Source organism: Parasteatoda tepidariorum, chromosome 7, assembly GCF_982258835.1.
Source record: "Parasteatoda tepidariorum strain Cologne lab strain chromosome 7, Ptep-v5.0, whole genome shotgun sequence".
Taxonomy (NCBI): Eukaryota; Metazoa; Arthropoda; class Arachnida; order Araneae; family Theridiidae; genus Parasteatoda; species Parasteatoda tepidariorum.
The window spans coordinates 41,037,297-41,109,385 of record NC_141761.1 but is presented as its reverse complement, the minus strand read 5'-3'; the positions used below and the strand labels follow the sequence as shown (position 1 = coordinate 41,109,385).

Sequence of the window (72,089 nt, the reverse complement as noted above, 5' to 3'; positions counted from 1 at the left end):
AATGAGGTATTGTTTCTAAGACTTAATCGCTGATGGGAATTGAAAATGGGAAAGCAAAAGCATAAAGCTAGATACAAATAAACAAATAATGAAACAGTTAAAAGTTTTCCATATAGAACTGGTCCATGTGTTAGAGCAGCAGACAATATAGGTTCGTAATACACTATCAACGATTTTATTCAAAACGACGCGTGAGTAATTGCAACCTAAACTTTGATTTGACATGGCATTGAAATTTTTTTTAAAAATTTAATTTCATTTGATTTATAACGTCGAAAAGGGTACACTAACCAATGAATAATCAGGGAGAGTCTTAAGACTCAACCTTAAGAGAATATTTGAAAACAATACTGGCTCATGCACGTTCTGAACTGTCCAGCTTTAGACTGAAAAAGCAGATAGTAATAATTTGGTCTCCGTTTTCCACAATCCCCATGCGTGCTCATACTACTTCTTTTCCGATTCTGCAATGCAACCGCATGAGACATTACATTAGAGTGAATTTCGAACCAACCGATACGATCAGAAGCAGTCTGTGGGGGTGGTAGCTATCGACAATGTCAACCTTCATCTATGAAAAGGTACCCCAACATAGAAGCGAGTTAACATGTCTTATATACTATTGAATTGGAATTATATTTTCGTAGTGGTAGATACCCGGTGGCTGAGTGGTAGAGCTTCGCGCTCCCGTACCACAGGTCCTGGGTTCGATCCTCGGGCCGGGCACGGTTGACTCAGCTTTTCATCCCTTCAGTGGGTCGATAAATGAGTACCAAGCATGCTTGTGAACTAAACACTGGGGGTTCCGAGTTCGGCTGACCACCTAAACCGTAACATCTGCTCCTGCACCCCAGAGCCCTAGGTCAAGAAAACTGAGATGGACACAGTAGGCCATGGCCCTCTATGGGCTGGCGTGCCACTGAGTTTAGTTAAGTAGTGGTAAATACACTACAATACTCCCCCACCAGAATTATAGCTGTGATAGAATTCGATGAACGGATAACACTAGTTGATTCTTTGCTGTTTTGTGAGAAGCCGGGAGAACAGTATTAAGATCACTTTGCTCTGGTCGCGACTTACCAATGCATTTTGGCCCCTAGTTAAGTTACGGTTCTAATTATTTCTTTTTAAGAACCAGCAACCAACTATCACAGGTATTCGAACCCAGGACACCTCATTGGGAAGTGAGTCTCTATCCCCTTGGCCACCACCGCTCGTGTAACTATATTTGTAGTTCAGCCGTAACTGATTTGCATTAAATCTGAATCAAAGGCGATTTCTTAAAATTGATTATATAAAATTCATTGATGAAACATTTTGGAAATTACTATATTGCAATTTTTTTTCTCATAATTTTTAATTTAATTTGTGTTCTATTTCACTCTACTCACCTATTTCCCAAGAAAAAGTCGCCAATCTCCCCATGACTTCAATTTCCATAATGGAAGGAGGCACTAAGTCACCCTAGTGTCCTGAAAAATGACATGATGGTGTCGAAAATTGTACTTGTTGCTAAATCCGCCTTACTAGTATTTGAGTTTCTTTTTTTTAAATGTTATTTTCAGTAAATAGAATTGAAAAAAAAAATTCAATATGAACTTTTTTCGTGATATCGAAGTATTGTGCCATCTAGTGGCACACATGGCATACGATCACCCTCTCTCTGCCCAAGAGCAAACGAGATTTTTGGATTAGTGGACATGATATAAATCTTCCTCCTGTGAAAAGAAACATTTCGTCTTTTTTAAATTTATTGTTATTATGAAAAAAACAATTTCTGATTAGGTATTTCTCTGTTTATATAGGAAATAAGTTTGAAACAGAATTAAATTTAAAATTTTTTTTTTCCATTATAACGGGATATTTTATTCCATAACATTTGTTTTTAGGAGAATTATATTAAAAAATGATGCTATCTATAGCTAAGTCAACGTTATTCCCCCCGCCATCATTGTTTTTCGACTTTATTTGCCGATTGATTTGAATTGGGTACAATGATAATACCAATAGATAGTCCTGATACAAGTTAAAAATTATTTTATGACTAATTTTATGCAAATAATAGACAAAGTTATATTAAAAAATTGAAGATTCGAAATTAATTAAAAAGCACCTAAACAATAGTTTGGTTTAAGTAATAAATCATAATAGATGTAAGCACTTCCCTCAGTTATTGACAAATTAAATACTACACAAAAGCAGGCTTTATATTTACGCTAAATCATTAAAGTTCTTAATACGAGTGTATGCGATGGATGCATTTTTATAGCAAGAACTACTGATGTTATAACTATTCAAAGTAGTAAAACCAATTTTCTGATCGGTTGAGATAGTCAGTTGGTTGGTTGGTGTCGTTTAGGCAGATGGGTGCGATTGTTCTTGTTTTCCAGTGGCGCCATCTATGGCCAAGAATTCGACATCTGCCACACCCATTCGTCGCACCCGTTTATAGGGCGAACCCATTCATACATCCATTCATTCATCCACAGATCGTAATTTTGACCTGAATCAGAGAACGATCGATCTCCAATCCAGTACCAACAGAGGTATTGATTTGTTATGGGAGCATGGAGGACTTCGCGACTCCACAGATTTAACGTGCATCAGTCACCATTTTACTTCAAGGGAAGTCTTCTGCCGGCGGGGTTCGAACTCACGAACTCTCGGACATGGGCCCAGCGCCCTACCGATCAGGCTATCCCAACCTTGAGAAAGTTAGTGCCAAGTTTGAATGGCTTGTTTGTTGTACAAAAAAAACAATATCACACAAAAAATTTTCAAAATGATTTATTGAATTGGTTTAATGGTTCAGCGGCTATTTGGGAGCTTACCAAAAACCTGATGACTTATCCAAAAGTATTAAAATTGTACGAAGAAACGTGTCAGAAAACTAACCTTCAAAATTAGATCGCACCATACCATATCTTGCTCTTCTGATCTGTGCCCTTATTGACCAAAAAAAAAAAATCCTGTCGATTCGCGTCCCGCAGTGGACTGATCGTTAAGACACGGTTCCCAGCAGATCACCGAAGTCAAGCATCACTGGCTGCGGTCAGTGTGCGGGTGGGTGACCACTTGGATCAGTCTGCGTAGGAACCGAGGGTGTGCGGTATTGGTCCTCGTTCAACTGTTCTACCGTAAAGTGCTCGACCTCGCGTGCAGGTCGTCGGGCTACCGAAGCGGGGGGTGACATCCCCTCTGCAGAGGATCAAAATTGTGATGGCATGTCTTCGGATCATCCTCAGGGATTTTTCCCAGACCGTCGCCAATAGCCCATTGTGCAGCTCTAGTGCGACGTAAATGAACTACAACAACAACAACCTATCGATTCGCATTCGTCTTACTCTCCAGAATTAGCACTGAGTGACCTCTGGGTCTTGAGTGTAAAGTGTTAGAATAAAGAAAAATGCTTAGATACCATTCCCGACACCATGATAAAGAAGCTTCATGGCCTTCCAGAATGCCTCCCAAAAATGCAACAATTTATAAAACCAATATTGAGATAAGTGCATCACTAGCCAAGGAGAATCTTTAAAATGAGATAAGTTTCAAATTTGATGTACCCTTTGTATATAACAAAATTATTCATTTTTTAAATTGTTCTTCTAAGCGCAGCTAAATTGTAAAAGAAAAAGAAGAAAAAACCATTATTATTTTTTGGGGAAGAAAATATGTAAGAGAAATTGTGTTCATAGTTAGATTTAAAATATAATGTTTATGTAAGGGAGTTGAGAAAATATAATAAGCACCATTTTTGAACTAGGAAAGGATTTTTGCTGTGAAATATTCTTTCGAAAATGTGATTCATAAATGTGTAAGATAATTAGATGTGAGTTAGTTGTATCAAAACAACGGCTTTAGACATTTCTCTTAAATTTTAAAACGCAGTTTAAGAGAAATAAATCAGTAATTTTCTAAGAAATGTTTTCATTTAATCGTATGATTGAAACGAAACATATTCTCGGAAAATTCCTGCTACTGAGATCGTCTAACTAGAACTTTCACCCTCATCTCATATATATAAAAGTTTTATTCCGAAAAATATCATTTATCTAGGTGATATTATACGTATTCAATGAAAGTTAATTTACGAATTCTTTAACAGTTGCTCTCCTAGATAACTTTCTTTTCGCTTGATATGTTTTTGCATAAATTCTTCGTACTCTCATTATAATGCCATTGAAAGTTTTGCTAATTGAAGCTCGCTAAACTCGCCACACAATTTTATCTCATTAGGGAAATGACATCTCTAGTCTCGTAATAGCAAAATTTAATTTATTTTTAGTTTAACATAGGTTAACTGGTGTCGTAGAAGTTTTTCTCATCGTTTCAGACATTAAAGTTGAACTAGATCAGTGCAATATTTTGGGGCAATTCTGAGACGAACGAATTAAACTGACGCCATTAAGTTAAACTTAATACGGTTAAACTTGTGGCATGGTACTGGTAATGTTTCCCATCGTTTCAAACAATACAGTTCAACTAGATCATTGTAATGTTTTGGGGTAACTGGAAAATTGAAAGTTTTTCTAATTGAAGCTCGCTAAACTCGCCACACATTTTTATCTTATTAGGGAAATGACATTTCTAGTCTCGTAATAGCAAAATGTAATTTATTTTTAGTTTAACATAGGTTAACTGGCGTCGTAGAAGCTTTTCTCATCGTTTCAGACATTAAAGTTGAACTAGATCAGTGCAATATTTTGGGGCAACTCTGAGACGAACGAATTAAACTACTTAGTTAAACTTAATATGGTTAAACTTGTGTCGTGGTACTGGTGATGTTTCCCACCGTTTCAAACAATACAGTTGAACTAGATCATTGTAATGTTTTGGGGTGACTGGAAAATTAACACTTAATTAAACTGAATTAATTATGGGTAAATTTGTCTCGTCGGAATGTTTCCCATCGTTTCAGCCAATAAAAATGGACCGGATCAGTACTCCTAGATCAGTTTACCAGTTACTCCAAAACGTTTCACGTGAAATGCTTTTTAGTAACTGGTAGACTTTACAAACGGTTAATTGTATAAACAGTTGAAGACAATCTCCATCGGATTCATCTTACAAATAACACCATGTATTCTGACATTTTACCCATAGAATTTAACATCAATTACGATCCGATTAGAATTTAACATCAAGGCACTCTAGATCTGATTACTTATACTACTTTTCTGGTGAATACAAGGAATTATAAGCTAATTCATTGCTAAAATCTCTTCAAAAATTTATTTTGTCCCATCTTCAGAAAAGTTCAAAAAGTGGCGAGCTGGTCTTGTTGCCAGCTTACCTAATCGAAAAATGACTCCATAACAATGTGCTCTTTTTATGGCGATAAGTTATACAGAATAAGCAATAAATTATGTTCTTTTTTTTCTTGTTTGGGGATTCTATATTCTTCTCATATTATATCGATTAATATTTTCCTAATTCGACTTAGTTTAACCATTTAACACTAACAACAAATTCCCACAACTCGTCAATTAGTAGTGTTTTTTGTTTCCCCGTTAAATTTTTAAATATCAAATAAATTCAGCCCCCAAAAAACCTGGAATACTTTCTTTTAGGTGTGAGGTTTTGTAAAAGGATCAGTTGTCATTTTAAATGTGATTACATCTTCATGAGTGATTATGTTTCATAAACATATTCACTACCGATGTTCCATAACAACTCACTTTCGAAGCGACAATAAAATCGAAACGAAAATGGTGCTACTTGTTAGAGTTAAGTATCGAACGGATAATCTACACACAATTTATAGTTTAACACAGATCAATGACACAAACAAAAATTTCAAGAAAAGAGAGAAAGAAAGAACAAAGAAAAATTGTTTTAGTATTGAATTATTATGCCCCGAACGTTGTATTTACTATCAACCTTGGTCTAATAAGACCCTTAACCTTTATCTCTGGGCAAGTTCTTCTTTATTTCTTACGCATCAAGTGTTTGATGAGAAAAAAGCCATCAGTTTCTTCTAAGGCAATGACACAGACAACAATGGCCCTACGTGCGACATTAAAGAACACCTTTGTTTTCTTGTGTTGCAGAGAAAGGAAGAAGAATTGACATTGTTATGCGAAGTCACTGAGCTTCAAAGCAAGACACATCTGGTAAAAAACTTAGTATTTCTTAGAACACTCGTATAAGAAAATTAATGAGTGAGGTATTATTTCTTATAATTTCATGTTAGTTGTGAAGAATCAGGATTAAAAATAATGATTAATAATAATGACTAAAAATAATGATTAAAATTATAAAAAGTCGATTTTTTAAATTAGACTATTAAAAAATAAAATTTAGTCTAACCCAGCGGTCCCCAAAAAGTTTTCCGCAGAACCTTAGGGTTCCATGAGACGATCAAAGGGTTTCCGCCAGTTCGAGCAGTAATTATTTTTGAAGCCAACCAATAACCAATATTTTATATAATATTTAGGTTATTTTTATGAAATTATTGAAGTAAAATGTCATTAAAAAAGAAATAGCAAATTTATAAAATAGCAAATAAAAAATTTAAAAATCCAATGACAATAAATTGAATTAATTACTAAAATGATTTACAATTGTTTGTATCAGTATTTTTCGTCAAACTTTAAAATTCAAAATTTGAAGGAAAAAAAATTATTAAAAAGAAAAAATTATCTTTCTCCGATATTCTCCCAATTTGTAACAATTCTTTTTCGAAGACCTATGTCGCTTGCGAATTCAACTGCCTAATATAAGACCGAATTTTAAAACAATAAAAAATGAAAAGAAAAATTATTTTCCACATTATATGTTTTTAAATTAATCTGTAGTGTTTTTTTTTTTTTTGTGAGCATATACACACCTGCTAATGAACTTTTTTTAAGAGTCAGAGAAGTCATTCCGTCAAAAGAAGTTTTATCGTTTAGGGTTCCGTATCTGAAAAGAAAAAGTTGGGAACCATTGGTCTAACCTCATACGAAAAGCGTCCGGCGCATTTTCGAAAGACGTTGAAGGAATTTTCAGTAGTGACAGAATTTGATTACGTAAATCACGTACGTAAAATTACGTAAATGATACTGGAAGATTAAAATAGCCAATTAAAAAATAACTCTTTCAATAATGATAGCTGAAAAGCTCTAGACCCTGTACTAGGGACAACTCAATATGGCGCCCTCCGTGAGGGTATGACTTCATTCATGAGACATTATGTCTGCCCTTCGATAGTCTATTTTATTTTATTTTATAACCACCGGCCCAATTTTGAGTTTACGACTACCAATATTCAACCCCGTGTAATTATGAACCCAATCCAGAAAACAAGGAAACTCCCGGATCAAGAAATTTGCCTTCGTGAAGGACTTCGTTATAGAACTAACCTGCATTTGCGTTACATGGAGACTGCGTAAACCTCCCACGGTTAGCCTGCCGGCGCGAAAACTCTAACCCATTATCCGTCTACCACTGAGGATACCTCAGCATGAGATCGGTGCGATCTGAGTGCGAAATTCGTATCTACCAGCCATCGCTGGGATTCGAACCCGTGTCATCTCACTGGGAGGCGAGTGCTCTAACCCCTGAGACGTCACTGCTCTCTGTAGGCTGTTATCGTCTTTTATTTCCATGTAAAAGAATAAAAACGTGAATTTAGCTGTATTGCATTTTAAATGTCTCTGTTTAAAACTTAATGTGTATGCATGCATTTTTTAAAATTCTAGATTTTGTCAAATATAGTTTCGTTAATTTCGAATGTCACTTGTTGAGCACCAAGAATTGTAGGTTCTCATAAACATGTACTGACTGTTCTTTATGTTTAAAACAAACGAAAAATACGTTATTCTTTTTCTATTCACCATCTATCCTTTAAAAAAAAAAAAAAAAAACGCTACCGGAAGTCTTGAGGTCCTCTTCTAACGTCATAACATTACAGTGACTATTTCTTTTTTCCACGCTCCGGATTTGTTTGTATATACTTGGAATACTAAGTTTTTTTTAAAATTCAATTTTTGTGCCATGTTTTTGTGAAAAAATGTGTTCTTCATATTTTAAAATGTCATATAAATATATAAAAAAAGTACTTTGGGAAATTATTCTAAATTGATATGCAATTTCATGATAGTTAAGTTGAAACAACCTCTACAAATATTGCCCCCTACTGTGGAAAACATGAAACGCTGTCGAGAATAAGGTGAATTATACTTTATGTTTAACAAATATTTGTTTTCCGTCTTCTATATTTCAGTCTAATAACCGAGTTCAACCTTAAGAAGACGGAACACAAGTATTTATTAAACGTTAAGTATAACAGAAAGAGAATAACTTATTTTTCGGTTGCTTTAAAAGTAAAGGACAGTCAGAACATGCTTAAGCGAGCCTGCTATTCCTAGTACTAAACAGTCACTTAACAGTGACTCAGTGGAACAAAATCTAGTTTAATGACTCGAAAAAAAAGAAAGAAAAAAAAACTATGAGGCTATATCTTTTAGATTAAGAGATATATGAATTGATACGAATAACGTAAAAGATAAAGAGTTTTAATTTTTGTTTCGTAATCAATTTCTAAGTCTTATAGTAATAAAGCTTGTTAATGAAATTAATACTTAGGGATGATGCATAAAATTTTGAAGTTACAATTATAAATTGTTCTCATATCTTTGTCTAAAAATTTTGAGAAAACTAATTCAAGCACAATACTTAAAAATTAAAAACATGTATTTTGTCATAAAACAAAACTAAATTTTTTGATGATGCAACTTTCTGATGACTCAACTTCTTCCATAAAAATATTTGTTTTAAATAGTACCTACATATTATAAGAGCAACGGTATTAAATCAATAAATGGAAACGATAAAAAGAAACGAGCATTTTATTTTTTGAATAACGAGATAAAAGATAGCAGTTAATTAAATTTAATCTTGCTGTGCTTTGTTTTTGAAAGTAAAAGGTTTACGGGCTTTATTTTCTTAATTAACTCTTCGTATAAAAAGCACGTTCTTAAAACAACTTTTTGCAACGTTGTAAAGAAAGTTTTTTTTTCTCTTTTTTTCTTACGGATAAATTTATTATTATTTTTTTAAATTTATTTTTACTAACCAGTATTTTCCTGAAATAAAGTACGTTGAAGCGCTAAAGTGTAAAAAAATAAGTGCAGAGGTAAGAAAAAAACTTTTCAGCCCAGAACCTCCGTTTTTAAATTTCATTTTTAAATATATTTAATAGAGTATGTTAATTAACAAAAAGGTGTGAGTAATATTGAAACACGCTTTGTTTTTTGTCTGTTTTTTTTTCCACATGTTTCGTCACTTTTTCAACTGTTATTTTACACATTTTAAAAAAAGTGTGATCATTAATTTTTTTTGTACTAGTTTATAGAAACTAGTATATATTTTACCTGCCTTTCGTTCTAAATCTTTGTTTATTTTGGCGAGAACTTTTTAAACTATACAAATTTTTACCGACAATCTGAGTAAATTTAAAACACATTTTAATTTAATAAAAAATTTTAGTTTAAAAACAATTAAAATTAAAATTAAAATTTTATTTTGAATGAAATTATTGCTAGTTTCTTTTTCTTTTCTTAGCGATTAGAATTTTTTAAAACAGAATTAAACATTATACTTCGTTTGTTAATAAATACGATTTATTTTTTTAAATTTTATTTTGACTTATAGGAACAGAATTATTGTTATAGACATGTTAGAGTCAGTTCTAGTTGTAAGTAGAACAATTTTTAAAACTGATGTTCTAAATTTACTAAAATGTCCCATAGAATCTTCCCTACCATGCATATTATCTTGGATTTCAATTTACTGAGAACAAAGGGTAGGCTTAATAATTGTAGAATTTAGTTAAAATAATCATTAGTTGATTTCACAGTATCTGTATTAGACTTATGGAAAGTCTGCTGTAATATAATGATTACAAGGGTATACAAATCCCGACTGTCCAGCGCCTGAAATATAGTACTTGGCGCCCAACATTTAAAAGAAAACTTAACTTTAAAACTAAAAGCTGCTACATTATTTTTAATTTCACAGCATTCTAGCTCCTAAAAATTGGTCCTGGTTACTGGGAAATTTTTTGTAGACCATTGAGAATAACCCACACCTTTACAAAAGGTGATTTTTTTTTTACAAACTATTATTAATCCACCTATTCCTGGAAATTTAACACATCTGGATATTTAAAAATTTAAACCTGGATATTTTTAAGTTCAGGATTATTTCAGAATTCATCATTACCTTACAAGTTTCTTGAATATTTTTTTAAAGCAGCGCGATACAGAAAAAAAAACATCTTAGCTTGAAACATTTTATGAAAACTTCTTATTGAAACATCTTATCTTGAAACATTTTATGAAAACTTCTTATTGAAACATTTTTCACCAAAAACTCTTTATTTTAAAGATTGGAGAATTACATATTATTATTATTATACTCGTATTATAAATGTTTCCAAATTATTACAAATGCAAATAAAACACCTGGACTTAGATCAGCATGCGTATCATTTCTTTTTTTTTTTTTTTTTCTTTCTACTCTTCTTTTTTATCTGGAAAGAGATTAACATATACAATGTGAGACTCTTTTTTTTTTTTATGAAACATTTTTCTTCTTCTTTTTCAGCGCTAATAAGCTTTTATCATTTTATATCCAGTCCTTATTATCATTTTATATCCAGTCCTTATTATTTTATATCCAGTCCTTATTTTATCATTTTATATCCAGTCCTTTTATTTCCAGTCCTTTTATAAATGTTTCGAGATTATTACAGATGCAATTAAAGCGCCTGGACTTAGATCAGCATGCGTATCATTTCTTCCTATTATTATTTTTTTTTTTTCTCTCAATTCTTCTTTTTTACCTGAAGTGGGATCAACATAAATAATGTGAGACTCTTTTTTTATGAATTTTTTTTTCTTTTTCAGCGCTAACAAGCTTTTATGATTTCATACTGTGTTTCTAGTCCTTTGATAAATAAACTAGGAGGCTTCGCCCCTGCTAGCTAGCGCTCGCCAGCCCCCGGAACTGCTTTCGCAGTTCATTTTGGATTGCTTCGCAATCCGATGCTCGCTTTGCTTGCTCATTGGATACGTTCTTAACGTCTAGCTTTTGTATACTTTTTTGAACACTGAAGTTCCAAAAACTTTTCACTGTAGAAAATTCTAAACCTGTGCGTTTCAATATTAATTTCAAATCTCAAGCAGTTCACATATTTTTCTTAATCACACTATTCTAAATTTCAGTTGTTGAGATAAGTAACTGTTGTAAGTTTTGTTTTAAAGTCTTTCCCACCAGAGGGCTAAAACCATGTGTTGTAAAACAATATGAAATAGTACTGAACGCCGGATGTAAAGCATCAGCTTCGATGAAGATAATTTTGATAATTCGGTGAGAATTCACCCGATTAGCCATATCATGCTCACTACGTGCTCTTGCGTGCCGAAGCATATCAATTAAAACGTATTAGCGTTTTATATAATATAGATTAGCCATATGATGCTCACTACGTGCTCTTGCGCGCCGAAGCCTATCAATTAAAAATGAAAACTATTGCCAACGCGAGAAAAGAAATATCATCGGTTTTATTGATACATACGTATGTATTAGCGTTTTATATAATATAGATGTTTCTAGATTATTACAAATGCATTAAAAACATCTGGACTTAGATCAGCATGCGTATCATTTCTTTCTTTTTTTCTTTCTATTCTTCTTTTTTACCTGAAAAGGGATTAACATAAAAAAATGTGAGACTCCTTTTTTTTATGAAACATTTTTTTTTTCTTTTTCAGCCCTAACAAGCTTTTATCATTATATACTGTGTTTCTAGTTCATTTATAAATGCTTTAAGATTATTACAAATGCAATTAAAACACCTGGATTTAGATCACCATGCGTATCATTTCTTTCTTTTCCCTTTTTTATTTTATTTTTTCCTCACTACTCTTCTTTTTTACCTGAAGAGGGGAAGGGGTGAAAGAGACTAACACGGCTCTCATAGGGGATGGAGTTTGACAAGTCATTCTGTAAAGAGATTTTATTAATAAAAATTTTCATTAAAACCTCAACTAATTACCTAGAAATTGTCATTTCTGTTTGACACTTTTCAAACAAAGCCGTCAAGGTAAGAATTGCTGTAAATTAAACCTTAAAAGGATGTTACAGAAATGTGACATGGAAGAATTTATTTCTAATGAGAATGTAATTAGTTTCGCAGACAGGGGCGTTTCGTAGACACCAATTTATATTTTCTGTAAAATAAATGAAAAGCGAAATTATGAAATATCTGAAACAGTAAGTAGCTTTACTCAAATTCAGAGTTCTCAAATTTTAATACCATCATTTCACTTCTTAGAATTCGGAATTGCTCTTCTAATAAAGAAAGTATTTTGAAGTTTATGGTGAATAATTGTAAAAGTATGCTTACTGAGAAAAGAGTAATGTTCGAAAGGTATTTTGACATGTTAATAAGTGTGTTTCTTAATATTTCATTTGTATTTTAACTATAGCATTTATTTCTGATAATAAATTAAAGTTTTACGGAATAATGTATTTTAGCAATTAATAACACTAGATAAATTAATAACACCAATGTTTTCTATTAAAAAGGTAGCTGTAAATGTAATCTTTTAAAAAAAATCTCGATTTAATATAACTTAAAAAGTTTTGAAATATTCATGTATTTTTGATTCAGATTTCGAAGTTGAAATTTCATTTAGTTTTAGAAAGTTCAAATTTTTCATTCAAATGTTAAACGTTTCTCTAAATATTTCATTTGATATTTTAATTATAGCATTTGTTTTGTAAATAAATAAAAGTTGTAATGCATTTTGAAAATTGCTAACCCTAAATTAATAACTCCAATGTTTTTATGAATAAGATTGCTGTAAATGCGAACTCTTTCAAAACCATTTATATTTTTTAAATAAATATTAGTATTGTTTTTGCTTTGATATTTATTTCTTTTTTAAAATATTTAACTAAAAATGTAATATTTTCTATGCAAAAGATGAACAAGAGAATTTCTGAAAACTGAAAAGTTTGGTTTCTGAAAACTGTAAGTAGATTTAGAAACCAAACGTTTGAAATTAAGATAATAAGATTACTAATTAAATGTTATAAAATTGTCAACTATGAGGGGTTATTTTTTAAACTTTATATTTGTTTAGAATATTTGTGATTACATTATGTTACATTAAATTGTAAGAATGTAAATTTAAAACCCGATAAGATACTGAGCAGCAAAATTAAGTTGTTACTGCTCTTCAAATACCAGAAATCAAATAGATAAATGCACGTACACGTACAGTGGCTTGACGGCAAACCTAGTGATATTTACCTTTCGAAAAATAATGTGGGCTTCCGTAGGCAATGTATCCATACTGTTAGCATTATAAAACTGTAATATCGAGCAAAAATCTTAGTAATTCAATTTTATATAAATAATTAATAATTTTAAGTCATTTTCAATTCAACATATGGACTGCATTTTGCTTAAATATTTCAAGAAAAATGAGAATTCTTATTTATTTATTATTTTCTCTCAGGTTGAATTTAATAATTTAAATGTATTTACTGGTGGGTGAAAATTATAAGGTTAAATTTAACTTATAAATTTTTAAATGTGAATTTTCATTTTGGCATTTCGATTTGAATTTTTATTTCTTATTCTGAACTTATGCATTTTTTAATTTCAACTAACGTTTTCTTCCAGGTTGCGTTTAATAGTTTAATCATATTTAATGAAGGAAGAAAATTCTCTACCATCTCTCTTCCTCCCTAACATCTGAGTTCCAACAGTCACGTGCTCCCCTCCCTGAAAGATTTTGGGGTAGGAAGAAGGTCATCGTGATACAAATGAAATGCTTTTCTGGTATATCTATGTTTTGTACTTATGCAGGCAATAGAGAAAAATTTAAAGCTTCAGGAGTGTTAAAATTAGTGGAACAGTAAAATACTGCAACAAGACTTAGCTAGATTAAAAATTATTTTAGAATTTCAATTTCATTATTTGTATAAATTGTAAAAAATTATTTGCATTTTTACAAAACTCGTATCCCAGTGAGGTAACCCAGGTTCCAATCTCAGCGGTGGCTAGTTGAGACGAATTCTGCTCCCGGCTCGCACCGACCACAGTACTGAGGTCAAATATCTTCAGACGCTGACCGATTATGGTTTAGAATCTCCTTGCCGTCGGTCTAGCCACGGCAGGTTTTCGTGGTTTTCCCCATCATGTAACCCAAATGTGGGTTAGTTAAATCAAGAAAGTCCTCCACCCAGGCTAGTTTGTCCCGATGCTTGATTCATGCGTTTCCTGTCTGGGTTGAGTTCGAAATTGCAGTGCATGTTCATTTTTAGCTCAAAATGTAATTGCTTGTTCAACGCCAGTTATAAAATAAAATAAAGCGTCTACCTCTAATGTAATTAAAATAAACTATAAACGATATCAAAGTTTAAAAACTGCGTTATTTATGAAGCCTAGAAAGAAAGGGGCGAGTTAAGCGATTTGATAGGAATTGTGTCAACAGTTACGAGGGTCCTCATTAAAATTAAAGTATAATTTTTAATTTTAGCATTTTTGCCGCGATGGACAAACTTACGAGATAAAAAAATTTGATCAAAAACACTTTTCTTTTTTCAAACACTATGGCTTTTTTCCATATCAGCATTTTGCGCCATTTTCATTATTGGAATTAAACGTGCTTGTTAGAGATGGACAAAAGTTAACTTAACAGTCAAGATGGACAAAAGGTTACTTAACAGTCAAGATTAACTGTTATGAATTCAAAATAACAATAAAAATAGTAAAAATAGCATACCATTTGCTAAAGTTTTTGTTTTTTGTTGTTGGTTGATTCTAATGCCACTTGCCACACGGGCAAGCCTGCTTGGTGAAACCGAGCAAATAAAGGCAGAGTGTGCGATTCTTGTTTTTTCAGTCGCGCCATCTATGGCCAAGAATTCGACTTCTACCACATCATACGTCACACCTGTTTTATAAGGCGGACCCATTCATGCATCCATTCATTCATCCTCAGATCGTAATTTTGACCTGAATCAGAGAACGATCGATCTCTAATCCAGTACCCCCAGAGGTATTGATTTGTTATGGGAACATGGAGGACTTCTGCGACGCGACAGATTTAACGTGCATCAAGCACTTTACACGGGGAGTCTTCGGCCAGCGGGGTTCGAACTCACGAACTCTCGGACATGGGTCCAGAACCCTACCGACCAGGCTATAAAATAACTGAAGAGTCAGAAAGAAGAAAATTCAAGCTTTCTAATTCGTAGTTTAAAATGAAAAGACAAAACTTTTAAATAGGCATAACTAAATATAAATAAAATCTATAAATAACTGAAAGCATGAGAGTAGAAGCGCATAAAGAAACTTCTAGATGGGGCGGCAATTGGTCGAAAGTCAAGGACGTTAGCTTAATATAGGTACAATATTCACATCCGGTAGGAAGGGATTAATTTATCATGATAATAAAATCGATGCATCCGTTGCGAATGTTTTTTCTTCTTTAAGTGTTGAATAAAATATCGAAAAAATAAAATTCAAACGCTTTTTATTTTTAGGCACTATGGTTTTCTTCGTGCTGACATTTCGCGCCATTTTCATAATCGGCTTTAAAAACTAGCTATTAGAGATAAACAAACTTAACAGTTAATCTTGGCTGTTAAGGTTAACAAAATTTGGACTAACAGTCAAGATTAACTAACCGTTGTGAACTCAAAACAGTATATTGTTTGCTAAAATTTCATGTGTCAAAAGAACTTCTGAAGTACAGCTAAGGGAAGATTATTTATGTTTTCTAATAAGAAATTTAATAATAAAAGGCAAGTGGGATTTAGAATAGTCAAACTAAAAATAAATAAATAAATAAAATCCATATATAGCATGAGAATAGAAACGCATTTCTTGATGGAGCGGCAGTTGGTCGACAAGTCAAGGACGTTCGCTTTATTATTGGTGCAACATTTACACGTCCGGAAGGAAAAGATTAATCTATGAGATAATAAAACCGATGTATCCCTCGCAATTGTATTTTTCTTCTTAAAGGTTAAATGAAATAGCACATAGGATCCACATTTATGTAATTAAGAAATAACTCAATATTACTCACACTTTTAATATGAGATAATAAAACCAAAGTGTCCCTTGAAATTGTATTTTTCTTCTTAAAGGTTAAATGAAATAACACATAGGATCAAAATTTATGTAATTAAGAAATAACTCAATATCTCTCGCATTGAGATAATAAAACCAATGTATCCCTTGCAATTGTATTTTTCTTCTTAAAGGTTAAATGAAATAGCACATAGGATACACATTTATGTAATTAAGAAATAACTCAATATTACTCACATTTTTAATATGAGATAATAAAACCAAAGTGTCCCTTGAAATTGTATTTTTCTTCTTAAAGGCTAAATGAAATAACACATAGGATCAAAATTTATGTAATTAAGAAATAACTCAATATTTCTCGCATTGAGATAATAAAAACCAATGTATCCCTCGCAATTGTATTTTTCTTCTTAAATGTTAAATGAAATAACGCATAGGATCAAAATTTATATAATTAAGAAATAACTCAATAATACTCGCATTTTTAATATGAGATGATAAAGCCAATGTATCCCTTGCAATTGTATTTTTTTTCTTAAAGGTTAAATGAAATAACACATAGGATCCACATTTATGTAATTAAGAAATAACTCGATATTACTCGCATTGAGATAATAAAACCAATGTATCCCTTGCAATTGTATTTTTCTTCTTAAAGGTTAAATGAAATAACACATAGGATCCAAATTTATGTAATTAAGAAATAACTCAATATTACTCGCATTTTTAATATGAGATAATAAAACCAATGTATCCCTTGCAATTGTATTTTTCTTCGTAAAGGTTAAATGAAATAGCACATAGGATCAAAATTTATATAATTAAGAAATAACTCAATAATACTCGCATTTTTAATATGAGATGATAAAGCCAATGTATCCCTTGCAATTGTATTTTTTTTCTTAAAGGTTAAATGAAATAACACATAGGATCCACATTTATGTAATTAAGAAATAACTCGATATTACTCGCATTGAGATAATAAAACCAATGTATCCCTTGCAATTGTATTTTTCTTCTTAAAGGTTAAATGAAATAACACATAGGATCCAAATTTATGTAATTAAGAAATAACTCAATATTACTCGCATTTTTAATATGAGATAATAAAACCAATGCATCCCTTGCAATTGTATTTTTCTTCGTAAAGGTTAAATGAAATAGCACATAGGATCAAAATTTATGTAATTAAGAAATAATTCAATATTACTCGCATTTTTAATATGAGATAATAAAACCAATGTATCCCATGCAATTGTATTTTTCTTCTTGAAGGTTAAATGAAATAACACATAGGATCCACATTTATGCAATTAAGAAATAACTCAATATTACTCGCATTTTTAATAAAAATGACCGTATTCGAATAGGAATGAGCATTTTATAATGGAGCTTCTGGAAATATATTTACGTGCAAAAAAAATAAATAAATAAAAAGAATAAAATTGTGATGTACCGAGCTCCAACGGTCTCTAAATTTACACCAGAAGTAATTTTGATAGAAAACACAAATTTCTAATTAATTTTTTTTATTAACTTTATAACTAAAGAGTATAAGGTAATATATGGAATAGCATATAGGGTAAATGCCCTTCCCGGATTTGCTTGCAAATTCGCAAGCTTTTGAAAAAATTTCATTGACAATTTTGTATAAATGTGACAAAATTTCATTGATGCATCTCTCAGTTTCTTTTTCAAGTCTTGGGTGGTCGCTCACTTGTTATAAAAAAGAACTCTTCAATTTTTAGTAATAAAGAAAAAAGTGTAAATGAAGAGGTCACACGCCGTTAAGTTATCTGATCTGGGCGGCTAATTTTGATCACTAAATGGAAAATTTCGTACTTGACACTCGTAAAAATATTGCTCACTACAATATACAATAAAAACTTGCTGTTTTCACGTGTGCCAATGCTTTTTCAATAATCCTAATCTGGCAACTTCTCACTTTTTTATATAATATTTTATTGTAAAAATTGAGCAATATTGAAAATTATCGAGAATTTTTAGAAATGCCTCACCTTTGAATGAAATGTTTCTAAATTTGCATCCTAATGAATTGTTTAAAAATAAAAATAAATTAAATAAAAAAATAAAGTTTTACAGTGGCGCTTCTATGCTTAGGAAAGCATCTCCATTACAAATTTTCAGAAAAAATTAATAGCAAATAAAAATATGGTTTTGTACTACTGCATAGCTCTCAGTTGAAAAACCAGTTTTGCCTCCATCTTTATTTTATGTAAGGATGATTATTTTTTTAAAATCAATGTCTTGTCTGGTAATTATTTTCTTAAAAAAATAGTTATTAAGGGTTAAGGACTCTAAGTTATTTAAAAAGTCATTTCCTGTGATATATAAAAGGCATTTTGCCTAAAGCTATAAGTCTTTTTTTTATTTTGAAAGACTTCGGAGATAAAAAGAAGCTGGAAAGACAGGTTTTCTCATCAAATTTAAATCGCTTTCATCTTTAATTCACAAAATTTTATTTTACTTTTCACCGGAAATTTGCTTTACATATGTTTAAAGATAAAATGAGATTGCATAAGCAGGCAATGACCGATACCAAGTGTATTATGTTTTCGGAACTCATGTTCTAACAATTATTGCAAAAATCAATGCAATAACAAGTATTTTCCCCTGAGCGATGTGTAGTCATTTCAAGCTGTGTTTGTGAATAAATATAATATGTTTCTTAAAAAAAATGTTTTTCTTAAAAGACAAACATTCCAACTGCCAAAACTCTGACTGGTAAAAAAGTAAGCAAGCTATTCTCAGTTGTTTAAAATATATGTATATTTCAATAAGTTGAAATCTATCAGGAATTTCCTTCAAAAGTTTGAAGTTCTTACTCGATAAATGACATAAAGTTATACTTGTTATTATAAATATATTAGTTTGCATCGACAATTTACCCATTAAAAATAGTACATAAAAAATAAAATTTGATGACAACGACGAATGCATTTTTATATTACTTTTATCATATCCTTTCTCTGCGACGATGGAAGAATAAGTTGGAACAGCAAATTACGGCAAAGAAAAATCAGTGTCATAAAAAGTTAATGTGCAAGTATTTTATTTGCTGAGCTTTCAGACAATAAATTTTGAATAGAAAGTGGTTTTAAAAACGTCTTATTTGATTTGCTAATCCTTAAAAGTCCTTATATCCTTAAAAGAGCATTTGTATAAAATAAACATGGCAAATAATACATTCCTATTAATTTTTTTTTTTTTTTTCATTTTAAGGCTGTTTTTGGAAAATTAAATTTCAAAAATGAAATAATTACAATTACTTATAATTTATACAGTATATCAATAATGATAGATTATTAATTATAAATTTATAGAGAGATTATAAAGGGAGAATAATAATCATAAATTTATAGAGAGATTATAAAGGGAGAATAATAATCATAAATTTATAGAAAGATTATAAAGGGAGAATAATGATCATAAATTTATAGAGAGATTATAAAGGGAGAATAATAATCATAAATTTATAGAGAGATTATAAAGGGGGAATAATAATCATAAATTTATAGAGAGATTATAAACGGAGAACAATAATCATAAATTTATAGAAAGATTATAAAGGGAGAATAATAATCATAAATTTATTGAGAGATTATAAAGGGAGAATAATAATTATAAATTTATAGAGAGATTATAAAAATAATAATAAGTTTATAGAGAGCTCTAGCAACTGAATCATATGAGGCACGCTGATAAAAGCCATTTAAAAATAATTATTCTAAACATAATGAAGTTTAAAAAAAATCACAAATTGATATTAAAGAATACAGAAACAAAACGTTAAAAAAAAAACCAAGACGAATATTATCAACGTTGATCAGAGTAAAAGTTAAACTCAGTTCCATTGACGATGAAGTTCCTAAAGAAAAAGTGGCACTTTTATTTTAATATCTATTGGCTAGATATGTAAACCTATTTTTTATATTTCAATCCCTCCTTATGTTTGATCAACACCGGAAGCGCCTTTCTAAAACAGGCACCACATTTTGAAACCTAATTTAATACAACGCACGCTTTCTCGACAAAAGTGGCATGCATTGATGCCCCGAATTGAATTAAATTTGCTCAGCCCATCTCATCATTGCAAATAACTTATAATAAAATTGATATCATATTTATTCTTCAAATCAATATTGATTACAAATTTAAATAGTTTTGATTTAACAATTTTAAAAGAACATTTGGCAGGTCTGATGTTAATCATTCTGAAACTACTTCATGACAATTATACTCACGTGAACTTCTCCATTTCAAATACTTTCGAGATTTAATTAAAAAAAGATTAAAATGTTATGTATTGCATGGTTTTCAAATTTTCTAAAAAATCGCATTCTTTCTAATTTCTTTAAGTATACGATACGAAAAAAAAAAGTGATTTGACGATATGTGGCAAATGGAGAAAAATCCCTTTGTTTAATATATGTGAAGGGGATTTAATCTTATGCTATGTCAACCTTCATCTATCAAAAGGTACCTCAAGATAGAATCAAGTTAACATGTCTTATATACTAGTGAATTGGTATTTAATATTTATAGTGGTAGTTACACCACATATGTAGCAAACTTTTCATTAGAATAGTGCTGGAGAGATGAAACATGTAAAAAATGACAAAAGCCTGCAACTAGAGCAAGCAGGTTTCAGAGCTAACAAATTATTCTTCAACCATACATAGCGACATTAAGAATTACTGTAGTATTATCTACTGAATGGCAATCAACAATGTGCTTCTTCATAGATTTCGAAAAAGTTTTTGACAGGAAGCAGTTGGTGTTCGTTCTATGGAATTTCTGAATGTTATGTAATCATTATCAGAAATATATCCATGACGGCCAACAATCAGGATCCTTCAAGGTAGATTCGAGTGTTAAACAGAGTTGTACAGAGTTAAACAGAGTTAGTCCTTTTTCTAACAATACTGTTAATTACTATTAACTGGATTATGAAGATAGTATCAAAGAATAACGGGGTATAAGATGGAACTTTGATGAATATCTCTATGAACTCGATTTTGCAGACGATTTATGTTCCCTTCAAAACATACAAACAAACAAAAAACATTTTAAAATGAAAATGGCAAAGAAAATGGGGAGGTTCTCGTGGTTTTCCTCTCCATGTAACGCAAATGCGTGTTAGCTCCATCAGAAAGTCCTCCACGAAGGCAAATTTCTCCCAATACTCGATCTAGGGAGACTCGATCTCAATACTAAATCTGTCGAGTCGCAAAGTCCTCCATGTTCCCATAACAAAACAACACCTCTGATGGTACTGATCCAGGAGTTTTCTTGCTTTCTGGATTGGTTCAAAATTACAAGGGTACAGAGTTGAACATTAGTAGTCGTAAACCCAAAACCGGGTCGGCTGTTCAACGACGGATAAAATAAATTAAAATAGAAGTCCTATGCTTCAATTCGGAGTGAAGAGGAATCTGTAATGTTTTTAAGTTATAATGCATCAATATCAAGCCCATAGGATGCCTTTTCTCCATTATTTTCAGCAGTCTTAAGTGCTAGTCTAGTCCTTTTTCTGGTCGATGTACCCTCATGTTCATATGTTTATAGAGTTGCAACCGAAATTCATCTTCATTTTTTGTATATTCATCGGCTGCTGGGTCTACATTTATTTCTAATTGTTTTATAGCAGTCAATAATCCTTTGCCACCTTCATTAAAAATTACTACAGATAAATAAGTTGCAATTTCAGCTGTTTACATTCAATCTATCGTTAATTCTTTTTCTTACTCAATTTAAACAAATTATTTCAATAAAATAGTTAAAATAGTAACATTTTACTAAAATGCTTTTTAGGAGTAAGCAAATACATTAATCACATGATCATGCATGTCACAGCGCGTACTGGTTTGCACGCCGTGCTCCATATATTATGCTGCAACTTTTACATTTTTATGAAAATCAGTGCACTATATTGATACAATAATCTTAAAAGAATAAACTAACAAAGAATGCAATAATTTTTTTTCTTCATTTTTTCGAAATTTTTTCTCTATTGTTCCCTCTTTAGGCTGTTTTTCGAAGACTTAGTCGTCATATGAAATGGTTCTTTTTGAAAAAAATATGTTAATTTCATAACTGCTATGAGTTTGCAATAATTTCTCATCACTGTTAGGTCAAGTTTGTCCTATTTAAAGCCAGCGCAGTCTATACTTATTCTGAAAATGGGACAAAATGTCAGTATCTAGGAAAAAAAAAAATAGTGCGTGGAGTCCCACCGTGCGGAAGAAGTTAAACTTCGCAACCTGCGACGTTAATTGTAGAAGAAACAGCAGTCGTAGAAGGATCACTAGTTCTATTCAACGACTCTTTTTCCTGCTCCGCTCGCTTCCGTGCTCTGTAATCACGGTGATAGTGTGCATTTTTCCCTCGTGGACCTCTTGAATCAGTGGAAGTGCTTGTAGTTGTCTCATCGTCTCGCCCTCGAAAATGTATTTGTATTAATAATGTATGTGAATGCGTCATAATGTAATTTCAGACGAGAAAACCTAACAATCAATTGATATTCACAAGAGACGTACCTTGACATAACCTTAAATCCGTCGCATTGTCCGTGGGATTGTTTTCACTCATTTTTTACAATTGTTATCCACTAAATTTGAAAATAAAAAATACTACCCTATTAAATTGGGTATAATATGAAAAAAACACAACTACTTCTACTTACTAGGAATAACATTTACCTTTTAGTTTAATTAATAAGCTGAGTTCTAAATATGTTTTCTAAATTCATATTTCAAAAGGAACTAGACTAATACAATTCCAACCTGCCGAGAAGCGACTTATAACAACACACTTCCTGTAATGTTTACTTGTTGCTAAAAATCAGGTTCGCAGAAAATGCTTTTTTTTTTAGTTAAATTTAGTAGGAATAACACATCCTGTGACGTAGGCTATAGTATACCCAATTACATGTGTATCAAAACAAACTAAAAAAATATTTATAGAAAAACAATACTTATATTATTTTTATGCTAGTGAGAACCAAAACAATATGGAAATGATTGAGGGAAAACTGAATCCTACCACGTGATTTCCCGGCTAATAAAAATGTAGCGTTAAACGTTTAACGGAACCTTGTTGGAAGTCGCATAAGAAGTATAACTTCAAAAAAAAAAAAAAAAAAAAAAGAGTTTTGTGAAAATTAAAGCATGTGTAATCTATTTTTTTTAATATTTAAGAACTTACTTCAATGCTGCATTATCTGGGCTGATAAAAATTTGCAAAAACTGAGAATTGCAGTGATTTTGTTAATTTTCATATGGGTGAAAAATGTGCCAAATTGGCGATTTTTAAAAAAGTTTAATTAGTTTTAAAATACATAAGTTACATGTCCATTCTAAAGCCCAGATAAGTCTTCACGGCAAGATGATAGATATAGATTAAAACCATTACCTTGCTTTTAGTGTAAGGCACTTAAACTGTGATTTTTTTTATTTTCCTTCGTAACAGAGCGTCGAAAAATTATGTTAAATAACATAAATATAAAGTATTTCATAAGGAAAATTACATTGCGTAAACACTTAAACTGAAATTAAATTTGTAGGAAAAAATCTTTAGAAATATTTAAAAAAGGTTATTATGGTTAAAGCATTTTAGTGATTAATTTACGGTAAAACCAATGATTTACATAGTAGCAACAGACATAAAAAATTGCTAGCTAAAAATTAAATTTGCAGTTTTAAATAAAATTAATTTGTTTAAAACTAATCGGAAGTCAAAATATTGTTGTCCTTCTAAACTTTAATCACCTATCTAGTATAACCACCGATAAAGGCGTCTTTACATTAATATACGGTGACTCATTTCCGCTTTTTTCTTTTTTTCTATCTTCTTCTTTGATATCCATGTCAGCGTGGGCAATTTTCATACTGAAAAAGTGGCGCAAATGCTTTTACGCAGGAGGAGCAAACCGCAATTCGACCTCTCTTTTAAATCGACAACTTTTCTCAGAATTCATTACGAATTTCTTCGTGTTCGCTTGTTTTTATCTCAAAAAGTATCTCTAATTTGAAAAAATAAAGAGTACTTTTGATAGATAATAAGAAATATTATCTATAAATCTTCCACGACTCGTGATTTTGTCGAATTAGAATGCCCAAAGTATAATTTATCGGTTAAAGAAATTTTTTTTACCAAATGAAAAAAAAATTGCTTCCTTAATTTTTGTTTTACATTTAATTCTAAATTGATAAATTTTAACAGATGAAAGATACTGCAATATAAGTTTATCTATTTTTATTTACGTAGACACTGTAAAAAATTCCGGATCAAATTCCGGTAAAAAGAACCGGCACCCTGGGTGCATCTCCGTAAAATTAATTTTGCCGTAAATTACATTTTTACTATATATTTTATACTATATATTTCACAGAAATATTGAATTAACTGCAGTGATTTTACAATAAATATTTTAGCAAAAATTAAACGATATTAGATTGTTTTGTTCCGCAAAATTTTACTGTAAAATGAACGGGCAGCCTGGCACATTTTATCGTAATTTGATCCGGAATTTTTTTTGTGTATAACAAAAGCGATAAGACTCATTGCTCTTTCCATTCTATTTTGAGTAAACCAAGCCCGTCAAGTATCGATTCTTTTAAGTGACACATTCTATATTCTTTCACAAATATTTCAACTTTTTCAGTATATATTTCTTACTTAACACAAAGACAGGCACGAAACCATGTAGAACATAAACAAATTATGCATCGAAGTTGCCAGGTGCACAAAACCAAAGTGCATCATGCTTACAATAAAATACATAAGCAAATAATAAATCTAAGTTAAGTAAAGGACGTAGACGAGAAATATTTATATTTCAGCAATTTGGATGTGCGATACGGCGCTGTATTGAATGAACTTCACGTTAATTAACATTCTAACTTATATGAAGAGGCTGAAGTCATAGGTCACATGTGTGGGAATCCGTGATCTTCTTCTCCTTGAAGTGCAAGTACCTAATTAATGGATTTGTTTTTTCCCCGAAAAAATAATTGTATTGCTCAAAACTTTATAACGGGAAATTTCAAAGTTAGAAAGACAAAGTTTTTTCCAGCCTAATTCATTTTTATACCACCATTGGTACAAAAATTTATCATTTGAAATTTTTTGTAAGATTCATAAAATTATGTAGTATATAAAAATTTCTTAAAATTAAATATAAGTCATTCAACAAATGTCATATTAATGGATTTTTATAAATAAAATATACAATTTTTATAAATTTAATAGAATATGAATAACTAAAATTTGCAGGAAGAATTTCAATTCACAATATGACGAGAAAAGCAATATATAAGTTTTGGCTTCTTTATTTTAAAAAAATGCAAAATAATATTAAATATTAAGATCTGGCAATATTTGAAGAACTTAAACATATTACAATTAACAATACTACGATAAATGTTTTAAAAAAATATACTTCATGATTCAAATATTGCCAGTATAATGAAATATAGTACTCTATGAATTAGTGAAAAAATATGAAACTTTAAAATATTTTATCGAAAAAAAATTAAAATAACTTATAAATGACGAAATATTGACATAGCTGCTGAAAATAATAATTTCCGAGAGAGAGTTTTTTCAGAAGGTATAAATGTTATTTTTTTTTCTCCTTTGATATCATTTCCGAATCGAAATATTGAATAACTATAAAAACAAGTTAAATTAGTTTTGTAATGAGATAAACTGATTGGAGAATCCTGTCAATTGATCTTTCTCACCACCTAGTGATCCCTAATGCGCATGCGTGGAAGATGCTGGGACATTTCGGGAGTAAGTTAGGAGTAATGCTAAGGCCGTTGGCCCCATGCGGATATTGATTGTCGTAGATATACTAGTTACCCCCTAAAGTTGGGTGACCCCTAAAAGATATGCCAATTTTTTCTTCTTAACTAAATATAGTACTGTGCTTTCGACCAATCTCTGACCATTGAGAAAATTCAGAACTTTATTTCCGAAAAATAAAAGCATAACGGTCCCCAAGTTCATTGAACGCTGTTTGTACCCTTAATGGTGAAGTTTTCAAGGTTATTAAAGGTGAATGAGAAAGTTAATGATCATTCATCATTTCGAAAACAGTAAAAATACAATAATTCTATTAAAAAGAATTTTGTCAGTTTTTTTAGAGTTAGGAAACATTTTGAAAAATAATTTTTTTTTTAAATTCCCCATGTCAGCATTTACCTCTGATATATTATTACATACACAACAAAATCTTAATCTATTTTCAATTTATACTTTTTTAAAAGAGCAACTCTTTCATCCACTAACACTATGAAAAGGAATTAATAGCAAAATAATTGATAAAGGCGCAATAGCTGATTCGCGCCCTCCGAACAAAACTTATGGAGTCAACCTGCAGCATAATCTTTACAAATTCAAATTTGTCTTCGAACTCAGCACAGTATGACAAGATATCATTATTGTTGAAATTATGGGCAATTTAGCACATATATAATAAAATTATACATCAGAAATTCTTGTAGTTAAAACCTATAAAAATTTTATTTGAATTTTAAACTATAATATTTAAAAAAAAAAGAAATGAAATAGATTCCTATGCAATCTGAACCCTAATAACTAAAAGATTTTGAGAGACAAATGAAAAAAAAGCATGTTTTAATACACACTATAACAAAAACAAAAGATTTAATTAAAATTCAATCACTTTTAACAGATAAAAAGTACATATAGTTTCAGCACGTGTTTTAATGTTATATTATGACTTTCATTCCTTTTCGTGTAACAAAATCTTTAAAAAAAACTTTTTTTACCATTTTTGATCTTGTTGCAAGATAAATTATAAAAAATACTTTTAAAAAATTACAAAAATACAGTACATTGAGAAAAACACTGTTATTTGGCGAATCCCTATTGGATTGATCAATTAAAACATCGAGCACATTTCTTATTAGCTAAAAATTATAGAATAAACTACAAAATACAATATACGGTTAAGAAAAGCGAAACAAACCCAATAATCTCAATATAAACCTTAGAAAATTTATCATCCGATTTCCAATTAGTCCAAGCAAAGAAATCTAACAATGCAACAGTAATAATTTATATTACAATGTCAATTAATAAGTTCGCTTATCCCTGTCCATAGTTTCCTATTTAATAGGAATTGCCCCTAATAGATCTAAATGCAAAGTTAATCTAAAAATTACCTTCAGCAAAATTCAAAGCTGAATCTCAAATATTAAAATTAATTTGTAACTATATATAAAAGTGGTGATTGTCATAGTAAAAAGCAGAGAATGGAAATTTTAGCACCAAATCAATTTTTAAAGGTTATAGCTAAAATCGGTAAATCTAATTCGCTTGAAGAAGCACAAAATAATAATCATAGTCATGCGCAATTACGATCTCATTTACCCACGATAAATCTGTTGCGACATTAAATAAATTGTTAAAACAAAAACACATGCCACCTAATTCGATGGTTTATTTACTTATAGAGAAATAACTTAGTTTTTTTAATATTCATGAGAAAAAAAAATGTACCATTTATTCTTAATGTGTGTGAACGTAACTACGTTTCACACAAGGAAAAAAAAAATTCTGCCGCCATTTTATTTTATCTATTTATTTATTTTTAAAGTAGTTTTTATTAGCACTGAATCACGTATAATTTTTTTTTTCAATTTTAATATCAGGACTGATTATGTTTACATCAGTACCAGGGCTGGATTACCCAATAGGTTATAGCTAAAAATGGATTTTTGAAAATAAATTTTGAAAAATTAAGAAAAACAATGATTTTTCAAAATGTTATGATTATTTTTTAGTTCTAATTTAATGAAACAAAATAAAATTTGATTTATTATTATTTATTTTCATTTTAAATATGCTTCCTAAATGAAAAGACGTATATTTGAATAAATAAAAAATATACGAGAAGAAAATTTAATCTAAGGGCCCCAAAAATTTGAATGGCCTAGGGCCCCGGGTACGCTTAATCCTGCCCCAGTACAATATGAGGGCAAACTTAACTACGTAATTTATACATTATGCATTTTAATTTCAATTTATTGGACTTTTTTTCTTATAGCCTAACTCAGTTTTTTTTTCCAGCACTTAAACAGTTTCTAGATTTTTTTTTAGTTTTGTAGTGTCAAATATATTTTCATATCAATACAATACTTAGAATGCATAGAACTAAGGTAATAACTCCTTTACAGATAACTTAAATTTGTAAATTATATATTTTAACTAAATTTTATTGATTTTTTTATAGTTGAATTAATATTTTTTTCTTGCACTGAAACAGTATGCATAACTTTTTTTCTAGTTTTAATATAAGTTACAAATATATTTACAGCAATGTTTTACTAATAACTTCTAGTCAAACTAAATAACATAAAATTTAACATTTATATACATCAATTAAATTAACACTTAATACAAAAATTATTTGGACTTTTTTTTGTAGTGTAATTGAAGCAAATTTTTTCCTTAAACTTCATGTTCAGGTCCTCATAACCTTAAAGGCCGAATAGGTCAGGAGACCCTCAATTTAAAGGTCCCGAAATTCCCAAGATTTAAGCAATTTTGCTAAAATGAAAGAAGGTAAATTTATGGAGAATACAAAAGCTTTTTTCTTCTTTTACATTTATGTAAATAGTTCGTAAAAATTATTCTATATGATATTTTCAGAAATATGAAATTTCTTAATATGGTTTTAACATTTTGAATGTTAGATTTTGCTTTTAAAGTGTTAGATTTGTTTTTGTTTTTCACAAAATCGGGAATTGCTCAGCATTCTGGCAGTTTATAATTTTTTTTAATAAATTTAATAGTTCTATGCTAGTAAGAAAGCTTTGTATCTTAAAACTTTTCAAGCAAATAGTTCTTATGTTTTCTTAAAACTCTTTTTTTTTCATGATTTAACTTTGTGTTTATATAAAAAAAAATATTCAGCAGATTAATTTCTTTTGTATACAACTAATTTTTTACCTTAAAAAAAGTTATATACAAATTTTTTTTTTCCTGACTCTAATTTAGGTATCAGTTGGTTTAAAAATTCTGGAAATTAAACAGGATGAGCCCATTCTCCAAGCATGTCCAGCAAATTTAAAACGGCTTGCTTTCAATAAACTTCGTGAATAAAATTATTCTGGAGAGTTCTTAGAATCATCGTTCATTTTTTATTTGTACACACTTCATAAAAGAAGAGATTTTCTATAAATGTCCACTCTAAGCAATATAACTTTATTAGTCAATAATTATTTTATTTTATTTGATATCAGTAGTTATCTTGTTAAATTATATGTAAACATAATTTTAAAAATTTCACATGTATTTATTTATTTTTTCTTTTTAAGAAGAAGACAGCCTACAGACTTTTGATTGCGTTTCTCTTTGCTTCACGTTTTTTTTCTTTTGGTCTCACAAACACTTACATCCCTCACGTGACCACAGTGTAATGAACCAAGAACAAACTTTAAATAATTGGGCCCTATATCTTCACAATTCATCAGTCTGCAATAGAATAACACCCGACTGATTGGCATCGTATCATAAAGCGAAGATCATTCTACATACATGATACAAATTGCCCCGAGGAAGAATGAAAAAAAAAAATTCCCGCCATCGATGGAGAATAATAGGCTGTTTTTCTTCCACGAGGAACAAGTTTCCGATTGCCATGCATGGCTGAGAAGAGAAATCGGAGAAAGTGCAACAACTGTTCCAGAACCATGGCCGCCACGCAATTGAAGAATCTTCTTTTTCTTCATCTTCACCTTGAAAGGGAAGGTGAATGTCAAGTAATGCCTGGGATGATAGAGAGCAATGGAAGATGGAGGTCACCAGTCCAAAGTGCGGATTCGAATTCCTGACCCACAGAAGCTTCACGCTTCCTTTCATTCTCTTGGCATGCAACACGTGTGGCATGATTGTCACTTTCCCCCCCTTTTTGTTTGATCAGTATTATAACATTCAGATGGCCTTCCAAGGCTTTGTTTGAATGAAGTTGTTGAAGTCAAGAGAAAAATACTCCTGAGTCCGGATAATCGTCGCAATCCAGAGATGTCGAATTCCGGGTAATCGCCTTCCAGGTTTAAAATGGTATCGTTCATTTAACCTAGAAACATCTTTAATAGTTCCGGAAGAATAATTGAAACTTTAAAAAATTTCATATATTCGAGTAAAAGCTAAAATAAAAATAATTCAGATTAAAATCAGAGACTTTCTACATTTTGTATAGATTGCTTAAGTACTGAATAGCATTTAGCGAGCGAAGTTCTAAGTTCAAAATACTACTTAAGGAGACCTACTGTGTAGGAAACTTTTCCTGGCAAATTCTTGGTATTTTAAAGTTTAGAAAAAAAAGGGTTCAGGTAAGCCTAGAGTAATCGATGAACTTTCAAATGCTGAAAAAATGTTTCTAAAACATCAAAATTCATACAAATTTCGGCAGGATAACATTTCCACTGCGTAATCCTGTCACAATTTGTTTACATTTTCATGTTCTGAATTTTTTTTATTCGGCAATTGAAACTTCTTGGCTTGCTCGAACTTTATCTACACATTCTCTTTTTTTATATATTTTAAGTTTTAAATTACTTAAGTAGCTGAAAGAGAATTTGCCTCGAAGGAGTTCTCGTGCGAGATAGCGTCCTCCATTTCTCAATTGCTCAAGATATTTTGTTTCACTTATCATAATTCATAAGCGGAGTTTATTAATTTAAATGCTTTATTGAGATTTAAATGATCGATTTCAGATAATTATTGATTGTATTGAGAAAAAAAATACAACGAATTTAGAATAATTGCCCTTCTAATTTTAAATTGAATAATTCATTCCAACATGAAACGTTTATTAATTAACAATTTCGGAAATACTTGTTTTAAAGAATTTAATTTAGTAAAGGCTGGGGAGAAAATAATTCCGATGAAAATGAGAAGCTCTATTTTAACATTTTGTACTATTACATCACTTTAAAAGAGCATTTTGCCCTAAAAGTACTAACTATTAAGTTCAAAACACTATCGAAATGCTTAAGATTGTTTCAGTTTCATCGCATCGTAATTTAGGTGCAAAATTTATTAAGTTTGACACTTCATTTTTTTAAATAAAAAAACTATGTCACAAAGAATATTTATATAAATGGGAAAAATAAAGATGGGGAAAAGTTGAACTCATCTTAATGCCGAGAGGGTTAAAACAACAAGTAATATTATTCTTAATTGTAATTTAAGAATTAAGATAGTGAGATGATAGATAGAACTTTAAAGGCATTTGAATTTTATAAATTTTGAGAGAATTACGTATTTTGATATGAGAAATATATTAAAAAATGCTTGAAAAAATTTAAATGAAAGTTTTGCTATTAATCTAGTATTATGACCTACCTCATAGCAAGGGACGTTTTCAAATATCTTAATCAAATTGTCTAAAAGGTAAATAACTAACAACAAAAAGTTGTCATCTTTCATCGATTCTAAAGCAACATTAAGAAGTTTGCGGAAGTATGACAATAGGTTTAAACTCATTCAACCTCACAAATTACTTCGTGACAGTTTTGTGATTTCGAATATTTCAATGATAAAATAATAAAAACTCTGCATTGCAAAGCTATTTTAATACCAATACCAAAAAGTGTCTTGATCGACCTTTTTAAAAATATATCTAAAAGTGAAAAAAAAAGCGATATTTTGTGCAAACGGTTTGTTTTTTAAAATCGTTTTCTCATTTGGAGAAAAAAAACGCCTGCAGAAAAACCTAGTGGAGCGACTTTCAATTGTTTGCACTTTTGAAATGGTGTTAAGAAAACTATTATAGCCTTTAATTATCACGATAAATAAAATTCAATTGATTAATTACCTTAATTAAATTGATATGCACTTGGTTAGTTGATAGCAAATAAAAAAATTGATCGTTCTATATTTCATTACACGAATATATATTTAAAGAAATTCTGAGAAGAGCAAGAAGAGAAAAAAGTGGACTCCAATTTGGAGATAAAAAAGGAAGAAAATCTGAGCGAGAGAGCGTTCACATCTCGCTGCTCCTTTCAATACCGGAATTCAAGGTCACTTTGCACTGCGCATTTCAAGATCAAAACTAAAAAGAAAGGAGAAATTTTCAAGGGATGCTAACGTACGATTCGCGCAGACGCGGATGTTGTTCAGACGAACTCAGCACAAAGGAACTTGGGAATAGAGTGTCAATCAAATTATAACCCTGCCTTATTCGAGTCTCAACAACCAATCAGATTCAAACTTTGTACCCCGCTTTTCAGAGAGCCCATGTCCGCAGCGGCGCCAAACCCTTCAGTGACGTCATAGTCTTGTCAGGGGAGAGTAGTTTTGGAAAGGAGTAATCCTTTGAAAGTCGGTGCAGGAATAGAATGTGTGTTGAGTATGTTCTTTGACATTGTGTCACGAAGGTAGCAAATTGAGAACATCTCGGAATTCTTAAAACATTTACAGTGCGTTTTCAATACTCTATAATATTGCAGTAGCTTTGAAATTTATTCGAGATGCCGGCAAGTCTTATAAATGATTTGGAATCGAATGTCGGCGGGAATATTTTGGATGATCCTAGAACATTTGCATTAGCTGTCGGACTTCATTCGTTTCTTACAATGAACGATACTGAATCAGGGTATAGTTCTGCTGGTGGAGGATACGAAAATGAAAGTCGTAATAAGAAAAGCCAAAATACAACAGAGTGTGTACCGGTACCAAGTTCAGAACATGTTGCTGAGATAGTTGGAAGGCAAGGTATGTCACCATTTTCATGTGTTAAAAAATCTGTGGAACTCCACATTCTTTTATTCTAAAAATCAAATTTTCGTTTTTTCCTTTTGTTTTTCCTAAAATTCTCATATTTATGTTTTAAGTTATCATTTATAGGTGACTTTTGCCTAAAGACTATCTTTGGAGCTAAATATTAAATTAAAACACAGCAATAGTTTCTCAGATTATTTGTAATTAAATCGTAAAATTGTGACATCTGCATCATATTGATTAATTGTGTGATTTTTATATTAGATTTGTGAAAGGTTGGAATTTTTAATAAAATAGGAAAAATAAGATTAAAATTTTTGAATTTATATCATTAAGTATGTTACATACTAGACATAGACGAAATTTCAGAAATCTTAATTAGATAATCTAATTTATTTAACAAATTCATTATGTAAGTCAATTAATTCATTGCTCATATATTCAGTGTCCAATTAATAAAATTAGTTATATCATTTTTGGTCATTCATAATTATATCTACCTTTCCAGTTGTTATGAAAATTGCCAGAATCATTTGATCTGCAAACGAAAGTTACATAACGTTTTAATGTAACATAACATTTAGATAAACTTAATTATATTTACTTTTGTTAATTGTGATAGAATTTCATCCATTGTCTATGCCTAATTGTTGCATTTTTAAATTAATAAAAAGGAATGTTCTTCTAAAAAAATTAAAATGATCTATTTGATATGGGCAATATTTTTTAAGATTGATTAATATAGCCCAAATGTGTCTTTACTGCACTTGAGTGTTACTTAATTTCACTAAGTCTAAAGAATAGTTATAGAATATTAATTAGAATATTTTTTTCGTTGTTTAGTTTCCTTTGTAATATGAAAATTTTATTTTGTTAATTATGCTAATAATTTTAAAAAGGTTATAGATTTATGTTTTTGTTTTTACATTTGGCTTTCTCTTTAATTATCTCTTTAATGTCTTTTAGCTCTCAGAAAAACCTAGACAGGGGTCTGTCTAGGTTTTTTCTGAGAGTGAGTGTTTTTTCCTATTTTGTGAAAATTTAGACATAATTTGTGAAAAATTAAAATTATGTTCAAATATGGATTTATCGTTTCTTAAGGGATACAGAAATAAAATTATAAGAAAAAGTATTTTGTGAAACTACCGTTTTTCCAAAAGATACCACTAAACAATAAATTTGGCCTCCACAGACCACTGCATGGTTCATTTTTTTAAACTTTTTTATTACTCATGTAATGCTTAATATCCAGAATATTTTCTACAGTTACATAACTTCTGAGTGAAAGTTGTAATTTTTAACTTCATTACTCACATATCTATGTTTAAAATTTGTGATTTATGAATTTATTTAAATATTAAAACTTTTTGCTATGGGGCATATCTGGTTTTTGTCTTTGCAGGCATAGAGAAGTTACTATGAGTAATTACTAATCAAAACATTAAATTCTTTATTTCATTTAGTCTAATTTTCTACAGAGGTTATAATTCTTTGACGATACTTTATTTCTCTTTTACTGTTAAAAAGTTTACATTGTTTTTTATATTTTTTCAAATTGTTATCTTACGATAAATCAAATTGATAATTAATATGCTGGGAAATCTTTTGTGAGTTTATTAATCAATTAATAAACATAATAATGTTGTTAATATTTATTTAATGAAAAAGAAAATGACAGTTTGTATCCTAACAAAGAATATTAGCTTTTATGATTTCATTTTTACTTTTTATATTTTTCGGAACTGATCTAAAAGATAGCTATACTTTTTTATGATATCATGATAAGTTGTAGTTGACAGAAATAAACAAAAGTAGTTATATATTAATTATCGATACGCAGTGAGTTAAATTTATTAGAATTTTTTATTAGTGTTTTCTATTCCGAAATTTTTTATTCATATAAAGTTTATTACTAAATCTCTAAAGCTTAATTTAGAATAATGCGTACACTAATATATTTTTCTACCACGAACTTTTTGCTAACTTTACTCATTTAGAGAAACCTTCATTCTTTTTGTTCAATGTTTTCCATATAAAAAGAAATTTGCAAACCTTGCTTTTGAAATGTTAGAGTAATGGAAATTTAGTGATTGAAAAATCACTCTAGAATTTCATTTAGTTTTCCCAAACAATCGTAGACAAATGTAAAAAAATTGATATAGAAGTACACAATATTTTAGGGTATTTAATGATTGTACTTTTAGGTTATGTGGCTTTTATAATCTCAATTTTATTATTAGTTTGATATTGTTACACCTAAATCTCTTAAATGACGCATTCGATTTATCACCTCATGGCATATTTAATTCCCAAAGATTTTATATTATTTCACTGGTTTCGTTAATCGCTTTTTTGAGTTATTTTTACCGATATCTCAATGTTTTTTGAAATTCTAGTTAACTTTTTTTCAGTATGATTTTATTTTGTCATGAAGATACAAGTTTTTCAGTCCGTGTGGATATTGAGAATTTTAAAATTGATTTATAAAGAGCATAAATGTCTAAATTTAATTATTTTTCTAAGAATTGTATATAAATATAAACAATTTTATATTATTTTGGATACTTTTTTCAGTGACTTAGCGGCAATTAACGCTATGATTTTTTTGACCACTAGTAGCATTGAGCCTTTTATTTACTCATTGCAACTTTTGGAATTATTACTGACTATGAATAAAAGTGGTCAAAATTTCCTTGTGTTACTCCGTAGTCAGTATTTTCCAACATTGTTGAAAATTGTCCCCATGGCTGAAAGCTTTTTAGTATTCATCATAAAAAAAATATCCCTGTTTTACCCTGAAGTTAATATATTAAAAAAAAAAAAGTGTCGGAACTCTCTTATCAATATGGCAGAGATTATGTGATAATTTTTTCCTGATTCGCAACACCTCAATTTTTGCATGATTATGATATTGATATGCCTTGAGCAATATATGCATGAAGTAAAAATATAACTTTGTGAAGTAATTAAAATCTTTTTGTTAATTTAAAGGAAATATATGTATTAAATTTGTGAGGGAGTGCATTTTATCTTGTATCTGAAGAAGCAATTAATCTTAGATTGCTTTTATCATCACAGTTTATTTGTGTTTTTTCTTTTTATTTTCAATCAAAAACGGATTCATTTGCATAAAATCTTTTTTTGATTGTGCTAACCCTGTAAGTTACTGATTTGCAGGTATAAGTTATCTTACTCATTATCTGCATAATTATCTCTTTATGTCTATATTTTGTTAATAAACAAAATTTAAGATAAATATGTTTTACAGTCATGTTATTACTCATACTGATTCGAATCAACATAGTTTCAAATTTAATTTCAATAATTTTTAACTTCTCTTTTAACTTTAACTTCTTTTGTTAACTTCTGAGATTTTTACCCTAGCACGACTGAAGAAAAAAATATTTAATACTCTTTCACAAATTAGTTTAAAAATTTCTTTGGTAGACTCTCAGCAATTTTGTCAGATACTAAAACGGCATGATGATTCAGTTCTAAAGATATTAGCCAGAATGAAATTTTGCTTGTCACTATTTTGCACTCTTAAAAATTGTAAACAATTTCTCTTAAAAATTGTAAACAATTTTTAAATGTTATATGTAGTATAAGGAACTTTATGTAGACCGAAATTATAAAAGAATACAGATAAAGTATGTAATCAGAACATATTTATTGAAATAATAATTATGTTAAATCAAAGTAATATTTTCAGGTTTCAATGTTTCTAAAAGTAACAGTTTCATAAATTAACTTTGGTTGACTCCACATTTTTTATTCAAAATTAAAGAAAAGTGCAGTTGCTTCATAGCAAAACACTTCACTTCACTGAGACACAATAAACTAAGCATAGTTTAGTTTTAAACTCAATTTTTTAGAATGCAACTTATTCACCAGTCTTAACTACAGTACAGAACCCGTTATCCGGAAATCAGAAAACCGGAAAACCAAAAAACCGGAACGAAATTAGATAAATTTTACCGCCATTTAAAAAAAAAAAAATTTCCCTCATAAGATTTTAGGATTTTTTTTTCTTTTTTTAAAGATGTTTACCTTACCATCATTTTGGAAATAATCATTAGTGTATTACTCCATCGTTTTTTCTTCTTTTTAAGATTATTTCCACAAAAAAAATTTTTTTTAGTTGGGTTTAACGATAAAAATAACGGCTTTTTGTAGCGATTCAGAAAACCTTTTAAATTGATTTCTTGTATCAAATTTAATATAAATTTGTTTTGGGTGAATTTTAAGCCAAATAATCATGTATTAAAAGAAATTTAGCATGCAAGTTCGAACAAAATATTGTAATTTTCTTAAACTTTTTTTTTAAATAATATCGTTTTATCACTTATATTTAAAATTTTTGTTTCTCAATACAGGATTTGTAGCATTGAGAGATTTTATAAATTTTATTTAAAAAATAGTTATTAATATTTTTTTAGCTTTTATTCTTTAGATTTCAGTTTTTCTTTGCAGTTTAAGTGATAATAATAAATAGACTTTCCTTCTGTTTATCTGTCCTTTGTTAATCTTGTGTAGAGCTTTTCCTCCCTCATCAAAATTTTCCTAATTTTATATTAATTAAAATGAATTAAACAAATCCATAATTTTTTTGGTTAAATCACTTTCTTTAACTGGAAAAACAATATTTAGGTATTTAAAAAAAAAATCAATTATTTAATCAGATTTATTTGCTTGCTCTTACTTCATAATTAAGGTGACTAATCATTTTTACTATTGAATTGGAATGAATTAATCATGACTTTTATTATAATGTTTTTACTTAAGGGTTAAATTTTACTCTTTAGGTTGCAAAATCAAAGCATTGAGAGCTAAAACCAACACATACATCAAAACACCTGTGAGAGGAGAAGAGCCAGTGTTCGTTGTTACAGGACGTAAAGAAGATGTTAGTGCTGCTAAGAGAGAAATTCTCTCTGCAGCTGAACATTTCAGCCAAATAAGAGCTCAGCGTAAAAATAACATGAATGGTTCTCTTGCACCTGGTCCAAATTCCAGTATTCCAGGCCAAACTACCATACAAGTGAGAGTACCTTATAGAGTTGTAGGTCTTGTTGTTGGTCCCAAAGGTGCAACTATTAAAAGAATTCAACAGCAAACCAACACTTACATTGTTACTCCTAGCCGTGAAAAAGAACCAGTTTTTGAAGTCACTGGCTTGCCAGATAATGTGGAAACAGCTCGGAAGGAGATAGAAGCTCATATTGCTATGCGAACTGGAGGATTGCCGGATTCTTCTGCTAGCAGTGGTGGTTCTGGTAATAACTCCAATTCTGAAGATGATGATTTCCATGTAAATGGCATTGAAAGAGGATTTACGACACCAACCGTTGCAACATCGAACTATGTTAACTCCATGTATAAATCTGAATTTGGTAATGGAAGCTCACCCATCTCTCGTGACAGCAATAGCAGTTTGACTCCACGTTCACAAGATATTTTCACTTTTCCACCCCATCCAGATGGAGATTCTCCAAAAATAACAGATATTTATACCGGTTTTACTAATGCTTTTTCAAACGGTTTTAGTCTCTATGATGACGAAGGTGTTGGGGGATCTCCAACATTTGAACAAGCCGTTTTTCCTAATACAAGCAGTGTTTGGTCAGATTTTGGTCCCGTCAGAAGTACTGTGTCTCCACTTTTTGAAAGCACTGTTACTTCTACAACTTCATCAAATGCTCCTCGTCGGAGTAATAGTTTAGGAAGTTCTGACTCGGGAATTTCCGACCCTCTGCTACTCGATCATCCACCTGCAAGACGAATTCGAAGTGATCCACTTGTAGACACTCTAGTAAATTTTCCATCTATCACAGCAGCAACTACAGTATCAACTATTGCCAATTGTTTTACTGTTACGACTTGCAGCGGAGCTTCTCCGAGTTCTGATATCAGTCCAACCGATTCTTTGAAAAAGCCCAAAAGAGACTGCGCTGTTTGCTTTGAAAGCGAAGTGGTAGCTGCTTTAGTTCCTTGCGGACATAATATGTTTTGCATGGAATGTGCCAATCGTATTTGTGAAAAAGCTGAACCTGAATGCCCCATTTGCCGGCAGCATGCTCTTCAAGCCATCCGTATCTACTCGTAAGCTGTATAGATCCGAGATAATTGATATCCACGGTTTCTGACCAATTGCAGCTTGGCTGATTATTTCAGTTAATAGGAAGAAGAAATTCAACAAAAGAACTTCAGGCTAGGCCTAATAACTGCGTGAAGAAAACCAATAATATGACATTTAATTCCAAACTTTAATTTACCTTTCTGTCCTCGCCCACCGATGTCTCCTTTGCTTGAAAAAGTGGCTGGAAAACCTTTTAAAAAGTTAAATGATAGAGTAACTGCTCAGTCTGTTTTGATGATGTGAAATAGTATTAAAATATAAATATTTTATTCTTTCACCTGAAATTTCTATTTAGATGTTGACATGCTGGCACATGGCCAGTTTATTGGGGAAAAAACTGTACAGAATTTAATTATAATTTCGTTATATAACCGCACACTTTGTTCTGTCTCTATATAAATATATGTTTAGTATTGAAATGTTTTTTTTTTTAGATATTTCTATGTATACATAAATATAAAATATATATTGATTAGCAATTACTAATGTTTACTCTAAATAACATATTCAATTTGTGATTTGTGTGATATGCTCTTATTGTTCTTCAATTATAAAAATATTCCTATTTTTAATGTTTTAGTATTTTAAATGAAACCTGAAAACTTAATTTTTATGCACTTTGTTTTATGTGGTATTACTTCGATTAGAAATGACGTATTATGTCATGTCTTTTAACTTTTGTATCACATTTGCTATAGTTTAATTATGTTGTTTGTAGACTTTCTATTTTTGTTAATGTCTTCCAGTTGTTTAGCATAAAGAGCTTGTCTTTCTATTATTTATATTATGTTATGATTTATTTAAAAAAAATTATTTGCTTTGTGAATATGATCTCTTTGTGGTTTAAATTATGTGCTAGTATATATATATCTTTCTGTAGGAAATGTCTTAATATGTATAACATAAGGTGCTTTGAGGACATGCTTGCGGTTATGACCAAACCCACAATGAAATACCAAGCCTTTTAAATTAAGGCCTCTATATTGCAATGTAGTTAAACACAGTGATAGAAGAAAATAATATTTTTGTTACTTGTGGGCTTCTTAGTTAGTGTGGATTCAAAGAAATCCATATGTCTCGTGCGAAAGAATCTAAATGCTTGTACGTAAATAATTCTGAAAGCAATTTAAAACTAATACTTTTCTTGCTCATTTGAAATTGATATTTAATGCAAATATTAACTTTAATAATATTTAATACCAATATTAACTTAAAATTTTGTAGGTTTTTTTTCTTATCTTCATTTTTGTTCCAAAGTTTTTGAGTATTTCATTTTAAAACCAGCTTTCTATTATTTTATAAATAAAAATATACATCTTTTCACTATGTCTTTCAATTTGTTATGTAATGAATATGATAAATTTTTTAATTGCCATTTGCAATTATTTTAAAATAGTTTTCATTGTTAAAGATTAAAAGTATATTTTGAATGAAAAAATTTGACAACTAGGGCTATATTTTTTTAAATTGGAACTAAAGAGATTTTTTTAATCAATATTAAATAACATATATTATATGTTTTGATTTTTAAAAAATATTATATGACAAAGATAAATATTCAAGTGTAAAAAACAAAATTGTTTACTTGTGTGGGGATTTAATTTTTGTCTGTGTCAACCTTCATCTATCAAAAGGTACCTGAAAATAGAATCGAGTTAACATGTCTTATATACTAGCGATTGCCACACTTGTAGGACTCAAAAAACTGAAAAATGTCATTTAAATAGTATGAGCTGGTTATAAAATCAAATACCAAAAATATGATTTTGTGTGAAATGTATTAATTGATAACTTTTATATAATTAAGCTCAATTTTTTGTTTTATCTTTTAGTGATTTTCTAGAGTATTGTAGGTTAAATTTTAAGTAAGAAGTGGCTTTATTTAATAGTTTTAGGTCATCAGTGTGATTGTTTTGGTCATAGTCTTGTGAGCTGTAGCAGAAAGGGCAACATTTTACTTAATTCTTTCATGTGTTGTATATTTATCCTTTAGCTGTTGTGAACATCCCATTGTGATTTACTGATATCCATTATGAGCAATCATTTTTGAAATATGGCATATTCTTCACGCTATCGCTTGTGACTGTAATTTGAGCTGGTTGCTGGCTGTTTTATATCAGAAAAAGTATTGTATTAGGACTGCGCTAGATTAATATTTTGAATTGGAGAGTGTTAAGATAATGCATGAATAAAATGATATAGTTGTTATTGCTTAAGAATTGTTATAGATTATAGAGGCATTCATGTTTACATGAATTTTGGATTGAAGCAAATACATTGCTCACTTGATTGTAGGCTTGTAACAGTCGATTAAAATTAACAAGTAATCCGTGTGACCAAATGTTGTATGAAAAAAATTTAGCTGTTGCTTATAATGTTTTTAACTTTGACAAGTTAATGCAAAATAATAATATTTTCTATTCATATTTAAAAGTAGGAAACTGGTTTTAAAAAAAATAAAAATTCAGTTTAAACAAGAACATAGTGGAGTACTACTTTAAATGCTCAAGTTATTTCCATTCAAGATATATTAGTAAATTAAAAATTTAATTTAAATGAAAGTTGTGAATGAAACGTTATTTATTGAATTTGTAAATAGGAAAAATGATAGTGGTTTCAGTATTTAGATAAATTTTAAATATATATTGAGAGATATCACTTTTTTATGTTTAAATATTTATTTTATTGTGGAATATATTGAACTCCACTATGTTTGTTCTCATTTGCTAATTACTAAGGCCATTATTACATCTAATCATATAATTTGAGTTACTAATTATTAGTGATAAAAAAATTTCTTTCAAATGTGTCTTGTACTTGTTGGTTATCTTATTTTATATTTATTTTATTGTAACATGTAATTATGCCGATTGGAGCTTTTTTTCTCATTCTCTTCCTCTCTTTCAAAAACTTATATGTCATCAATTTGACATTCAATTAATCATTTTAAAATAAAAAACTGATGATTGGTGAGCTAAAGCGAGGATTTGTGACTTTGAACATGTTAAAATATATCTCGCATGTGTAACCTTTCTTTCAAAGTAATTTCTAATGTAGTTTTTACTATCTATTATTCATACATTTTTATTCTTATAAATCTTATAACAACGAGAATATAACTTACTCTGACTCAGAGAATATTTTTAAAATAAGTCTCTCTACTTGTCTTTATGAGAAAAAAATAAATAAAAGGACATTGACTAGACCACTGAAAGACATATTTTTTGCTTGTGAACCTTTCAATAGTAGGTTTTTAACACACAAGTGTTTTTAATAAAAAATAAAAATGCAACAAATAATTCATTCATACTTGCCACCTATTTCACCCGTAATTTTCCAATGTGAACTTGTTATCCAAAAGCAACTTTGATTACTCCATTGTAATGTACTCTCAATATTTTATACTTGTACAGTTAATGGATAAGCTGTATTGCATTTTATTTCGTTATTTGATATGAAAGTCAACAGTAACAAACCAAGATTATGATGCTTGTCTAAATGAAAGACCCACAAATCTTGTTTCATGATAGAAATGTGGGTCCTTGGAGAACAACATATTTCTTTTGATCTTAGTGATTTAAGGGGCGGAAGATAATTTTATATTATCGTGATGTTGCTTTAAAAATTGAAAAGATAACACCTTTTTCTTTGGCTACCTTAAGGGTGACAGTATTAAATGTGAGTTTTCATGAAGATATACATTAAAATCCAAATTGATTAATTTGATGTTCTGCTTTAAAAAAAATTAGTGGGTCAATTCTTTGAACAAATGTATGCACTTGATTATTTTTTAAGCACAATTCTAAATGTACTATCACAAAGTATTATAATATTCTTGTAAAAGTTTCTCAGTGATTTTAATTTTTTATATTTGTTAATGCTAAAACAATTCACAAAGTGTTTTTTGTCTCATCTTCAAATCATAATAATCAAATGGCATGAATACTTCGTATTTTAAAGCTCAAATAGGTTATAGTTTCATTTTTATGATATAGTTTTTATTTATTTTCTGTCATTTTAAGGTAAATTTAATAAAATATAGAAATGGTACTATTTTCAAGCCTGCAATTATTTTTTACAGTTTTAATAAACCATTTTAATTACATATTACAGTAAGTCCTACAGGATTTTGTTTTGCACTATGCAATATCTTGTGTCAAGGATTTACATTCATTAAGCAATAATCTATGATAAAACGTGCATTTAGTGGCTTATTATGGCCCTTTTATCATCAATATTTCAAAAATTGTGTATTAGATCTTTTGAATAGTTATCAGGTAAAGAATAATACATTTTAAATTCTATTTCTGTTTCAATTGAAATTGTTTTTCAAATTAAGTAGTTGTACTTAAACATTTAATGTGCACTGAGTAATGTTTTATTTATTTGTTCATTTATTTTATATTGTTATGGAATTCTCAGAGCTTGAGGATTTGTGATGTTGTTATTTTTTGTTATGAATATTTATAAGAAAAATCAGTTCTGATTAAGACTGTATAAAAGAAACATTATTCTATGACATTAATTTTTTTTTTATTATAAAGTATATTTTAGCTAATGATACAAAGTTATTGTATCAATGTTTTGCATTTTTATTTTATATATAATAAATATAAAGGTTATAATTTGATATTTAGCTTTTGTTTGTATATAAGCATATATATATATATTTATTTATATAGTAAGAAAGTTACTTTCATTTATAATTTACAGTAGTTGGGAATTAAAAAATTTTTTATTTTAATATTTCCTTTGAAAAACTTAAGTATTTTGGTTATTTAGAGCTCCTTTTTTTTAAATGCTTTATCTATAAATGCACAGTTAAATTTCATTTTATGTGAAATTTAAACGCTTTTGCTGGTAATCACACCATTTAAAACATTTCAATTTGTTCATCTTTGTAAAATCATAACTATGCACTGTTAACCTATTCAAATGATTATTATAATAATGACCAATAATTCTTTATTATTTTTTCAAATTATAGTTTTGCATAAAAATGTAATATGTTGTTATGAAAGTTTATAGATTGTGTATAGCCATCATTCCACTCAAGTTAAATGTGTATATATTACATATATATATATGAATATAAAAGCTCAACTTTGTTGCATAAAATTAGAAAATGTGTGATTGTTTTCCCCCTTGTCGAAAGTCCCCCTTCCCCTGACACTAAAATGCAGAGTTCCATGCTATACTATCCCCTATATATTTTATTATTCAAATTTTAAATATCCCTGAACAAATGTATTTTGAAGTTCAAAATAAATTATACATCTTGGTGTGAATTGCTTCATTTTATTTCTTAAATTTTGTATGTTTTTTTCTTATCTCTATTTAAGAATTTTTTTAAAATTAGCTTTAAAAAAAAGACTTTTATGTTAAGATAAAAAGTATTTATTTAACTTGAAAAATTTTAGACTGGAATTTATAATCAACAAAGCAAATTGTAATTTTAAAACAACATTGCTTCGCTTTTAATTAATGAAATATAATTTTATTATAATAATAATTAGAGTTAAAACCAGAACCAGGTTATATTAACCAGAGTTAATTATAACCTTTTCTTTTTTACCATAAAAAATAGCTCCACATTTTATTTTGCCTTTTAGCATATTTACACGAACATTCTTCAACATTGAAGTGGTTAAATTTGATTGCAAATCTTACACAGCCTTCACATCATTCAAATGAGAATAATTGAATTTTTTAAAACTTCATTCCTTGATACAAATTAATAATCCTCTTAATTTAGGGTCAAGTGATGTAATTTGTGAGCAGCGCTATACATAAAAGACCTATCCAGGGTAAGAATTAAAAAAATATTTTTGTCCAATTTTTTGAGTATTTTAGGAACAAACAGTTGCGATGCATATTGATCAAGGAAAAATTTTCTGGTAGGTGTAAATTTGTGAGTCCATAATGTTTTCTATCCTCCTACCTTTGACTAAATTAAACTTTACCTAAATTAGTTTATTACTTGAAAGTTAATGGTCATATTTACTCTCTTTCCCTCATTTTACTTAGAATGGAATAATAATGACCATGTGTCATTGTACTCAAAACCTAAGAGTTGGTATTTTCTATTGTGGAGAAAACAAAAAAAACAACGACTTTATTCTTCAAACAAGGTGACTGCAGAACTGGGATTTTCATTACTAAGCTCTAAGTTCGGGAAATATGTAATAGAATTAATTTGAGTTTAAAATGCCTGAAAGTCGGTTATTTTTTCCTAAAAAGTCAGCCTTGTAATAAATTTCTTTTCAAAAAATTTAATTTTTAATGCCAATAGTAAATTTAATATATCATAAAAATAAGACAACTCTGAATTAATCATTGAGTAACCATCAGTTACCGTTAAACTTGTAAGGAAAAGCTACTACGTTTGGTCGAATTGTTGTTGGCTCATATGCAGCTGCGAAGTTAAAATTTGGCGTGCTAAAAAAGAGCCATTTTTTTCGTGAACGTAATGCGAATTTCATTTCGAAATTCCATTTTGTTTGAAAGTTATAGCAAATTTAAATGCTTTTTCGTTTTTTTTTTTTTTTTTTTTTGCTTTTAATTTTATCTATTGTTGTAGAAAATTAATTTTTTTCCTCGCGAGACTTTTATCAGGGTTGCCACTCCACAGAAAAAACCTGGAAAATACAGGGAATTTAAAAATCACCTAAAATAACAGGGAATTTTGATTTTTTTTCTTTACAAACTGGGAAAATACAGGGAATTTTGTTTATTATTTTCGTCTTTTAAAAAATGGTGACCACTCAAAGCGTAATCTATGCATGGGATATTTAAACATGATATTTCTGCTATACTGAACTAGTATTTCATTTACTATAGCATTATTTAAGTATGTTCATCTGTTTTTCCAGCAGTTAAAACTAATAAATATAGTTAGCCCAATATAGCTCACACAAGAGCCCAGTAATTGTTGTTTTCTCTTAATATATTGTTCATAATATGTACAGGTTTTTTTTTTTCCACATTTGAGTGGCAACCCTGTTTATTTCTTAATTTTATAAGCTCCCACTCAAGTAGATGCCAATTAAAAAGTAGCAAAAGTGAAGAGAACAAGATTACCCAATGCCAGATATAAATCTTAAAATGTATAGAGAAAATAATGAAGAACGATAAAACCGTTCTCTATTTGAATTCGTCTGCGAATAAAATTACTTTTCGTTTATTTCTTCTTATTTAGCCTCGCAATCTGTATTCCTTAGATTATTTTTCCCCCAAGTAATGATGAGTATTTTTGAAATCTAAGTTATCGGCTATTTCTTTACGATTGATATATTTACAATATGTTCCTACAGAAAACTACAATAATGGTGTGTTATGAAAATAAAATTATTTGTGTTTTTGTAAAAATATTGATGGTTCGGGGAGAAAGAAACAATGATGAACGAGAAGCAATCATTGCGTTGGCGAGCGAAGCAAGCAAGGACGGTGCCCCCTTATTTTTAAAAATTTTCTTACAATACTTTTTATATCCATCGTTGAACAACCGACCCAACTTATGGGTTTACGACTACTAATGTTCAACTCCGTAGCCTTGTAATTTTGAACCAATCCAGAAGACAAGGAAACTCCTGGATCAGTACTCCCAGAGGTATTGATTTATTATGGGAACATGGAGGACTTTGCAACTCGACTGATTTAACGTGCATCAGTCACCATTTACTACACGGGGAGTCTTCGACCGGCTGGGACTGAACCCACGAACTCTTGGACATGAGCCCAGCGCCCTACCGACCAGGCTATCCCGGCCTCTTTCTTACAATACTTAAATATTTTAAGGAAATTTTGTAATTATTTTAAAGCTATTAAATCTCAAGTTTTTTTTAATTAAAAAGAAAAAAACTAAAACAAAGCCAGCGCTTGTTTATACTTGTAGAAGTCGGTAAAAAATGAAGAAATGTTATTGATGTTAAAAAGCATTTTCGTATAATTAACATTTTCTCTTTTTAGAGATTTATTTCATTTATTTATTTTAGATTTCTGATTGTGAAGATTTAAAAGCAACAACATTCGAAAGTATGTTTTATCTTATTACATCGCTATTTTGTGATGTCTAAAAGACAGTATATCACGATATAAAATTTATAACATAGTCACTTTCCACAGCAGATGATATTTCAAGTTACGGAATCAGATACAAAAACTAAGTTTCTGTGAATAAACATTAGTTTCTTTATTTTATTTATATATTTTTCTATTTATTTTATTTTCCTTCCCTACGAATTCGGAATTTTGAACCGCGAAATAGAGGTCATGGGACAGGTGCTCGTAATTCAGATCTAGAAAATATGATCTTGTTGTAGTCTGGCGAGGAATGGAAAGTCAGCCTTATATTATATTTTTTCGATTTTATTTTAGATAAAATATCGACTGATATTCTGACAATCATTAGCACCATATTTTTCACATTGCGGCTATTCTCGTATCTTGAAGGTTAACACGTTGAATGCCACCAGTGACCGGCGAAGCCAAGATCATTAGAAACAAATAATTCGAGTAAATTTTTTATTTTTTTACATTATTATCGTTACTAAAATGGTTTGAAGAAATTAATGCAATATAGAACACACAAAAATAGTTTTATTTATATACACAGAGATGCCAACTTTTTCCACACTAAATCTGTCAAATTTTCAAATTCAGTTTGTATCTATTTACCGTTTGGCCAGACGGACAAGCCATGTAAAATTAGCGTGGCATTCAACATGTTCATAAATCCTATTCAATATTCTAATATAATCCTAACAATTATTTAAAGAAGGGGAATTTTGTCTGTGACTTGAAAATATCGTCTGCACTAAGTTTATTAGCATATTTAACATGTGCCTCCCAAATTATGTATGTTGATCTTGCATCGTTGAGTGTTTCTGCAAATTCTGATCATTATCTCAATGATTTTTTCCCTTTCTGCGATTTTCAACACTAATTGTTTGCTGAACAAAAAAAAAAAGTGGAAGTTGTTTTAATACAGAATTTTAATTTGAAAGCAATTATGGTTATCTTGCATTGTAACATAAATTGAACTTTCTATTTAAAATAAATGAAACAAAAAATACAAGAAGTACGATAGAATGGGTGTAAGAAACTGATCGTATCCAAAGCTGCAAGATCTTTTGTTCTGGGTCTTAAAACTACAAAGGAAGGCGTTAGCGATTGAATTTTAGAAAGATCGATTTCATAAAATTAAATTTTAATAGTAGTAGAAATTTTCTTTTTCGATTCAATAATATTTATTTAGATACGAACATTATGTCTTGATTACTTTCTCATAATCAATGTCCTCCTAAGAAAAAAAAAATTGTCTGAGACGAAAGTAAAATGCTGTGGTTTCAGGCATTCCCAACTCCAACAGCCTCTAACTACGAGTTTTTGCTGATTCGTTTTTTGATCTGTTTTGAATAGTTTTTAAGTTAGTTGTTACGCAGTTTTGCCCTAGAGCTAAAAAGAAAAAAAGAGCTGCTTTGATTCAGTGACTGTCAAAGAGAATGAGAATGAAAAAAATCTACCTCTGCAAACTATATATTTTATTTTTTTGGGTACTGTTTTTTAATATAAAAAAATAAAAATAGATAACTGATATGTTGTAAAGACTTTTTTATACCATCGCAATTTTTTTATATTTCTGCTTGATTCCATACGATCTACATAAATATCGTCTGTAAAAATCAAAATTCCGTAATGGTCGTAATCATATCAATATAAAAGTAGTGACTTTAAAATCCTCTATAAAAAAAAGCCTCACAATAACCTACTATGTCTTTCACCTTACGTCTGGTATAAAATTTCCATTTTGTGCCTTTTTTATGTGAATATTTTTATGTAGAAGAGAATTTCGCGGAACGATTTACTGGCAATATCCGTAATTACGGTCGCAGTTTATTTTGCTCTTGCTCTTCACAAGTATTTGTTCCAAATAGAAATTCTGCACGCTTTCAAAAAAATTACCTTGACCTTTCTTTGTAGTATTTTGTTTTTGTATCTCTAGTTTTTTTTCTTTTTTTCGAATACATCTATTTTTTTTCCCCGAATGCTGTCTCCCTTTTTAGTTTTAATTTATTGCTTCATCAGTCTGATTAATTTTCGACAGTCAGTAATGAGCTCCAGATGGTGTTTTAGGCTAATTAGAAATTATATAATTTGTTACTCGATTAGTAACAAACCATCCATACGTCTAATATTGTTCTTGTGACATTCTAGACCAAAGGTGGGGAACAGTTTTGTCAAAAGAGGCTACATTTAAATGAGGCAGTTATAAAGAAGGCTGCATAAGTTAATATACCTATAAATGCGACATTTGTAAAATTATTATAATTTTTATATGGTTTTATTGCGTTATTTAGAAATAATGCAAAAAATCAATAAGTCATTTATGAGAATAAAGATTTACAATTTGAAAACGTTTTACAACTTTTTTTTATCAAATATCTGCATATATTTAAATACCTTGTCGAGATTCACCTTCTAAATTTAAATATTTATGTTCTTTATAAGTTAAATAATATTTATTTACATTCACTTTTTTCAAAGTAGTCAAAACTGTATTACACAATAAACACGCCAATTTTATCTTTCACAGAAGTGCAGAAATAATCTAACTCCCACTCTGCATTAAATGTTCGATTTTCTTGATATATTTTTTCTCTCTTACATTTTATCATGACGGAGAATATTATCTCTTAGAAACCGTATACATACTAAAAATACAATAAAACCTTGTATTAGTAAAATATCAGAAGTAGTAAAGCAATAACCAGATTTTCAAAATGGCCGACAGCAATACAAGACGAGATTGTTTAAGTCAGGCACAGATAACTACTAATCATCAACTCTGCAACATACAGGGGAATGCTGAGGGGTGTGGGCAGAGGGAGAAAATTAGGTACTGTCTGTCTCTCAGAACAGACACTGTCACGGGGCCTGGTGGATGGCGGTTGCTGCAGCAATAGAGTTATTGTATTTCAAGTAAGGGCGATCCATGGCCAAAAATAAGATCGTAACTGAAGAATTTCTATTGGCGGACTGAAAAGTGTGCCAAAATGGCAATAATTTCAGACTATATAAGACTACTAGAACTGCAACATTCTGGTTCATTTCATTTTCAATGGATAGCAAAACGTTACTGAATTCTACTAATTTTCACATTGCCGAAATCAACATAATTAAATCAAATACAATACAAGAGCTAGACGCAGCACAAAAAACTCATGGAGGCGGCAATTTCCCCACCACTAGGCTAGACTTTTTGCATCTTGTTGAACATTATAGGTTAAAGAAAACTTGGAACTATAGGTAAAGAACTTGCTGGATATTATAGGTAAGTTTTTACTGTTTTTAAGGATGATATGTTTTATAAAGAGACATCTTCGCCTATTCTTTAGAGAAGCTAAGCATCTTCAGTCGTTGCGCCAATCTAAATATAAAGATAACTAAGGAATAAGGATTAAAGAATTTTATTCTACAAATTCAAAATTTACATGAAAGAGAAGAAAAAAAACATCAGTCCACAACAAAATCATGAATTTTATTTATTTATTCATTTTACAGCTTTATCCGTAATCTGTTCCAGTGTGGGTCGGCTAAGTGAAATGAACCAGTGAAATGATATGATGAAGACTGCACAAACAATTCCCGCTTTTGGTGAGCTATAGTGAGCAAGGTTGTATGGCCTCTAATATATTTAAAATAAAGCATAAAGGAATTTTAAGTACAAAAGCGGGGCTCTTAATAAAATTAAGGCAAAATGTGCGACCGAAGCGAGTTCAGATCAGAGGGCTATCTCATAAGAATTACTAAGTACACTACTGGCTATTAAAATTGCTACACCAGGAAAGAATGCAAATAACAGAATGATATTTACAGGGAACATACATTATAGTTGGAAGAACAAGTGATGACATTTTCAGGATATTTGGATGCATAGATCCTGAGGAATCGGTACTCAGAGCAGGACGAGATTGGATAGCATGGGCGGGTACAACATTCCATGCAGCTTCAGCATTATGCCGCGCAATTCATCTCCCGCAGTGGCCAGTGGTTCGGCAACCATTGACCAGACGTTTTCAATTGGTGAGAGATCAGGAGAACGTGCTGGCCAGGGCAACAGGCGAACATGTTCTGTGCCAAGGAAGGTCAAAACAGTGCGGGCAACATGAGGTTGGTGCTGATAGCGTTATGGAGGCCTCGAAGATAGGCAGAGCAACTGGCCTTAGCACATCAGAAATGTAACGGCTGCTGTTCAAAACGCTAGCAATGCGAACAAGAAGTGATCGAGACGTGTATCCAATGGCACCCCATACCATTACTTCAGCTGATGAGCCAGTATGACGATGTCGAATGCAAACTGGCAATGGTCGTTCTCTACAATGTCGTCAAACACGGATGCGACCATCATGATGCTGTATAAGAACCTGGATTCGTCTGAAAAGATGACGTCATGCTATTCCTGATCCGTTGGTCACACCATTAGAGACGCTCCTGCCTGTGATACAGCGTCAATGGTACTCGAAGTCATGGTCACCGTGTTGACAGTCTATGCTGCTGCAAACGTTGTCGAACTGTTCGTGCAGACTCTTGCTGTCTTGAAAATGACCCCATTTGTTGACTCAGTGTTCGTGACGTAGCTGTACGATTCCTTAAAACCATGTGGATAACATGTCTGTCTTCTCGGTTGTTAGTGATGGGGTCCGCTGAGATCCTGCACGGCGTTCCTTATGAACTTCATGAACCCATCGATTCCATATTCTGCTAACAGTCATGGCATCTCGACCAACGCGAGCAGCAATACTTCGATATGATAAACCGCAATCGCGGTAGACCTCAATTCGAACTCAATCAAACTCAGACACGTGGTAGGCATTTCTCCTTCTTCCACGAGGCATAACAAAAACTTTTTTACCCAAGAACAACGCTCAAATTCAATTTCTATATGAGAAACGTACTGTCAAATCTCTTCTTTTATACACTTTGTAGGTGTCGCTACCGCCGCCTGCTTTGCATGAATGAGCTGATAAGCTAATCATTTGCATATTACAGAATGATTTATCCGTCCAGCAAATTTCCCGTTCGTGGTGTGCCGCCTTCCTGGTGTAGCAATTTTAAAGGCCAGTAGTGTATTTTTTACTTATTCTAGTGGCGAGAGTTGGTAAGCTATTAGCAGGCTTGGTTTCCGAGGAGTAGAGCCCACAAATTTTGAAGAAAAAATTGTTTATTAGCAATCAGGAAAAATTTTAATTTCAGCCTCGTTCGCACAATCAACAGATTCTCTTGTTTTCCGAATTTGCAGAAATTTTATTAATTTTTAACTCCATTAACTGGTACAAGTTGTTCTGAATAAAAGACATGGAGAAAAAAAGCACCAGAAAAAAACCCTTTAAAAAACAGCCCGAAAAATAAAGCATTGAAATAAAGGCAGTGGGTATAAAAAAGTAAGAAAAGGTAACGTAAAAAAAAAAAAAAAAAAAGAATTTATTTTGCAATACAAAGCTGATTCCAAAAATTCAAATATAGTTAAATATTATTCAAATATTTTTAAATATGTGTAAAAATTAGTTTGGAATTTCTGAAAAAAAAAACTTACACAAAGATTTTAACTAAATTATTAAAAATCCTAAGAAGTTCAAAAATGTTCTTAATTCCAATAACCACCTATCGTATTGTGATATAATAAACATGCTCAAATAAAATTTTTAAGAACCGTCTCAATGAAGCAGTTTATCAGTTTTGTTAATAATTTTAACTTAAAACAAAATTAATCCTCTGAGAAACTACTGTAAATTGACACATTAAATACGATAAAATGATCATCAACGATACATAATTAAAAAATATTTAAATTTTCTAATCGGTTGTGAAATTCTCATAATTTTTAAAACAAGCGCGTCACTCCTCTTTTTTTTTCCATTATTTTTTTCGTGTTTCTTTTCCACTATGTCAATTTTGTCGTTTGAAAACTATGATATGCAAAATATTACTTTCAGTTAACAGTAAAGTAAACAAGGGATTTGAAGCGTAATCATATATGTTTGTTATTTAAATAAAAATTTTACATCTATATTTGTGTTTGTTGCAACAGGGGGGCTTAGTTAAATTTTGGGGGATGTCCCTATCAGCCTTGGGCACCAGTGTTTTGTGCTGCCAGTTTTATTTTAATTGTCATGAAATCGAAGCTATAAGATACATTCTATGGAAGCAAATAATAGAAAGAAATGTAAAAGATATGTTTTTGCTATTACCTTAAATTCAATGAATAGTATAATTAATTGACAGATTTAAAATGTTCAAGTTGTCTGTTATTACTTTACAAAGTTTTCAGTTATTCTTAATATAATTAATATGCTCAAAATATTTTTTTCGTGTTTAGTTTGGACAATTGCTTCCGAACCTTTCATAACGCTAGTTATAAGTCGTCTTTTTGTTTGAAACGCAATAATTTTTTATTCATCATGATAAGAATAAGTAAATTCAACATCCTTCTTAACACTAATTAATTTTTTATATTCATTTATAAGGAGATAGAACTTGCTGTTGAGAATTTCGAACGACAATTGTGAGCCCCAAATTTATCTCCTTTCTGATCACTTTTTGTTCTATAATCTGGTTTCAAATTATTTCCTTTGTTCAAACCCAGCTGCCTCTTTGTCCAGTCGACCGGTCTGTAATGGCAACTGTCTTAACCTCGACCCTGAACGAGTGCAATCCTCCGCCCAATAAAAGCAAACGATAAATAAAAGAAGTAACCATTTTATCGAGACCACTCTACTATGTAAGGCTTCATTCGAATCTTGTTCTTTGTTCTCGTCTGGTTTTTCACTTTCAAGGACTACCGGTGATCGTTGAATGAACTCGCATTACGCAATCCAAACTTAATTGGAATTTTGTTTTGCATTTATTATTTATTCGAAGAGGAATCTGGCATCAAAAAGTTGCTGTGATAAGCTGGATATTCTCATTACAAGAAACCAGTTGCTTTATGAAAATAAATTATGAAAAAGTGGCAGAAAAAGAAAGTTATAAAGAGAGAAAAAAAATTATTACATAGTTTGAATGATGAAAGTGAAAGTAATTTATACATGTCTAACATTTATGATTGAAATATTTATTTATTATGAATTATTATTGCTTGGTATTATTTCTTCAAACGTGAGGTAAATGACATCGAGAAAACTTGAAAAACTCGTTGATAATGGTTTTATCAAACATGATTTAAAAACATTTAAATGCATTATACTTTTTACTTTCTTAATGTTAAGCTAATATTTTGCTTCAAGTAAAATTTAATCAAGTGTTAGCATTATTTGTTATAAGGGATAAAAATTATGGATAAACTAGATTGATGAGGAAGGGACTCGCTCGGAATCATTCAGGAAATTTTTTGATTATCTAACGCATTTTCAGGATTACCATAGAACATACTCTCAACACAAACAAACACTTTTTATAATTTCAATTACCATTGAAATACCTCATCAAGTGTTAATTTTATTTTCAGGGGGAAGGGGAATGAAAGAAAATTTTTTACTTTTGTAACAGAAGTTATTTTCTATATCCGACAAAATAGAAAAAAAATTATACGAATAAAAAACAGAACTTTAGTTTCATTTTTGGCAGTAGAGATTTAGTTTTGTTTCGTTAATCCTGCAGCAGAAGTTATTTTCAGTTAAAGTACAGGGTGGTTATAATTAAACATTAAGTCTATTCCGTTTGGTGGATGTCAATGAAAATTGGTAGGCCCGTTGTACTGACTATAGAGAAAAGAAATATTCGATGGAAGAAAAAAAATCATATTTCGACTAAGTAAAAAGTGATTCGCATAAGAAACGCGTATAGTAACAAAAAACTTAATTGAATTATAAGGGCAATGTACATTTGCCAGTCGATAAAGGTGTCGCCCACACCGTTGTGGGAGAGCTGGAGATAGGGAGTCCGACTAAACAACCGATTGGCATCCGACTAAGCAACCGATTGGCATCCGACTAAGTTAAAGGTGTCGCTCACACCGCTGCGGGAGAGCTGGGGATAGGGAGTCCGACTAAACAACTGATTGGCATCCGACTAAGTTAAAGGTGTCGTTCACACCGCTGCAGTAGAGCTGGGGATAGTGAGTCCGACTAAACTACCGATTGACATCCGACTAAACAACCGATTGGCATCCAACTAAGTTAAAGGTGTCGCTCACACCGCTGCGGGAGAGCTGGGGATAGGGAGTCCGACTAAACAACTGATTGGCATCCGACTAGCAACCGATTGGCATCCGACTAAGTTAAAGGTGTCGCTCACACCGCTGCAGTAGAGCTGGGGATAGGGAGTCCGACTAAACTACCGATTGACATCCGACTAAACAACCGATTGGCATCCGACTAAGTTAAAGGTGTCGCTCACACCGCTGCGGGAGAGCTGGGGATAGGGAGTCCGACTAAACAACCGATTGGCATCCGACTAAGCAACCGATTAGCATCCGACATGTTAAATCTGTCGTGGCTGAGAGCCTTCTCGTTGGTTGTTTAGTGGAAGTTTAGAAAGAAGGGTACCAGCTCAGGCGCTGTCCATGGTGTCTGACCAGGGTTAAAATTGCGAGTCATTTCCTACTATGGCCGTTAAAAGATAGAGCCCTAAAAATGAAGCTAGGTGCTTGGGCATGGTTGGATAATGTATGCGCATTATATTTTCGTCAAACATACTTTCGAAATGCGCTGTAGCGTATTTAGCTGCAGCACCAGGGGTTATAAGATCTATTGCAGCAGCATTCATGGAAATTTAGTGACATCGGTATTCTTATCTTGCCATAAAATAGACAGATTGTTATTGGTCATTTAAAACAATTTTTCGAAAAACGCTCAAAGTTGCATGCTGGAAACGGTAGCCGCTATGACTTATGTGGCTTTCAAAAACTGCGTCAAGTTGCATACATTTTTTCTCGTGCATCAAAAGCGTCAGCCATTGGTTGAGTATTGAATAGGTTAGGATAACTTCTGGGTAGTAATAACTTAAGTTAAAACTACCCTCTAAATAAGTGTAAATCGAGTATCAAGTTTTGCAGCCGATATTATACTTTTCACAAATATTTCCATGAATTACTAAAATAAATATAAAACTCTTTTATAAGAGTTCGAGATTTTTAAAGACTGGGGTTAGTTAAGCTCCTTTTTTGCTCTTTGGGACTGGCTGGTCATACATTCATTCGTACAGAATCAGGTTGGAAAAAAATAAAAAGTGGTAGCATAAATATGGGCATGTACTTAATTAACAGACTTATTTTTCTTTCACTTTAATCAATGTTAGTTCTAAGTGTAATTATATAATTTTTATTTTGAACGAAAAAGTGGTGAAGGAAATAAATCAAACTATTATTACCTCAACCAGTTTTATCTTATTATCCTAATTGAGAAAGTTTCATGCTGGCATGCGTCCGTGACAGTCGGCGCGAAAGGGTTAACGGAGAATATGTTTTTCGCTGTCTGTAATGACGCCGTATTGTTTTGTTAAGTCTATTATTCAGAAATTATTTTTTCTTAAAAGTAATTAAATCTTAATGGTGTTTATAGAGTTTTGCAACTGTACTTCTCATATATTATAGCAAAATAAATTTGTAAATATTTCAATATTCAAATATTTTTATAGATTTATAAAGTAAATGTAAAAACTTCTTGAAAAATAATTTATGATTTTTCACGCTGTATTTTGAATAAGGAGTTAAAGGAATTTATATGACATAGTAAACAACAAGAGAAAAATTCTAACTTAACATTTTTGATGACTTTGTAAATAAAGCAGTTGAAAGTAAATTATTTGTAAGTACAACTTGCGAAATAAAATAATCGGCATAAATTAAAAAAACAAAACAAGTAATTTCTTAATTATCTGAACAAAGACTAACATTATCTGAAACTTTTTAAGTTTTTTTTTTAACTAAGAAATATTTATTTAAAATTATTGATACCAGAATTTTTTTTTCCTAGTCCATCTCTGTCTTAAGCAAAACTGAAATGAATTTTTTTTTCCATGAAAAATTGTTTTGTAATAAATAAATTAAAAATATTCCAATAATTTATTTGAAAAAAAACTTACTGAAATTTAATGTTCTGACTGATAAAATTCTTAAGAAAAAAGTAGAAAAAAAATAAAGAAAGATCTGTTGTTGTTGACGAATGCCATTAAGGCAGAGTGGGTGGGATTGTTCTTGTTCTCCAGTGGCGCCATCTGTGGCCAAGTACTCGACTTCTGCCACACCCATGCGTCACACCCGTTTATAGCGTGGACTCATTCATACATCCATTCATTCATTCATTCATCCACAGATCGTAATTTTGACCTGAATCAGAGAACGATCAATCTCCAATTCAGTACCCCCAGAGGTATTGATCTGTTATGGGAACATGGAGGACTTTGAGACTCGACAGATTTAACGTGCATCAGTCACCATTTACTACACGGGGAGTCTTCTGCCGGCAGGGATCGAACCCACGACCACTTGGACATGGGCCGAGTGCCCTACCAACCAGGCTACCTCGGTCCAAAGAAAGATCTAAAATGCACAAATGAATTTTATTCACATTTTAGTTTTATCAATATAGAAAGCACTGTATACGTTTAAGCATACATTTTGGAAGTCAAAGTATTTTTTTAAAAATTTAATCAATAAGTTTACAAATCTGCAAAATTTTTTATTTCAAATTAAAAATACGAGCAGTACTGCATTTTCACAAGAAACAGTTTTTGTAATGAATAAATTGAAAAAATCCCTATTAAATTTAGAATAAAAATAATTTATTCTATCTTGATGTTTGTGAGTGCTTGAATTCGAAATAAAAAAAAAATACATTAATAAGTTTTATCCAGGATTTAATTTCATTAATGCGGTAAGTACTTGACATTTAGCTTATTTTAAGGGAAGTATTATTTTTTTTTTAAATTTAAACAATGAGTTCAGAAATCTGCAAAAATTAAAAAAAAAAAAAAAAAATACGAACTCATATATTTATATTTTCTAAAAAACAACTTCAAAACTTCCCATTGTTTGGAAGAAAACAAAGCACGTAATTTTCCCCCGTAAAGAGCGCATAATAATAAGAACATTTCTGTGGAATAAATACAAAAGAAATTGTCGAGCATATTACTCAAAAAATCTGGAATAAAAGTTTGAAATACAACAAAGAATCTTAACATTAACAGTGTCATGAATAATTCAAAATCGAAAAGGGTAACGAGTATAATAATTTTATGCTTTAAGTTTGCTGTGCAGAACCGTAAGTTTTTTTGCAAATTAAGAGCATGATATTACTTATTGAGATAAAAGTTTCTGAGTAAATTAATGATAACGCGGTAAAAGTGTTTTGCAAAGATATAATTTCCATATTAATGAAAGGAATTCTACTAATGAAGACATTTTGTGGAAAATTTAATGGTAGTTCTTTTTTGTTTCCTTTCGGGATTTATGAAAAAATTATTCACATTGTAGTTAATGATTAGTACATTGTCTAATAGAAATATTTCTCTACGCAATTTATTGTTTAAGATTTAGTACAATTTATTACAAGTACAATTTATTGTTTAAGATTTAGCTTCTTTTGTATTACAAATATTGTTAATTTACTACTATTTTTGATTAACATTTATGTGGAATATTTTTATATATAATTTTTGAAAAATTCGCATCCTGTATTTCGCAACGAAAAAAAAAAATGCTAAATAATTTTTCTTTGATCATTATTTCATACTTGCTATTCATAAACATGACGTAGAGCATTACTGAAAAAATTATATTTAATATATTCTTTTGGAAAAGAATTTGGTTGATTAAAATAATTGTTTTAAAAATTTAAATCATCATATTTCCTCTTAACGATTTTTTTTAAAGATATTAAATTCATCCTACTGGTTTATGTACTGGTAATTAATTAACGCTTCTTTTAAAGGAACATTTAAATAATGCAAGAAGCTATCAATTAAAAATATTTTAAAATTTAAATAATTAATTAGAAATATAATTTTTAAGTATTTCCGAGCTATAAAGATATATACTTGTAAAATATATCAGAAATTTTACTTATGGAAGAAGAAAAAACTGAAAGTTTTCTCGAATGTAAAAATGTACAAATTAATATACTGAAGATATATATATATATATATAGGAACTACATATGAAATAAAATTATAACAAATGATTTCTTTTCATTTAAATACCATTAACTTTTTATTATAAGTGAGGAACGAATAGCAATCTCTTCAAAAATAATAAAATAATTATGTTAAGTAGATTGGAATTTTCTTTTAGAAAAAGTGATCTTTTCCCAGATTGAGATACTTCTCGAAAATTCGCGAGTCGTAATAGTATCCTTTTTCAGAAAAACAAATTTAAAGTAGAATCTTGAAAATTGTATGAAACTCCGCAGCAAAAACTGATAATCGACAAAACAAGATGGAATTGCCGCTAATCGAGAATCTTAAAAAGTGATTGATGAAAAGTGCTATCTGAAATTCGGGTGTTTGTAATACTGTCATATCAGATCTATCGAGAGAGTAAAAACTATGAGAAAATCCTTAGCATTAGCTGCCTACCGAACGATCAACAAGACTGTATGAATTTATAATCGAAGGAAGTCATAAGTTCTTACCAAATGCGCGATTCAAATTTCGCGTGTCGTAATAATGTTTTTATTTTTATTTTTAAATCGGATTTTAAAAACAATGATTACTTAAGGAAAAATCAACAAGATCGCATAACTTTACTATGGAATCCAGCTTGAGTGTCTAAATGCAAAATCTCAAATGTCGGAGTAATAACATAAAACCGGGATTTAGAAAATGCTTGAAAACGTGATCGACAAAATATTTTAATTTAAGATGAAATCGTTGCGAATCGACTCCATCAAATATCGATTATTGAACTCCGACTTGGAGATAGTCATTCCTATATTCAAGTCAATTAAGCTTATAATAAATCAATGAAAAATAACAAGCAAAATTTTTTTCCTAACGGCAGGCACTGAACTTTCCTTCTTCACCAAAGAAGATGCTGGAAGTTACCCAGTGGTCACCTGTGAACCTAAGCCACGGAGACGAACAACATTACCCACGCTACACTGCCACAAATACCCGTTAACAACAACCAGAGAGAAGCATTCATGCCTTGAGCGGGATTCGAACCCGCAACCATTTGCATCAGAGCCAGGTACGCTGACCGCTCGGCCGGCAAACAAGCATATTTAAAATATATAATATCGATGGAAGCACGGATGCACGGTTGCAGGTTCGAATCCCGCCGTAACCCTGGATGTATTCGTTGTGATGACCTTCTCTTTATTGTGCTATCTGTTCTTCTACTTTTCTGTTCTTCTATTACGGAATTTTCTTCAGAATTATTTTATTTTGAATTGTCCGAATTTTAGGCTCATCTGGGATAATTAAATATTGCGTAGCGTAGCAATAAAATAACATTAACTGTATTGCTCTTAAAACCCGAACGGGATATGAAAATTGATGATAAAATAATTTTTAATTTAAAATTATTTTGAAGTAAAATAATATTTTAAAGAATATTGTTCATCAAAGAATAAAAAAATATAATTTAAGAGACAACGATAAGTATTTAGAACAACAACTAAAATAAAAAAAAATTGTATTTCTGATTATTGTGGTTTATTAATTTACATAATTTCAAATTTGATATTCAGTATTCCGAATGTTAGGTTTAAAAAGGTTAAATGATTCTACCTTTATATATATGTTTTTTTTAAATCTCCCCAACTTTAAAATTTTGCTTTGTCCCCAGTAGTAGTTCAGACAACATAAAATTTAGAAAAGAAAAGTGTCTCAATACCTTAACGACTGGTTTAGCGCGGTACCGGTAGGCTTGGCATGCACGCACCAGGTGAAACTTAAATAGCTGTATCCGTTTTGCTCTGAGGAATCTAACAGTTTCTTAGAATTAGATTTAAAACTAGAGAATTAAAAATAAAATCTTCTGACGCATTCAGATTTAGGCATATATTTACATAGAGTATCGGTTCCCAAATGGTGTTCCGTGGAACCCTGGAGTTCCGTGAGAGGCTCACAGGGATTCCGAGAGTTTAAATTTTTTAAACCATTCATGATTTGTGAAACTTTTCATTATATTTATGTCCAAACAATAAATCATAATTTTTCTTTCAATCCAAACAATAATTTCATCATTTTGGTTATTTTTATGAAATTATTCAAGTAATCATTTAAATAAACAACAATAAAGGAAGAATTAGCAAAATTATTTTAAAAAATATTACTTCCGATAACAATGTGTCAAATAAGTAATGGAAAGGTTATGCATTTATGAAAAATTGCGTTCTTATTTCTCACCAAATTTTTCAATTCAAATATAAAATAATCAAATTCTAGAATAAAGAAATATGTTTCTGTGATAACCATTCTCAATGTTTATTACAGTTCTTTTTTGAAATCTATAATTCAGCATACTTTATTTATTTTCAGCTTATGCCCTACAACCAAAACAAATCGAAACTAGTCTAGATACTGCTTCAGGACTGCAAATTCAACTGTTTTGCAAAAAACTTATAATTTTAAACATATTCTTGATAAAAAAGATGACTGAAAAAAATTTCTTTCTTCATGTTGAATACATACTATCAAAATAATTTGTAACTTTATATATTTATTTTCTTCAGTATATCCACAGCTATTGATTTTGTTTATTATCTTGAGGTTCTGCCACTACTGTCTTTACGCATGGGCAACACCGAGCAGTGCCCGAGGGCCCCAGGCACTCAGGGGGCCCTTGAGAATCTCACTTTTTATAAATTGTATTTAAAAAAAAAACTAAATTGCCTTGTATATATTTTTTAAAATAAATATATTCTATTGTATAAAGTGTGAAATTTGTTTTTCTTTCTACAAACAGTGATTGATTATCATGCAGACAACAATAATTTGAATAGTTTAACACCAGGGAAACTTAAAAAAAAAAAAAATCTATTTTTCTACATTCCAATGCAGTTTTAATGTGAATTTGTGATTTCATTTTTTTTTGTGTCTACTAAAAACAAATTTAAATCAAAATGTATATAAATTTGTTCAAATTATTGCATATGTTAAAAATGCTTTATTTTGTGTATGGGAAGTTTTTTGTAGGATTTTAAGCAGTTTGTCCTGTTATAAGGTCCCAAAACATTTCTGTGCCCGGGGGCCCTGTGTGTTATTAAGTAGGTCCTGGGTTCTGCCAAAGGATGCTCGATCATCTAGGGTTCCATAGCCGTGAAATAATTGGGAACTGCTAACTTAGAGTACTTAAAATATTACAGTAGCGAAGAACATAATAAAATATGATTTTTCATCTTAATATTACTAACACCTTTAAATTTTTTCCAGATGTGAATGAGTCCTGGGTTCTTCGTAGTTGTGTCAAATGATCTCTAAGATGTTAAGTAAAGGTAGGTATACCTAATTTAACGCACTACAAAAGTAAATAAAAATAGGTCCCGCAATGGATTGATCGTAAAGACGCTGTTCCCAGTAGAACACCGTAGTCAAGCATCACTAGCAGCGTTCAATAAACGGGTGGGTGACCACTTTGATCAGCCTGCGTAGGGACGGAGGGTGCGCGGTAACGGTCCTCGTTAAACTGTTCTACCGTAAAGTGCTCGACTTAGTGCGCAGGTCGTCGGGCTACCAAAGCAGGGAAGCCATCCCTTTTGCAGAGGATCAAAATTGCGATGACATGTTTTCGGATCATCCTCAGGGATGCTTCCCAGACAGTCGCCAATAGCCCATTGTGCATCTCTAAAGCGATGTAAACAAAGAAGGAACGGAAAGATAAAATAGTTTCTGAAAACACGGGGGCCTTCAGAGTTATAACAATTATTTGTGAAGTTTCAATATTAATAAGTACGGTTTTATTGGTACTGTAGCGTATCAAGCTATATTAAGAACAAGTCTTTGTTTTATTAAAAAAATATTTATTTCACGCCACAACAATTACAGTAACGACAATAAACTGCCCGTAAAGGGTTGATAATAATCTTTCAAAAATATATAGAAAATCCCGTAACGGGTTAGAACAAACTTACTAATTCCAAAAACCGACAACTACTCCAAAATATCAACAACTCTCTGTTGTTCTAATTTAATCGTCTGCTTTTATTTTTTTGTTTATCTCTTTATGTGTTTATTTTATTTTATTTTATTTATGCTTTTGCTAGCCCATTTATTTTTTAAAAATATTTTTACACTTTCTAGTACCTACCCCTAGAAAATGTTCCATGTATAAGGTTTTCAGTATACAATTATTAAGAAAAAAAGAACAAAAGAAGAAAATGTATCTTATTCATTATTTCGAGAGATCTTTAGTGAGAATCAATCTATTGCGTGACATAAATTTATTTTGAATAGCGAAGGACAAATCGAAGTGGAAGTAGAGACAATAGCTTCTTTTCTAAGAAGGTGAAGAACCTGTAATTCATGAAACTTTATAACTGAGTTCAAACATAAGAATGGGACATTTTCCATTTCCTTAAATATTTCCTGATAAAATGTTAGCAATCCTTTTGTTACAGAGTAGAAATTATTTGTATAATAAATTATCTAGGACTCGGGCATGTTACATTTAAGTTTTAAAACCATTTTTAATCTACCTAATGCATTAAAAGTGTGTGCTTTCAGAAATGTTTCTTTGAAATCTTGGAAACAACAAATTAGTAATAAAAGAAATTTTTTGTCGATGTCTTTTTGTCATTCCGATGCTTTGAAAATTAATAATGGTTGTAGAAAAGAGGAAATTTTTTGTTTTGTTTTAGAAAGTAACAAAAACGTCTCCATTACCGTCTTTACGCATACGTACACCCAGGCACTCTGGGGGCCCTTGAGAATCTTACTTTTTTAAATGGTATTAAAAAAAATAAGCAAAATTACTTTATATGTTTTTTAAATATCTTCTATTGTATAAAGTGTGCATTTTCTTTTTTATAAATAGTGATTGATTATCATGCGAACAACAATAATTTGAATGGTTTATCACCATGAAAATTTAAAAAGGCAACCGACATCTATTTTTCTTCGTTCCAATGAAGTTTTCACGTGGATTGAGTTTTTTGTGGTAGTCAAAATGTGTTTAAATTTGTTAAAATTATTTTTGCATATCTTAAAAAAATGCTTTATTTTATGTATGTGAAGTTTTTTAGTTCAATTTTAAGCAATATGGAATGTTATAAGGGACCAAAACATTTCTGTCCCCGGGGGCTCCGCATGTTATTAAGACGGCCCTGAACGTCTCTGTAATTCAAGAATGTAAGAAAAGAAAAGTTTCTCTTACCTAGCGATAAATAATTTAATATTTTGTACTAATCAATTTATTTCTATTGCGGTTCTAAAACTGCTGTTCCATAAAATGCTTTAAAAACTGTTAACGGACTCCGGTATTCTTTTTTTCAAACTATGAATATTTTCATGTAATGTGTTTTCAATGCATGTTTGCAACTACAATGAATTATTAAATTCGATAGACATGTTATTAGATAACTATTGAAGAATTCAAACTTTTTATAAAATATCTACGTTAATGCTTTTTGAAAACAAAGTTTAAGAAAGAGCTATGTTTTTACTGTTGCAAGATATTTCACATAATAACCTGCACCCCTGCTAAACTGTTCCCGTACCCCTGAGGGTACGCGTCCACACTTTGGGAAACACTGGTCTAAGTAATTCCGAGAAACAGTACCGCTATTTTTATTAACGGAACGCAAGAAAGATTCTCAATTGTGTTGTTTAGAAGGTTTAAAAAAAAGAATTTTTATCTTCAACAGTTTTTTGATTTTATGCCGCGAAAAACGACTTCTTCCCCGCTGTTTGCAGCAAAGGAGACTTGTTTTATATAAGCCACAATAACAAATGAAACTGAACATAAATAGAACCTTTTCTTTCTTTGGAAGATCTTTCCTAGGGTATTCTGGATTTAAACAACTATCTTTTTGTTAGTTTTTGCATTGAGAAGTATTCTAAAACGGGAGTAGCATCTGCCTTCTGACCATTGATCTCCTTTGATCAATAAATCGATAAGTAAAGAATGAAGTTCCGATTCTTCCTGTTTGTTATTTTTCGAAATGTACCGCCTTCGTTTTGTTAAAATAAATTAAGAAAAAATATATGTTACGAATAAACATTTAAAATTTCTTATCGTCAGCTAGTAAAAAAAAAAAAAAATTAAAACTACAGTGGACTCTTAATAAGTTTTTCTTAAGAATTAATGTTACATTGCTGTAACTTGCAGGGATTGTTTATATTTAGACAGAAAACATTAAAAAAAATAATAATTTGATACATAATTCATGCTATAACATGAAAAATTTAATTTTTTCCAAAAAATTGTCGATTTACTTTGAAGTTTAAATAAGCTCCTTCCGCTAAATTTTTCCTTAAATTTAAAGATTAGGGTGACCCGGGGTAATTCACGATCACTCTGTTTCTGGGGTAAATAATGATCGCCTAAGTTTTATTTAAAAAAATAATATTTTTTTAAAATTTGAGACATGGACAAGAATGCTTGTTCACTTTACTAAAGTATAACTACATTTACTTAAAAATAGTTTTTTATTTAACCTAACAAAATAAGTATCTTTTAAATTGCTTTCTGTATTTTCCATTTCAAAGATGGGCTTCAAAATGTGCACATTTCTGCAAAGATCCCCCTCTTTCTCTTAATAATAAATATTTTGAGTTACTTTCTTTTTCTTTGATATAGCTTGTCTTCTTCTAGCTTGTCTTACCTTGCTTCTATCTTAAATTTATGTGTGTACATTGTTAGAATAATTTTTAAGTTGATAAATTAACCTAATATAAATATGGTGAGAAATTATAAGCTTAAAAAGGATACTAAGCTTCTAGAAAGCAAAAATAGCGAATTTCTTTTAATGATTGAAAATGAAAATTTCAGTGTGAGAGCTGCTGCCAGAGCTGAAGTGTTATTCCTGATTTTAAATAAACAGTTTTATTAGCTGCTTAAACATATCTTTTTGGTTTATTTGTTTGATCTTAATGTCTTATTTGTTAATTACCATTGTATAATTATTTTTAAACAGCCCATTTACTATAAAAACTGGTGATCAGTAATTACCCCAGAAATGATCAGGATTTACCCCAGAATTAATCAAGAGAAGGGGTAATTCCTGATCACTAAAAATTTAAAATCTTTTAAATTCTAATTAGATTTTCAAACAAAAGAAGGTAGCATAGGACTCATCTCATACAGCCTCAAACTTCCATAAAATATTAAAATTCTATCCTGAATAGTTTTTTTCACAAAATAGATGTTTGCATTTTTTGATCAGGAATTACCCCAGGTCACCCTATTTGTTAATTATAACTCTATTTACATTTCTTTTCAAATTGTAGGGAAACAATTTAAAAAATTTTCTATTAATTTCCATACAGAGTAGAAACAGAAAGTTTCTGCGGAAAAAAAAAAGAAACAAAAAAAACATGAAAATCATCCCTCTATGAACGTTTTGGAGCATTAAAATGACTATAAAATATGGTGTGGCACCTTATTTTGAAATTTTGAAGTTATTTTGAAGTTTTTTTTATTGATCTAGAGAGTGTGTCAAAAATTTTCATGGAATAGTCATCAAAATTATAGAGCATGGAACTTTGTGTATTTCTAGTTCGATGCAAAATTTTTGTTTTGAGAAACACTACACAAAACACTCACAATAGCAAGTTTTTGTAATATGAAAGCAAAATAACACTATATTGTCAGTGTTTTTTTTTCAAATTCTTACGATTTTAATAATTAATATGCTTTTTCATATCATTTAATTAATATAAAATATAAAATGGTCAAAATTAGAAACTTAATTTTTCGAGTGATTTTCACTATTTTAGGAGTACACTGTACCCTTAAATTTTAAGCTCCACTCAACTTTTGTTTTATGACACAGTATAAAAAGGTCTGATTTTTTTTTTGGCAACAATAAATATTAGGAAAATATTATCTAAAATATATTACCTGTTTACATTTAAAAACATAATATTTTCTTCTTGCCTTTATGGTTATGAAAATTTTTATTTCATAAAACTAAACAAACGCAAGCAAAATATTTGAAATAGTGATAAAGTATTAAGTTCTTTCAAAGCTCATAATGCTTTATAAAGTTTAATTTAACTCAAAGTAAACAGATATTTTTTGGAAAAAGGCATTTTGAAGATTTAAGACCCTAGAGTGAACTTTTTCACGAATTTTATAAACATTCAACAGTTTTTGTGACCAAAATAAATTAATCTTTCTTTGCAATGATATAAAAATGGATATGTAAAGCAATTTTTTTCCCTCGAGAAGCATAGTACGTAAAACCTTAAAAATATTTTCAGCAGAAGGAAATTACCATGAATTTTGAAAAATAAGCGTTGCATGTTTATTTTAAAAACTCTTTTTTCATTAAGTAAGCTAATTTACTTTAAAAAAATACTATTTTATTAGTATTTTATTATTTTTTTATGTGTACTTACTAAAAGGCTCCTTTTACCAATCCTCATGGCAATCAACATTGTTTCTCACTAAAAGGTAGATATTATGTTCGAAATCGAATAATTCTTTGTTAATTAAGTACAATTATTGAGCAAAGAAAATTTTGTTAAACATATTTAATGAAGAACAGAGTATTTTCTTAAAAATTTATTTAAATTTATTTTTTATTAAATGTAGTTCATACTTAACATTTCTAATATCTTTTATGTAATTTTGACTTCAACTATAAAGAAGAACTCTTTGTCTGCATTGTTAGAATTTTCATTCTAAAATTACGGTAAAATATTATTTTTACTATTACGGTTTGAAACCGTTTACAACTAGTATGGTTAAAAAACAATGATTACAGAACTAAACGTTTTTTTTAATCATTTAAAACTAGCATGATTTACAACTAGTAACACCGTGAAAAATTTTTTCCCTTCTGGGCATAGAATTTAGGTTGCGATTGAGTAGTGTTTAATCAAATGAACCGTGGAATGGGGTTTAATTAGTTTATTTGCTTGTATCACCTGTTGTAAGACATGGCGAAATACTAGACATTTTTGTGTTAAGCAGCTTTATGGTGCTGCCGTGTTCTAATAGTCCAGGGACACAAATTGAGGAATGCAGGACACTTTAAACTCTTTATTATTTACCCCTAATTAATAATTCTCAAATTCATAATCGAATGTTTAATTTTTTTGTTACTTTCAACACATTTTTGTTTACCTTCATATTAAGTCTAATAGTTTTTAAGCAGCAAAGCAAAATGTATTATGAAGTTGAACACCTAAAATGGCGCTTACTAGTTTTTAAAATAGTATAGAGCTAAGTAAGACAAGTAAAGAAACTTTCTTTAAAAATTTTGCGCTTTTTAAATTTTTATCAACTTTTTTAAATTTTAATTTGGCTTAATAAATAAAAAAATTTCTTTCTTCGTTTTTTGTCAACATTTGCATTTAACAAATTAATTTTAATACGATGTCTATATTTTCAAAATAACTCGTCTTGTCTTGCCCATTAAGGCAAATACATTTTTTCATTTGTTATATACATGCATTAAATTTCATTTTCTTTTTAAGTTACGCTAAATACTATACTAAAACCTGTAAAACTTTTTCTTGAAAACTTATAACTAGGAGTTCAAATTGTGGGGTATTTTTTTTAAAAAAAAGAAAAAATTAAAATTTTTAAACGTTTAGTTAAAATTATAGTTATTATAAAAATTTCTCCATTTATTTTAACATTTCAGAACATAAACGTGACTTTATTAAAGAACACAGCAAATTGGTTTATATTTAATTACATTAAAAAAAAATATTTTCGCAAACAAATAAATTTTATTCAAAATATTTTCATGAAAATATAAAATCATTAATTTCTCAGATGCTCTATCCAATCACGATAACTATTTAAAATAAAATTTATAACCTAAGTTTAATTTCGGGAAATAACTATTTCCAAACTATTACCAGCTTTAGAAATGTATATTAAAATGTAACATTATAAAGCTTTTAGAATATAAACTATTGAATACTATGACGCAAGAAGCGAAAATAATGTAACGTATTAATTTACTATGTTAATATGGACAATTTTCACGTCCATCTCGTAACTAATTATGAGCAATGCTGTAGGTGGCGCTGCTATACAAGCGGAACGTTGGGTAAAGTGCGTTTCACTGTACATAATATGTATATCAGGAGAAAGTAGTTTTACAGAATTTTTTCTTCCTGAATGCTACTATTCAAAAGATAGCAGCACTCCATGTTACGATTTACATGACAGCGCTTCTAAATAGTACATTAGTACATAAATGCATACTTACAATGTACATTTCTTTATTACACCTTATTTAACGTAATTAAATAGCATACAATAGAATGGAATAAATTACCAAATTTATTTTAACGAATGACAAAGTTTGATAGATTTATAAATATAAATCCAATTTTTTAAAACTATTTTTATATTAATCGAGTTAATCATTATTTTGCACATTGTAGCAATAAAAATTGTTTATAAATCATTTAAAAAAAAATAGAAAAAGAAATACCTAACTTGCTGTATTGTTCCCCCCCCCTCTCAATCTTAATATATTTTGTACCGGAAAAGTTATGCAACTTTACATTGAAAAAAGAAAAACGTATTTATGTAACGTAATTAAATAGTATACAATAGAGTGGACTAAATTACCAAATTTATTTTAACGAATGACAAAGTTAGATAAATTTATAAATATAAATCCAATTTTTTAAAACTATTTATATATTAATAGAGTTAATCATTATTTTATAATGATTGTTGCAATAAAAATTTGTTATAAATCATTTGGCAAAAAGAAAACGAAATGCCTAACTTGTTGTAATATTATTTCCCTTCTCCAATCTTAATGTATTTGGTATCGTAAAAATTGTGCAAACATTACATTGAGAAAAAAAATACGTTCAAAACTACCAGTATATGGTAAAGTTTACCGTATTTCTGACTCTATGTGAACGTTTAAAAGCTTGGTAGTTTTTACGGAGCACTTTGGTAAAGGTTTAGGTAAAATTAACAATATAATTTTATAATATATGATACAATTTGGCAATTTTAACATGACACCTTAAAATATGGCAGAAAAACCATTTATTCAGTGAAATTTACTTTTCAGTTTCGTCTTTTTCTTAAATGAGTAGTAATAAGAACTATATTTTTGAAAATCAGAATTTCCGATAAGCTGTTAACATATGAACAAAAAAAAATTACCAAGTGAATAGTATAAATACCATATATTTTGGTTTTATAAACCAGAATTATGTTTTTTTAAAATTTTTTTACCATGTAAATACCATACAGTACGATAATTTTACCAGAATGTTTTCCTCTGTGTAATTTAGTAGGAGTGAATTAATGTAGTATATTTTAAAAAGATTCTTTAAGTAGTATTTAATAGAATGTACTAAACCACGAGATAAATTTTTACAAGATACAAAGTATAATGGATTTATAAATTTAAATCATCTTTTTTAAAACATATTTTGTCTGCAGGGTTCAGTAAAGACCGCCTTTTAGCATGCATTTTTAAAATTCCTATTAAAAATTAAAACAAATCTTATTGAAATCTGACAAATCACAATTAAGAAGGTGAATATAAAAAGCATCGAAGCAGGTTTAAATTGAGGTTAAAATTTGAGGTTTCTCTAATACAACTCCTCCCTGTTTCATCCCGCAATCAATATTTCGCAAAATTATTTTAAGCACCAATCTTAACAGTTCAATAATTATGTTCACAAAACTGATATCAAAATTTTTTTTTGCAATAAAAATAACTAACCAGCAACACATTCTTGAAAAATTCCTCTTTGTGTCTATTTTAAAACGTTATTTTTGCGAGCACTTGAAGCGATTTTATTAGAGTATCTGTTATTTTAGAGTATCTGTTATAATAGAGTATCTATTATTATTTCCATCATAAGGACCTATATATATCTTTGAAAGATTAAAGGAATAAAGTACAATAATATAATAAAAATGGCTATTAATCCAGAACAGATGTTTTAATAATGCTTTATGAAATAGGATTGCAACTAATCTCTAGATAGACTAAGACTAAGTTAACGAAAACAGCAGGAACCCTCCCATACTGAGATTTACACGGATCTAAGTCAACACAGGAAATATAGTATTAACCCATTTCTCGATGTTTTTGACCTTTGCACAATAATTTGTAATAATGTCAAAAATACCCGTTTATTTCAAATGCTTTCTTTATTTGCCATTTGTGCTATTAGTTTAGTTAGCCAATATATAGTTATCTATTAGTTAGCCAATATATAGTTATCTATTAGTTAGCCAATATATAGTTAGCTATTAGTTAGCAATAGCTGTTAGTTAGCCAATTTATTATTTAAAATCAAAATATAGTTACTTAGATTATAATATTGTGGTGAACGGACTTTTATTCTATGTTTTATTAAAATAAACTTAAAAATTTAAATAATCGAGTTACCAGATTTTATATTTTTGAAAAAGTACACGAGAGAGGATAGTATAAAAGTATTAGAACTGAATGCATTCCTGATTCTTTTTAGCATATAGATCAATTAAAGTAAATAAGTATATAGAGCTATATCCAACAAAATAAATAATTCAAACATACGTTATAGAAAAGGATCTTTTTAGCTCATTTTTAGTATCAAATTCTGATTTAAAAATCAAATTCTGAAAAACTATGATCAGTTATTTTTACTCAAACAATACTTTAAAAATTATACCATATTCGATGCATCAGTTTCAGTATTGTCAGGAAATGTACAAAGTAAATTAATTCTAAAATTAAAATTTTTTTTTTCAAATGAAGGCTTGTAGTTTTGACAAATAAGTATACCACACATTTCGTAAGTCAATTTTAGTTAGTTAATGTTGCAGACAATTTTCGTATAAACTAAAGATTTTGTTTCCAATTATTAAAATGTAGGAAAATCTTTAAAATATATTTGTTATTTCTACGCAATTATTCATTCATGTTAAAATTACGCATGAATATTTAAATACATTTTTTTGAATTTTTCACAACT

The 72,089-nt window shown here is 29.9% G+C and overlaps 1 protein-coding gene across 1 annotated transcript; it reads left to right on the top strand.

Moving 5' to 3' along the window:
* Nucleotides 1-31,852: 31,852 nt before the first annotated feature.
* LOC107445522 (RNA-binding protein MEX3B) lies at nucleotides 31,853-44,314 on the top strand. The gene is made up of 2 exons (XM_016059936.4): nucleotides 31,853-32,881; nucleotides 37,693-44,314. Exons 1-2 carry the CDS (start codon nucleotides 32,638-32,640, stop codon nucleotides 38,991-38,993), a joined length of 1,545 nt encoding a protein of 514 aa, XP_015915422.1. The 5' UTR covers nucleotides 31,853-32,637; the 3' UTR covers nucleotides 38,994-44,314.
* Nucleotides 44,315-72,089: the final 27,775 nt, after the last annotated feature.

Excerpts from the sequence above, each read along its gene's own strand:
- LOC107445522 (XM_016059936.4), top strand. The coding sequence starts at position 32,638 with ATGCCGGCAAGTCTTATAAATGATTTGGAATCGAATGTCGGCGGGAAT. Across the intron at positions 32,882-37,692 it reads TGAGATAGTTGGAAGGCAAG|GTTGCAAAATCAAAGCATTG; the intron begins GTATGTCACCAT and ends TTTACTCTTTAG.